We start from the raw sequence: 72,089 nt of genomic DNA, 5'->3' as shown, positions 1-72,089 counted from the left end.
CCCACTAGATTCGTTCCACATTATCCACGTGTTCTGAAATTGCATCTAGAGATATTATCATTAACTGGGCTTAACCTATTATTGCACAAACACTATAGTTTTAACCTAAAGTTATACCTGGTCAAACAATTTGGCGCCGTTTGTGGGGATTTCCTAGTTAAATTTATTAGTTTCCTTTAGATCTATAACTAACACAGGTCACTAGCGTAAAAAAGAAAAAGGCGAGAACAAGATCTCCTTTCTTTGCATGTACTAGTCCAATATGGCAGGACGAGAATAATGAGTGACCTCCCAACTAATCTCATGAACATCATCAACGAGAGTTGTGAAACAGTAGACGGAGACGCAACGCCCAACACCTCCCCTGGACGAGATAGATCACCCCCCTCAGTGTAGCATCACAAATTCTCTTGGTAAGGGAGCCTCTAAATCTGTGGTGGAGGAGGCGCCCCCAGCTGTAAAAAAGCTCCTTGAGGCTTGGCTAACCAACGCGCTAGCCAATGTCCTCCGTAAGCCTGCTCGGGACCCGGCTATAGAAAATACAAGTGCTTGCGTTGCACTACCAGTGGACGAACAACATGACCAACCTCCTCTAACAACAGGTATTACTCATAATGTAATTAATAGTGCAGGTGACGACTCTCTCGCAGTCGTTCTGAAAAGGTTGGAGGAAATAGAGAATGAGAACAAACCACTTTAAGAACAAATGAGAGAATATCAAGAAAGGGTCGATAAGATACCGGGCACCCCCAAGCTCTTGCCGAAGAGGGATGCCGGGCGGTTCGTCGAGCAGCCGTATAGTGATGGCGCCGCCCCGCATGCCATACCAAAAACTTTAAAATGCCGCCCCATCTGAAAATATATGATGGCACGACCAACCCCGAAGACCATGTGACTCACTACGTCACCATCATGAAATGAAATGATCTCGTCAAGGAATAGGTATCCTCCATTTTGTTGAAAATATTCGGCGAGACACTCACAGAAGGAGCATTGACATGGTACTCACACTTGCCCGCATGTTCCATCGAAACTTTCGAAGAAATGGACGACAAGTTCGTAACGGCCCATGCTGGGGCCAAGAAGGCCGAGGCGAGAGTAAGTGATATATTTGCTATTAAACAATCTCCGGGAGAGGGATTGAGGGACTTCTTTGCTTGGTTCAACAGAGTAAGGATGACCTTGCCAAACGTATCGGAAGAGATGTCGATTACAGCCTTTTAGAACGGGCTGAGTAGATAGGGTTCAAGGGCAACAAGAAAGTTGTTAAGCTAGCTCATGAAGTACCCTCCAACCACTTGGGATGAAATACATAACGCATATTATGCCGAGGTTCGAGGGGACGAGGACGACCTCAATGGACTGACTCATCGATTGACCTTGGTACAGGCTGAATCCAAAAAAAATTGAAGGAATGATATCAGAACGGACCTTGCAACTCCACGATCCAACAAGGAACGACATCTACCATATGTCAGAGCTGCCACTACATCCTCCTCCCGCCATGAAGAGGGCCCACACAGATCAAGGACAGGGACTAACCTGAACGAAAGAGGTATGCCTCATTTACTATTAGCTCACAATTTTTGTTTGTCACCTATAGAAATTGTCTATGCCATGGAGAAGCTCGGACCAAAGGTGAAGTGGCCGCAAAAGATAAGGTCAGACCCGCGTACAAGAAAATCGAACGCCTTTTGCGAGTTCCACCAAGAGCGAGGGCACAAAACCGAGGATTGCATCGCCCTAAGAGAGGAGTTAGTAAACATGCTACGTCAGGGATATCTCAAAGAGTTTGCTGAGCGACCGGGGAAGAACTAACTTTGCTAGAGGTCGTGAACAACATTAAGGACTGCCAAAACTGCCCTCGTCGACCCGCACCGTCCACATGATCATTGGCGGCGGCGATGATGCTTCCATCAACAATGTGAAGTTCACCACAACCCACAAACTCAAGCGGTCAATCACCCATGAATGGTATGATGAACTCGAAGAAAGTATCATCTTCGATAAGTCAGATACCCATGGTTTGGTTTTCCCTCACTATGATGCCCTTGTTATCACTTTAGGAATTTTAGATACTGCTGTGAGACACATTATGGTAGACGATGAGAGCGGCGCGCGCAATATCCACCCTCGAGTACTTGCATAAATGAGCGAACATCCGGTAAAATCACACTCCCAGTCCTGGCCGGTGGCATTACTTTGGAAACCACGTTCCATATCATGGACCAAGACACACCATACAATGCCATAATAGGGTGACCATGGATACACAACATGAGATCCATCCCTTCTAGCTTGTACCAAGTCATCAAGTTCCCAACTCCGTGGGGAATATTCAGTATACGAGGGGAACATCGCACATCCTGGGAATGCTACCGTATCGCCCTAGAATGTTCGGTCACTCAACAAATAAAGGACAAAGAAAAAAAGGCATAGCAATTAACAGGATCGAGGTCGATATGTGATGATAGCGACGACGTCATCAAAGATGCTGATACGATTAAAGCCGCGGAATCGACCATAGAAGACCTCAACCCCGTCTGATTAGATAGCAACGATCACAGTAAGAAAGCTTATATCGGCTGCAAACTTCAGGAACCAGGTAAATTTCGTCAATTCTTAACTGCTAATGCAGACCTTTTTGCTTTTAGCCATGCAGATATGCCAGGAATCCCAAAAGAAATCGCCACGCACAAGCTAAACGTCGATCCACTCCACCCCCGGGTGAGACAGGTTAGGCGTAAGTCCAACTCCGCAATTAATGATGCGGTACGCAAAGAGGTGGAATATCTATTTTAAAATGACTCCATCAGGGAGTCAAAATACCCCCAATGGGTCGCCAACGTGGTCATGGTGAAAGAGATGAATGGGAAATGGCGGATGTGCGTAGATTTCACAGATTTGAACAAAGCATGCCCCAAGGATGCATTTCCATTACCCCATATCGACTAACTCATCCACACAATGGCCGGACATGAACTTCTGAGCTTCTTGGATGCCTACTCGGGCTATAATCAAATCCTCATGGTAGAAGAGGATCAGGAGAAAACCACTTTAATTACCCATCGGGGGACGTATTGCTACAAGGTCATGCCTTTCAGGCTAAAAAACGCAGGGACGGCTTACCAAAGGTTAGTGATGAGGATAATCCAAGATCAATTCGGTAAAACAATGGAAGTCTACATGGACGACATGCTGCTCAAGTCCGAAAGGAAAGAAGATCACATCGACTACTTGAGAGAAACCTCCGACATACTCAGGCGGTACAGAATGAAATGGAACCCCGAGAAATGTGCGTTCGGCATGGCCTCAAGATAACTTTTAGGTTTCCTGGTATCGCAGTGAGGTATCGAGGTCAACCCTGATCAAATCAAAGCCATTGAAGAGATACCAGAGCACCTGACCACCAAAAACCCGGTTCAGAGGTTGATCGGTCGTATCGCCGCCCTTTCAAGGTTCATTTCATGATCGTCGGATAGGTATCACAAATTCTTTGGCGTACTCAAGAATGATAACAGCCTCCAATGGACTTCTGAGTGTGTCCAAGCCTTGAAGGAGTTAAAAGCATATTTGTCATCGCCCCCATTGATCTCAAAACCAGAATTAGAGGAACGCCTCCTCATCTACCTCGCTTTTTCCGAAGTAGCTGTGAGTGTCGTCCTGGTCCGAGAAAATAAAGGTACGTAGTCTACCAACTATTACATTAGCAAAACACTAATCGACACCGAGACGAGATATCCTCACCTTGAAAAACTAGCCCTGGCCTTAGTCGTAGCTTGACGAAAGCTTAGACCATATTTCCAGTGCCATCCCATCTTGGTCGTCATGACTTTTCCCCTAAGAAGTATTTTACACAAACCTTAGCTATCGGGTAGGTTGGCTAAATAGGCCATCGAACTAAGCGAGCATGATATCACATATCAACCGCGAACAGCGATAAAATCACAAGTTCTTGCTGACTTCGTCGCTGACTTCAGCACAAAAATAATGAATGAAGTTGAAAGAGAGGTTGCCCACGCTTCTCCCTAAATACAGGACCTCTATGTCCTGTACACTGACGGCGCATCCAACGCGTCAGGGTCTGGACTGAGGCTCGAACTTGAGGTTCCGACCGGCAAAGTGATTCGCCAGTCCATAAGGTGCCCGGACATGACTAAAAACGAGGCCGAGTATGAGGCCATAATTGCAGGGTTAAGACTAGCACTTAAATACGGGGCGAAATGGCTTAGCCTATGCCACAATTCCCAACTCGTTGTCAACCAACTAACAAGGACTTTCCAAATCAAGGAACAAATGCTACAAAAATACCAGACCGAAATATGCAAGTTGCTGCCCGAATTCGACGAATGTCAACTCGACCAGATCCCTCCAGCACAAAACTCCGAGGCAGATGGCCTCACCAAATTAGCCCCAGCCACCAAAAGAATTACAATCAGAGACAGAAGTGTGGTCCACCTTCTCAATTCATCGATAGACCAAATCGAGGTAAAAACCATAAACCTAACTTGGGATTGGCGCAACCGTATTATTACATACTTGAAGGATGGCGTAGTCCCAAATGATAAAAAGGAGGTGAAAAAACTATGAATGCAAGCAGTCAGGTTCAGTATCAGTCACAACGACTTGTACAATAGAACGTACGGCGGCGTTATAGCGAAATGCTTGGGCCCAAATCAAATGTGGCATGTCCTAGAAGAGGTCCATGAAGGCCATTGTGGAGCTCATTCCGACAATCGGGCTTTGGTCATATGCCTTATACGAGCAGAGTATTACTGGCCCACCATGAAAAACGAGGCCGCGGACTTCGTGAAAAAATACGAACAATGCCAAAAGTACGCTCTAATGATTCACCAAATAGGCGAGCACTTCCACTCAGTCACTTCTCCTTGGCCATTCATCAAATGGGGAAAGAACATGGTAGGCCCCCTCCCGGCAGGGAGAGGTAACATACGATTTCTTTTAGTTTTAACTGACTATTTCTCTAAATTGGAAGAAGCACGAGCATTCGCCAAAATACGTGAACAAGAAGTGATCACCTTCATATGGAAAAATATTTTGTGCCGGTTTGGCCTCCCCAAAGAGATCAGCTGCGACAACCAACCCCAATTTACAGGAAAGAAGGTCACTGAATTTTTTTAAAAGTGGCATATCAAAATAATATTCTTATTGCCATACCACCCCTCGGGCAAAGGACAAGCAGAATCCTCCAACAAGTCGATACTGAACATTATGAAGAAAATACTTGAAGACTTCAAAGGGCTATGGCGGGAAATGTTACCAGAAGTACTCTAGGCCTACCGAACAATGCCGAAGACAAGCACAGGAGAGACACCTTACTCTCTAGTCTATGGGACTGATGCAGTAATACCGGTCGAAGTCGGGGAGTTCAGCCTAATATACTCCCACGAGAATGAACCAAGGAACGACGAAAACAGAAGGCAAGAGCTCGACGAATTCTAAGAATGATGAGACATGGCCTACATAAGGATGGTCGCCCAAATACAACAAGCAGAATGCTATTATAACAAGAAGGCAAAGGTCAGGCCGCTCAAAGTCGGGGACTACATGCTTAAAGCCAAAACACAAGCCAGCAAAGACCCACGGGAAGGCAAAGTAGGAACAAATTAGGACAGCCCGTACAAAATCACGGCAACAGCAAACAAAGGATCATTCCAACTAGAAACAATGGAAGAAAAGCTACTACCAACAACGGGAATATTACCCATTTCAAGTACTTCAACTTCTAAGAGATAAAGCGTCCCCCAAAATCGTACTCTTTTTTCCCTCACTTGAGTTTTGTCCCAATTGGGTTTTATCAAGGAGGTTTTTAATGAGGCGACGAAGGAGACACTTCACGTAGAAGTACGAAAAAATGGAGGCCCAGGATGGCTAATTCATTGCCCGACCTCTCAAGCCTTCTCTAGGACGACCAATGAAGGAACTAGATAGACTGGGACTGGAACGCCAACAAACACATGAAAATTTGTAAATTTCTCCAAGTGTATGAACAAAGCAACAATGCATGAAATTTATTCCTATCTCTCTAAATGCACAACCAAGGCAACAATGCCTAAAGCTTATGATGTTGACAAACTCAGCACCTAGAAGTATATCTTTCCAAACATAGGTTATGTTCGACCTTGTTCGAACTAATACCTAATGGACCTCGGCCTTAATCAAACATAGGTTATGTTCAACCTTGTTCGAACTAATACCTAATGGCCCTCGGCCATAGTCAAACATAGGTTACGTTCGACCTTGATCGAACTAACACCTAATGGCCCTCGGCCATAATCAAACATAGGTTATGCTCGACCTTGTTCGAACTAGCGCCAAATGGCCCTCGACCATCGTCAAACATAGGTTATGTTTGACCTTGTTCGAACTAACACCTAATGGCCCTCGACCATAATAAAATATAGGTTAAGTTCGACCTTGTTCGAACTAATGCCTAATGGCCCTCGGCCATAGTCAAACATATGTTATGTTCGACCTTGTTCGAATGAACACCTAATGTCCCTCGACCATATTCAAACATAGGTCATGTGCTACTTTATTCGAACTAACAACTAATGGCCATCGGACATAGTCAAACATAGGTTATGTTCGACCTTGATCGAACTAACACCTACTCGCCCTCGGCCATAATTAAACATATGATATATTCGACCTCGTCCGAACCAACTCCTACAGGCCCTCGGCCATAGTTAAACATAGGAGATGTTCGACCTTATTCGAACTAAGTGATTACTACTAAGAAAATCAAGGCAATCAAGCGACAAAAGCAAAAAACATACAAGTACGAACCACAAGAAGAGAATAAGGTAAAAATAACGAAGTTGACATTTCATACTTAGAATATTTTTACAAAGGCTCATAAAGACTCCTACAAAATACGCACAAGTTCGCAGCAAAAACAAGAAGGAAAAACTACTGGTCGCCTCTAGGCCCATTAGTGCCCTCGGCTCGACCATCTGGTCCATATCCATCCACACCACCGCCCTCAGGATACGACTCCTCGTACCAGGCATCCTCTTCGATCTGGTCCACACCCACGTCCCTCTCATCATCATCAGCCTCCAGCAAGTGATTCGAGCTTCTCGGGCCTTGATGCGAGCATCTTCAAGGGCGGCCCTATAAATAGACCCTGCCGCATGCAAATCTCAGAACACATCCAGCTGAGCCTCAGCGTGAATCCATTCCTCATACAGGCCCCGAGGAAAGTTTGGAAAATCTGAGGTATGAGAAGATGACGGTTGCACAAGCATTTGAGCCTTCTCAGCTTCTAAGGGGACCACCTGGTCCTGAAGGAAGGAGTTATCTTTCTCCAACTCCCCAATCCTCTAATCGAGTTGCTCCTCCTTGAGTCTCGACGTCTCCAAATCAATCTCTCGCTCAGAACGGAGAGTCCGGATAACCACCTCGAGGGCCTCAGCTTTCCTCGAAGCCGTCGTACGAGTAGACCCCATCATCTCTAGCTCGTTTTTCTTCGCAGTAATCTCGTTGTGAAGTACCTCCATCTATAAACGACACTCCTCCAACTGCCTGCGCAACTCGATCACCTGCGCGAGATAGACACATTGAGCCTCCATGGCCCTGCTAACCTCGAGATCTTCCTCTTTATTTCTTAGCGTCCCCTCAAGGATGTTGCACTTTTTGATGACCCTCACCAGCTCGTCATCATTCTCCTTCAGCTCATCTAGAAGGGCCTGCAAATTGCCGCTCTCACCAAACCGCCTGCAAATCTACTAGTTTCTACCACGATACTCACGGTATTTTCGATGCAATTTCATAAAAATAGCTTTACGCCTCTCCTCTCTTCGAGCACTTTCAATCTCCAAGATCACGGTCTGTAAAAGAAAGAAAGAGAAAACAGATAGAGTAAAATCGAGGCCTAAACGTTGAACATAGCAAACATAAACATGAAATGTCGATAGACTTACCCTGAGAGCGAGGCCGGCTATGCTCCTCGATAAGGTAGCATCATTTAGCTCTCGGAGAGTTCGACTCTCCACGTCGGAGAAAAGGGGACCTAGGGCAGGAACCACGTTCTCTGTATCTTTTAATAAATCCCGATCCATGGGGATCACAATAGTTCGCGTAGACCCTTCCAGTCTCACCTTCAGTTGGGTAAACCCCTCCTCCATTATCCGCATCTCGTCAGCGTCGAGATCAAAAACCCATCTCATAGCCATCCTCGGCAACTCTTTTGCCTCTCCCATCATTAGCCGGCCGCAAAGTCGACGGTTCCTCCTGCCGCAAAGTATCAGAAGCCACAGTGGCCGGCCCCTCGACTCCTAGCTCCGCGAAAGGAAGAGATATACCTTCAACGGCCTCCGCCGACATCGGAAAATTAGATGTCGGCTCGGCGTCATCCTCAAGTATTATGGCCGTTGTCTAGCGGATGACAAAATCATCTATTACTGAATCTGCAGCTCGGGCGACCCCATCACAAACGTCCACCAATCTTCTCTTATAGGGATCCAAATTCCCACCGCTAAGCGACGACTCCTCCTCGTCCACAAGATGGTACAAGGGGGAAGAAGGAAGCTCCGCTATCGGAATATTCGCAGGTGAAGAAGAAACCGATATCGAGGCATCAGTAGAGGGGGTCGACGACTGAGTAGACCTGGCCGCGATTGAGGAAGGGACAGAAGCGGACGATCGAGTAGGCCTGGTCGCGGTCACAATGGGAATAGACGCCGAAAAGGAGTAAACCTTCCTCTTACGAAATACAGGAGGAGGAGCCCTCGGTTTCCTTAAAGGTCCTCGGGCTGGAAAAAAAAATCAAAGAAAGTTTATCACCACCACCAAGAGCAAACTATAATAAGTAGGCAACCATGAGGCCAAAGCAGCAAAGATATACATAGATGAACTCATCGGCCAAGGATGGAGCAGGCCCAAACTTCTTTAAAAAGCCCGGCCACTCGCGAATTCCCACAATATGAGGCAGAACCAGGCCAACCCAGTCTGAAATACCCCCAACCAAAGAAGGGGGTGTAGTCTTGGCTACACAAAGAGGGGACAAAAGTTCAGAGCCTTCGACTAAAAAAGACAGCTCAAATGTTTTAACGAAAGAAGAATAAATGCTTACGAGTGTAATTCCAAGTCTCAGGGAAGCCGTCCTCATTGGCCACCACGTCTTCGATTCTGACAAAGAAACAATTGTACAAGAACTGACGATTTGCTTTGTCATCTAACTTCACCACCAGGCATTTGTTCCCTCGATGGCGAAGGTTCAACATCGTTCCCCTATAAAAACTAGGGGCGAAGAGATGCATCAGATGCCGGAGAGTGATCTCGACCCCGGCCAACTCAGCAAATTTAGTAAGAATCCTAATGAGCTTGTAGATATATGGGGCGAGTTGAGCTGGGCACACGCCATAGTAGCGACAAAATTCCTCTGCCAATGGGAGAAGAGGAAGAGCATAACCGACCTGAAAGGGATACGCATAGAATGCGCAATACTCGGGGCGTTGGAGTTGTACCGCATCATGCCCTGCTAAGACCAAATCGATACAGGCAGGTATGTTGAATTTTTCCCTAAGCTCTGCTAGATCGGCCTCTTTCAATGCTGACTCCGAAACCTCGGGCTAGTCTTTAGGGGGCTTTCGAGAAGTCAGACCTAACTTTCTCGCCACGAGGAATTATTTTCTCCACCGTAGGAAAGTTCTCATCTTCGATGACGACAGAGACGCCCTCAGCATGAGGAGGCACAAGCACCGCCAAAAGGACAGAGTCAGTTCCCACACCGAAACCAGAGGATACATTAGCCATAACTTTAATGAGAATGGATATTCAGGCAAAGAAGGATTAGAAGCAACAGGAATCGCTAATAAAGAAGACACACAGTAATGGAGGAAGGATAAGAAAACACAAGGTTTTGATGAGAAAGATACGCAAAGAACAAATGAATGTCATCACATCTCTATTTATAAGAATCTGGGCATCAAAACTAAGAGATTATGCCATCATTAAGCAGCACTGGAATCAAAACGGCAGTCCCAACTGACAGTCGCACGGAAAATGATGCAAAGCATTGGGAAAATACGCCATAATGACGCATGGTGTCATGACATCATTTTAGAGTAAAAACGACCTAACCTCGAAAATTGCGGCTCATGAAAGGCCATATTGCCAGCTCGTCCCAAACTTAACTGTCCGAACCACTCGCCTACTCTCCTCGACCATAACCAACAAAATCCACTCATCGAGGTCTTATGAAGATGGCCTCGATAAGCGGAGGGACTAATTGCATCTACCACTGAGCATTTAGGGTGGGATAGCATCGAGGGAAGAGTCAATCGAGGTCGATCAAGAAACGACAAAGCTCATGGTCGGGATGTCAACAACAACCGAGGTCGAGCACCGTGAAAAGGGCTATAACGGCTAAGTTTTAGAATAGTATAATACGGGGAATATTCTAAAGAATATTCTGGGCACATGTACTATTAAGGTTTTTTAGGGATATGTCCTATATAAAGAGGGAAAAGATAGGGAAAAAGGGGAATGTGATTTTTACTCGATAAGAATAGATCTATGAGAAAGATTCTCTCTTTTGTAAAAGATACGAAGATTACCTTCTTATCAAGATTCTTGTTCATATCATTCCATACTTTTCCATCAGATCCGAGAATAGTCCGAACATTTTAAGATTTATCTATCACTCATTATTGTGAGGAGGAACAATCATCTAGTTCATTTATCATTGGGTGAATCACTTCTTCTATTTACTTAAATGTCATTTATTGTCATTTATTGCTAGATATACCTCCATTATTACTCATAACTTTTGGAATATTTAATGTATGTTATTATCAATCTCCCACTAGATCTGTTCCACATTATCCACGTGTTCTGAAATTGCATCTAGAGATATTATCATTAACTAGGTTTAACCCATTATTACACAAACACTATAGTTTTAACCGAAAGTTATACTTTTTGGTCAAACAGGTTTGGTTTGACTTTTCGGTTTGGTGTAATTTTTCGGTTCGATTTGAACACCCCTAGTGCCAACTAAATAATTCTTAATTCCTTTATAGTCAAAAACTAATTAGAACTTTAACAGTATTAATCTTCATTAGTTTCTTCTTTCCTTTTGTTAACCATAATGTAAGTTCAGTTTAGATCTTTCAACTACAGTCCACTTTTATTTTCAGGCAGTCCCACCAATACTTAACAGCTAAAAATTGTGGATTGTAATTGGAACTAACACTAAAAGTCTTTGATATATTCTTCTCATTAAAAGTATAAGGGATGCAGTAGGATGAGTATAATCCTTAACTAAAGGTCTTACGTTTAGAATTTTAGAATAAAAATTTTCTAAAGCGCTTTAACCTGAAATTGGACCCTACGACCTACCCGAGACGAATCTTAATAGGACGTCACTTCAGAAAGTTCCGGACATAAAATAATTAACCAATAAAAATCCAGAGGCCAACTAGTAAGGACGTTCGTACTTTTGAAAAACCACATGATTCACGTTTCCTATGGTCCTATTTTAGATCACTAGTTAGCTGCTCTGCTGCTATCCAATTTCGGCGCTATTCTCTTTGAAAAACAACGACAAACGTAGAAAATCCCACTCGTCGTTTAAGGATATATGTTCTGTCATGACAGCACTTGTTATATGTCATCTACTGAAATACATTATAAAAGAAAAAATGGACAGAAAGTTGAGTCGACATAGTTTGGATTAAAGTTTTTCGTTTGGGGGCAGTCCACCGTCCAATTTCAAGAGGAAAAAACCTGTTCAAATTACAACTTGTCACACCTCTGGCTTTGCTATCTGCCAGTTGTTATCATATTAATTGGTGGTATGGCTGTCCAACGGGATGGGACGTCCCGTCCCGTCCCGCGTCCCGTCCCGCGTCCCGTCCCGTCCCACTTAATTTTATACGGGATGGCCCCATGTTAAACGGGACACGGGATGGGACGGGATGGCCATTTCGTCCCGTTTATCCCGTCCCATTTCGTCCCGTTTCGTCCCGTCCCGTCTGTCCCATCCCGTCCCGTCCCGTCCCGTGTCCCTTTTTTTTTAAAATTATAGCCGTTGCCCAACGGCCAAAACGGCCATATTTGGCCCCCACTCCCACCAAAACACCCCCTACCCCCAAACTTTTAATATAATCCTTAAGTTTATTAAATTACACTTTAGCCCTATTTTCTACTATAAATACCCCAATCCTTCTTCATTTCTTCCCACAAAAATAAATTATTCTCTCTCAAATCCTTTTCATTCTATCTATATTATTCTCTCAATTTTTTCGCAATCAAGTGATAAGTTTTAAGTATTTGGACAAATATTTGGAGCAACTTTCAAGCTTCAAATTAATTTATCAAGTATTTGGAGCAATAGTTTGGGCAATTTCTTCAAGTTTCAATATTTAATCACGGTGCACTCGTTCCATCTCCTAATTTTAATATATATTTTTTGCGCATTATTTTAGTGCTTAATTTTTGTGTTTACTTTACGTGTTCTATTTTCGTATTTTATTTGTGTTTTTAATTTTTGTATTAACTTTTTAAATTTAATTTCGTATTTAAATTATGGCACCTAAAAATATATTTGGCGTATTTAAAAAAACTAGTAAAAAAAGTAGTAAAGGTGAAAGTAGTAGTAATCCTAATCCTAGTCCTAATCCTAGCCCTTCTCCTATAATTAGAAAACATATAGATGAAATGACTCATGTTGATGAAAGTTTATTTTTCCAACCCCCCGCATGTTATAATATTAATTTCGAAGAACAACTAGATCATGAAACTTTACAAAGACAATTTGGCAAGGATATTTTTATTGAGGACGAAGAAAATGAGGATGAAGAAAATGAGGAAGAAGAATTAGATGAAACACCCACTAGTCCCGTAACACAAGCTCCAACTCAGAGTCAATCTCGATCTGGAGCTTTACCCCCTGTACCTCCTGTAAGGGGTAAGCCTAAGGGTGAACGTCCCAAAACATCACTTGTATGGAAATTTTTTAAACATGATAAAGTCAATCAACGTGCTACATGTAAAATATGTAAGCAACGATTTGTGCACACCAAAAGTGGTGGGACGGGGGGCTTATCTAGGCACTTAGGTAGGGACCACAAAGATTTATGGATACAAGCTAAAATAGAAGCCGGACAAATACCGGATCCTAGCACTGGTACTAGCACTCCTAGTATATCTGGCGGGGGTTCTAATTTTTTACAACAACAGCTTGACCCTGCTTCTGGTACGATTTTACGCTCATATAACAAAGATAGAGATCGTGAGAACTTAGCAAAAATGGTAGCTGTATGTGGCTTACCTTTTACCTTTCCTAAGACTATAGTTAGAAATGATGTTTTTAAATTTCAAACCGAATATCTTCAGTATATTCGTTGTGTATTTTTTTACTTAGATTGTAAAGTGTCCATCACATCTGATATAGGTCGTAGTCCTAATGGTTGTGATTATTTAACTGTTACATGTCATTGGGTTGATCATCACTTGAACATGCAAAAACGTATTATTGGTTATAAATTTGTTGATTCAAAACACACTGGAGCATATATTGCAACTACTGTTCTACAAATACTTGATTTATATGGACTCATTGATAAAGTTTTAACTATCACCTTAGATAGTGCTTCTGCTAACACAACTGCAGCAACTAGTTTAAGAACTAGATTTTGTCCAATTAATCCGATAATTTTTCATGTTAGATGTGCATGTCATATTTTTACTTGGTTGTAAAAGATGGTATTAATTTATTTTCTGATGCTTGTAGTAAAGTACAACATGCTTGCGGCTATATTTTTCGGGCTAATAAAGCGAGTAGAATTCATGAATTTGCTCAACAATGTGCTAGTGCTAACCTTCCATATAGAAAAGTTCCAAAAGATGTTTGTACCAGGTGGAATTCTACTTATGAAATGCTTAAAGTTGCTTATGGTTAGCGGGTGCCTATACAAAAGGTATTTAATATGCATAATGGTATTCCCGCTGATCAAATTGTTGATTCTGATTGGGATCAGATCAAAGAGCTTACTAAATTTTTAGAAAAATTTTATTATGCTACAAAATAATTTTTTGGTATATATTATCCTACTATTACACAAATATTATGGTATATTTGTGAAATTTCTGTTGTATTTGGTAAGTATAAAACTAATCCAACTTATGCACCGGCCATTAATGAAATGATTACAAAATTTAAAAAGTATTTTCCATATTCCCCAAGTTTATTTAATTTTTACTATACTTAACCCATCTTTAAAATTAAGAGGTGCAAAGGGACTTGTTCATAAAATTTATGAGAATTTAGCAATTCAAGAAAATGAACAACCATCTCTCGAAGAATGCCAAGCAAACATATATTCTTATGTTAGATCAATGTTTGATAAATATAAATCTATGGAAACAACAGGTGGTGAAACTGCTCCTTCTACTTCTAAGTCTAGAGTAGAAGTTCTATGGGAAGATATGGATGATATAACAGGTTTTGATTCCTCTATTGATGATGAACTTGATTCTTATCTTAATCAAGGATTGGAAAGTATTAAAGACGAAGAAGGCAACGAACAACTTTTGGCATGGTGGAGGGAGCGTGGCAAGGCTTTTCCAACACTTTCCATAATGACCCGAGATATCCTTGCTATTCAAGCATCATCAGTAGCATGGGAGAATGCTTTTAGCGCGGCAAGATTTCAAATTGGAGATCATAGACATTCATTAGCGGAGGACAGCCTAGAAATTTCCGTATTATTCAGAGATTGGATTAATTCAGAAAGAAGAAATCTTGGTTTTGAAAAATTAACCACTAGGGAAGAAGAAGAATACAATGATATACTTAGAACTGGGAGCGATGACGGAATGGAACTCATGGAACATCAATCAACATTGCCAATTCCAGAACAATGTCCGAGAGAAATTATAGATAAGTTACAACGAAGTTATATAGGAGCTTACAAATATTAGTATGATAATTTTTTATTGGCTACTAAGTGGCCTAGTTCAAAGTTCAAAGTTCAAACAGAACCCTTCCTAGAAGTTGGCTGCATAGATTAGGTGCTCTTCAAAAGAATTATATTTGTATGTGAGATTTGAAAGTTCTATTAATAAAATAAAAGGCTCTAAGCGTTGAATTTGTTTTATGAATTCTCTTACACTCGAAATTATATTAAATAAATTATAACTCTATTATATATTTATAATTGCTAGAATATTTTATTACAAGTCTTTTGTTTTAATATTTTATAATTCTTTACTTAGTTTCCTAATTTTTGTTTAATTTTTAAATTTATTGAATAAGTCAAAAAACTAGATGTTGCAAACTTTAAAAACTTAGTCATTGCCAAAAGAATATCCGTTGTCAAACTCAATGCTTAAATAATTTTTTTAAAATGGCACTTAAGGCCCGCGAACCCGTCCCGTCCCGTCCCATCTCGTTTGTTAGCGGGATGGGATGGGCCTACCGTCCGTCCCGTCCCGTTTATTAGCGGGACGGGATGGGCCTACCGTTTCATCCCGTTTGTCCCGTCCCATTTCGTTCCGTCCCGCCACCGTCCCGGCTAAATGTCATCCCGTCCCGTCCCGTTAATTTTGTCCCGTCCCGTCCTGTCCCGTCCCGTTGGACAGCCATAATTGGTGGTAATTGAAGTTGTTGTATTGTTGTGTAAAGTTTGTGATGAGCTTTTACTACGAGCTCATTGTTTTGAAAAAGACACAATAAATTATATGCACGCAATAGTAAAATTTATTTACACAGACAGATTACTAAAAAAATAGTTGCATGTAACTGTAAGTATAAACTTTAATTCATATCACGATCTTGAACATAACAATCTTACATATAATTATTATAGAAAATATACCTAAATCATAAGTCATTATCACGAAGCAGAAACGTTGATTGGAATTGGTTTCTCGTCCCTTAACCTACCTTTCGTTACCGCCGACTTTAGTGATGGAAGAGAAAAAATAAAATACGATAACCCTAAGGGAGATGACCAATTTATAGAGGTTCTCACTTAATCCGGTACGTCCATCAAGTAACCGATCGGACGGATGAGATTTAATTATTAATTATGGACCTTAAATTTATTGGGCCACACACGTAGGAAAACGTACATTCTCCCACTTGGCCCAATAATCAAATAGTATTAATATTTAATAATATAAATATTAGTTGCGCATAAACAAATCTCTTATATAATGTCCATCATAAATACCATAATACGATAAACTACTAAATGTGAGTTATGGCGGTTATATATAATTTGTCTACATACTCCCTTCCATATACTACAACATTAGCAACTCATCGTACTAGGTCCATAAGCTATAAAATATTATGGTACACAATAGTGTCTCATTGAAACTTATCCTCTAATATCTCAAAACAATAATGTGTACACTATTATGAGAAACAGGAAATCATTAATATATATCAGAAATATATAAATGAGCTCAAAGTGTCAAAACATCATAAATACATCAATCATATATACAGCCAAGACCCATTCTATGTACATATTTTTTAAATATCTTTGGTTGTAAACCTTTCGTTAACAGATCTGCAATCATGAGATCAATTCTAATATTCTCAAGTGACACTCTTTGTTTCTGAACTTCCTCCTCGACGGTAAAGTACTTTAATTCCATATGTTTGGCACATTTGGAGTACTTATCATTCTCGGAGAAGAATACTGCTGCGGAATTATCACAGTAAATTTTCAGTGGCTTGGTAATGGTGTCGACAACCCCAAGTCCTGAAATGAAGTTTCGCAGCCATAATGCATGAATTGTGGCTTCAAAACATGCCACAAATTCTGCCTCCATCGTGGATGTAGCAATGACAGACTGTTTGGCACTCTTCCATGATATTTCTCCTTCAGCTAATTGGAACATATAACCAAATGTGGACTTTCTAATGTCAATACATCCAGCGAAATCTGAATCCGAGTATCCAACAACTTCCAAATGCTTGGATCTCCTATACATGAGCATGTAATCCTTCGTTCCTTTCAGGTACCTCAAAACTTTCTTTGCAGCTTTCCAGTGATTAATTCCTGGGTTACTCTGATATCTTCCTAGCATTCCAACACAAAACTAATATCCGGTCTTGTTCAAGTCTGAGCATACATCAGACTACCAACAATAAAAGAGTAAGAAATTGTTTCCATTTTTTTTCGTTCTACATCATTCTTAGGGCATTGCATGAGACTAAATTTGTTCCTTTTTTGAATTGGAACAATTCATGCTGAACAGTTGTTCATATTAAATCTCTCTAGCACTCTTTCGATATATCCTTTCTGAGACAATCCCAATAATCCTCGTGAGATTTTACGGAATATTTCTATTCCTATCACATAGGATACCTCACGCATATCTTTCATTTCAAAATTCTTAAAGAGAAAATCTTTAGTCTCGTGCAATATGCTTAAATCATTAGCAGCAAGTAGAATATCGTCAATATATAGGACTAAAAATATAAACTTGTTCCCACTGATCTTTTGGTATATACACCGATCAACGGTATTTTTCACAAATCCAAAAGATGTTATGGTATCATTAAACTTTATATACCATTGTCGTGAGGCTTGTTGAAGTCCATATATTGATTTGTTCAGTTTACACACCATTTGACCTTTTCTTTTAGTTTGGAAACCCTCTAGTTGGTTCATATAAACTTCCTCCTCGAGATCTCCATTAAGAAAGGCAGTTTTCACATCCATTTGGTGTAACTCTAAATCATAATGAGCCACCAAAGCCATAATAATTCTAAACGAGACTTTCTTTGAGACCGGTGAAAAGGTCTCTTTATAATCAATGCCTTCTTTTTGAGTATAACCCTTGGCAACAAGTCTGACTTTATATCGTTCAATATTGCCATTTGAATCGCGTTTGGTCTTAAAGACCCATCTACACCCGATTCTTTTATAACTTTCCAACAATTCAACGAGATCCCAGACTTTATTGTAGTCCATGAATTTTAACTCTTCCTTCATGGCATCAATCCATTTTCAGACTCATTACTTTCTATAGCATGTGAAAATGAAACCGGATCTTTATTAAAACCAATGTCAAAATAGGAATTCAGAACATTTTTCGATTTTTCGTGCGCTAATGTTACGAGCGCAAAACACAACACGAAATTGATGCTCGCTAGCCAAAGATAGGTATAGTTCAATTATCGTCTCCACAAGGATTGGATTTAAACAATGCTCTAGTAATTTCTGGTTTAACTGCTATTCACGATGATCAAAACTTGATTTGGATTGATTAAGAACTACGATTAACTACAAAAGTTAAGCAATTGACAATTGACTACAAGGAATTAGATATTAGCAGAGTTGGTTTCTTATCAATGTGAGGAATAAGGGTCGTGACAGGATAGGTGCAAGACAACTATTAGGGATTTAACTCTAGTTCAATGCACTCTAATGTTCTAATGATTCTCACGAATTCACTCGATCATTAGTTCAAACGTGTAGTCAAGACTCCTTTCTCGATTAAATCTTAACTCTACGAGGTGAACTAATATAAGCACTGTGAAAGTATGCAAGCATGCGTTAATGGATTAGTCTTTAGGAAAACGTCTCTTGAATATTCTCCTAACTTGATTTAATAAAAAATTCAACGAGATCTTTCAATTACTTAGGAGAATCAATGTATTAAACCAAACAAAATAATGCAAAAATAATCACCAAAATATTTCTCTTTCGATTAAATAAACCGGTGAATAAAGTTGCAACAATTCAAAACTCCATAAACGAATTCAAGTAAGAACTAGAGTTAAAATCCGCAAATATTTATCAAAATACCATATTCGTCAAACCCTAAAGCGAACTACTCCATAATCATGGAGGAAGTCATCATAAATATAAATAAAGAATAAGGAAGCATCAATCTAATGTTACAATCCAAACTCCAGTATTGAATTGATGGAAATATGACTAAATCCTGATTCTTGTAGCCTCCAATGCTCTCCCAAAGCTTCCAAGGACAAAAGTCCCTTCAAAAATGCGTTTCCAGTGTATTTATACCAAGAAGGAACGAACACGGACAAAACTACCCTCTTTGTGCCGAAGTGGAAAAACCTACAAATATTTTACACTTCATGCGTCGCACAGTGCTACGCAGGGTATGTCGCATTAGTGCAATTTGCTCGGTTGTAAACTCTCTGAACTTAGCTTGTCTGGCAAAATTTTGTACTAATGCCTCGCACTATGCCACGCGCTATGCGTAGCATTAGTGTATTTTTTTGTCAAACCCAAAAACTTCAAATCTCTGAACTTCTCAAACTTTTGACGAAATTCTGTACTAATGCGACGCTTAATGCCACACCTAATGCGACACACTAGTACATTTTTCTCTAGCCCTTGCTCTTTCTTCGAACTTTCGTATGCAACGATGGTCCACGATCCCGATTTAATTCCTTGGGCTTTTACTCAGACTTCAAAGCTCCAAATTATTCGATTTAGCTCCATAACATCTTCTTAACTCAGAATCATCTCCTACAAAGCATAAACCACGTAATAAGTGCAAATCACCATCATATAAGCTCAAACACGCTCAAAGTGCAGTAATTAGAGTGCAAAATGTGGCTAAAACACGTGATTCTAGCCTACCATCAACACCCCGCACTTAAACCAGTGCTCATCCTCGAGCAATCAAACTACACTTCACATAGAAATGACCTTCTCATAAAACAACTTCCCTAATGCATCATACCAAGAATATTTAAAACAAACTAAGTACCATATCATAATACCCTAGCCTCAACACTCGACTCAAAGCACCACACATTTTTCACAACCTGCTCATTTAATCTAACACAGAGGTCAAAGACTTTACCTTATATTCGCAAATCATGTGCCTTCACACAAACAATAGAGAGTAGTTCTACACAATAAAATTCACGAACAAATAGGAACTCTGGATAGACAGAATTAACTCACTCTCAGAAATAAAATTTATGCGCCACAGAGAATGTATCAAAGTCTTTACCGTAGTGTAATACTCTACTAATTGAGCTAATTCAGTCAAAGATCAAGTAGGACTTTATTTTGGTTGTAATGTAGACTGCGGGACGGGTAGGATACATTTGGATATAGTGACTACACCTCCCTAAGCACTTTAATATTTATAATTTCACAATTTAAAACCACACTTGTGTTGAACCACATCCTAACCTTCACATCATATTAACACCAAGATCTTAATTTCTTTAAGCACAAACAAAGAAAGATTTACCACTAGCAAGGAATAATTTTCTTTATAACATATACAAACACAAACATTTTTTTTCTTTTTCTAGATTCTGATTTTCTCTTCTTCTTTTTTCAATTCCCTACAAGTGGCACAATTTTTTCACATAGTGCACCTTTCTCCTTCTTAATAGTTCCACTCAAAAACCTGATCATACCTTTACTTAGCTTTTACAAGCTTATAACAAATTCAAGTGCTCAAGAGAGGTAAAAGATTCAAACAGATAGTCAATTCAAATAATAGGGGCCAGACTTGTAGTGTGGTTGCCAAAGAAATAGGATTACAGGCTCAAAGGGGCTAACTATGATACACATTAGTTAGGTGGGTAAAAGCATATATCTGGCTCACAAAGAAACGCCTCTATCAATTCCTAGACAGAACAAAACTATTATTTTGCTTTGCAAACACACGGGGCAAGTTCGAGACATCAACTGACATGCACATGCACACAAATCACTTAGAACCGGATTTATCCCGACTCTTTAGTCAAAGAAATTAAGCTGAGTCACAATCAAACAATTTAAGATGCCTATCCATGAGTCAAGAACTGATCCTAGGCATCACAACTAAAGAACTCACTACTCTCAAGGCATAACAAAGTCAAGAAAAGTCATCTCCACTTAATACCATATCATAGGACTTCACTATTCTTAATAAAAGAAAAATTAACTACACCCGGTTCAAGCAAAACCCTTGAAAAAGAACTGCAACACAAAGAAAAACTAAGGGGAAATTGTTACACTACCTAAGAAAAACAAAATATGTTTTTCTTCTTCGACTTTTATCCCTCAAGAAGAAAGTCGAGGAACTCCATCGTCGGGAAAAGTCAAACTTTTTTTTTCAAAAGAAACGAAAACAAACACAAATGTACATATTTACATCACCCACCCTACATTTTAAATTGTGAAATGTCCACATGACACAAAAATAACAAGCACGGGGTAAAAGAAACTTCCCTTATTCATCTAGTTGGGGTCTAAATCTAAGTCAGGATCTCCTTTGCATGCCCGACCCAATGCACACATCCATGCTGAGAGCTTCTTTTCGGCCTTCTCTAGGTACATTCTACACTTATTAGTTTTACTCTCTCCAAGTTGCTCCTTTCGGGACCCCCTTTCTCCTTCCATCTTGAAGATCGGCCTTTCCTCTCTCACTCTAAGCATGAGCTGCCTTTCCTGAATATCCAGAATTGCTCTACCCGTAGCCAAGAAGGGTCTTCCTAAAATCTGAGGGATATCCCAATTCTCCTCCATGTTCACCACAATGAAGTCCACAGGGAACACAAATTTGTCCACCCCAACTAGCACATCTTCCATTAATCCTTCAGGTATGATTGTGGTATGATCCGTTAGCTGCAAGGACACAAGTATCGACCTGATTTCTCCATTATCTCCCTCTAATTTCCTGAAAATAGACAAAGGCATAAGATTAATAGAAGCAATTGAATCACACAAATAATTTTTAAATTTAGTGCTTCCTAACGAGCAAGGTATAGTAAAATTCCTTGGATTTTCACATTTTTTAGGGAGCTTATTTTGCAGAATGGCACTACAATGCTCTGTGAGCTTGACAACCGATGTCTCTTCCACTTTTTGCTTTTTGGATAATACCTCCTTCAAGAATTTAGCATAAGATGGCATCTGTGAAAGCACCTCCATGAAAGGTATATTCACATGCACCTGCTTGAGCACTAATAGAAAGCGCCCGAATTGTTTGTCCAACTCCTCTCTTCTATGCTTCTGCGGGAAAGGTAGAGCAGACATATATTTACCCTCTCTTCTTCTTCTTCTTCTTCTTCTTCTTCTTCTTGCTCTACCCTCACTTCATTCTTAAATTAATTTCTTGTAAACTCACTCTTCTCTTCTACCAACGGATCTTGCAATACTTTGTCATTCCTCAACAACACTGCATTTATTATTTCCTTTGGATTTCTTTCGGTATCCATAGGGAGGGTTCCTGGAGACCTCTCAGACGACAGACTAGCAATCTGTCCCACTTGCCTCTCTAAGTTTCGAATAGATGCACCATGAGTTTCCAATCTCTCATCCGTTTTAATAATGAAAGCTTTCATTAGATCTTCCATGCTATATTGATTAGACTGTAGAGGCTGGTATTGCTGCCTCTGCTGATTCTGAAATCCTGGAGCTCCTTGTCCCTGGGGTCTCAGATATTCTGCTGGCATGAGTTCATGCTACCACTTGGTAAACTCCAAGAAAAGCCTGGGTGCCTCTGTCCCATAGAGTTAAAATTATTACCACTATGATAGTTGCCTCTGTCAAAGTTTCCCAAAACATTTACCACTTAATCTGAAAAATCCCATACCACCGGAACAAAATCAATGGCAGGAGTCTCTGCACTAACATCTCTCACAAAAGTCAAATAGGATAGACAACCCTTCTCAACCACCCACTGAGCCTTCAAGTATGAAATCACTCTACCGGGAACATAGTCTATAGAACCGCTCCACTCAACCCTCGGCAGCCCCGGCATCGCCAACGTCACAGTCTTAGCATGATAATCTAGAACAACATGACATGGAGATAACTAATCCATACCCAATATCATATCAAAATTGACCATACTAAGCAGCAAAAGATCCACTCGGCTCTCCAGACCCCCAATGGTCACCACGCATGACCGATATATGCGGTCCACAATAATAGTATCAACCAAAAGAGTAGATACATGAACAGATGAAACTAAAGACTCATGGGGCATATCCAAAAAATGAGCAAAATACGAGAAAACGCATGAATACGTGGAACCAGGGTCAAATAATATAGAGGCTTCTCTGTGAAAAACTGAGACAATACCTGTAATTACAACATATGAAGCAATAGCATTTGTTTTGGCAGGGAGGGCATAGAAACGTGCCTGGCCACCCCCTGATCTGCCTCCCCTTCTCAGGCGACCCCTAGCTGACTAAGCTCCACCCCTAGCTGGCTGAGCTCCACCCTTGGCTGGCTGGGCGGGTGATGGAGAAATTGGTGCTGGTGCCATCGGCAGAGTACTCCGCTATGGAGTCCCACCCAATAACCTAGGGCAATCTCTCATAATGTGACCAAAATCGACGCACTCAAAACAACCCCTCCTCTAACGAAACTGCTGCTCCTGATGCCCAAAAGAACTGCCCGAGGATGTTTGAGTGAATGGGGCATGATGAGAAATCTATGCTGGTAGTGCACTAAATGATGACTGGCCCTGCTAATGACTATGAGAACCATGGCCAGATGATGCACCACGGTGAAGTGGCCGAGCTAACTGAGCATGTCTGAAATGACGACCTCTACCGTGCTGGAACTGAACCCCAGAAGGAGCACCGCTGAATCCACCCTGACCACAAGGCCTCTTGGCCTCCCTCTCAACCCTCTCCTAACCGCGAACCATCTCAATCTGCCAAGCAATGTTGACAACCTCATCAAAGGTAGCACCAAACACCCTCTCTCTCTGATCATAAGCAATCGTAGCTGAAAAATGAGACCATCGAAAAACCTCATGATCCTCTCCTTATCTGTGGGAACCAACCAGATAGCATGACGGGCCAACTTCGAGAATCACATCTCATATTGCGTCACAGACATATCACCTTGGCGAAGCTGCTCAAACTGTCTACGCAGCTCCTTTCTGCGGAACTGAGGCACGAACGTTTCCAAAAGACCACGGAGAACTGCTTCCAAGTAAGGGGTGCTGCGCCAACAGGACTACACCTCTCGTAAGTCTCCCACCATCTAAGTGCAGCCCCAGAAAACTGAAAGGTAGTGAATGAGACCCCACAAGTCTCCAGAATACCAGCTGTACAGAGTATCCTCTGACACATGTCCAAGAAGTCCTGGGCATCCTCTCTCTCTGTGCCACTAAAAGGTGGAGGCTGGAGTCTCCCAAACCTCTCCAACCTACGATGATCAACCTCAGGCATAGCAGGAACCACATAATCTTGAGCAGCTGCAACCGGCTGGGCTGGTGGTGCTCCCGGTGTCTGGAATCCCTATACCACCTGCTCTGGTGTGCGGGCAGCGGGAGTTTGAGCACCTCCCCCAGCCTGAGAAGTAGCTGCTGCGGTTGGAATAGAGACCGCCTGAGCAAGACTGGTACACTCGGTCAGAATCTGAGCTAAGGACTCCTGAAGGCCTGGAATCACAATAGGCACATATGGTGCCTGAGCTGGTGCATCAATAACTGGAATCTGGTCTTAATCTGGGACAACTAGTGGATCTGCAGGTACTATCCCAGCTGTTGTGCGGGCTACACCTCTGCCTCTACCATGGCCTCTACCGCGGCCTCAGCCTCTCGCGGCCATGGCTGATGGAACTGGTGCCTGGCCCTCCTGACCGGTAGCACGAGTCCTCACCATCGGTTAGAGAATGAAACAACAAGTGTTTAGTTACCAGAATAGACAGATTCGCACGACAAGAATCCAAGAATGTGAAATTTTCCTAAGGGTTCTGCAGCCTCTCGAAGATAAGTACAGACATCTCCGTACCGATCCGCAAGACTCTACTAACCCGCTCATGACTCTTGAGACCTATGTAACCTAGGCTCTGATACTAACTTGTCACGACCCGAAACCTAACGTGTCATGATGGCGCCTATCGGTGGTACTAGGCAAGACGACCTTCCAAAAAATACTTCCAAACGAAATATAAAAGAAAGTAAATCTTTCCATATCAGGAATGTTTTCATAAAATCAAAGTTAAACTCAAATTGGAAACGAAGTGCAGAAAACGAGCCCCAAACATCGGGGTGTCACCAAGTCATGAGCGTCTAAGTATATAAAACTATTACAACCAATGTCTAAATATCATTACAAATGGAAAGAAATATGGAAAGAGTAATAAGGTCTTATAGACGCTGGCAGCTACCTTGCAGTATATGAAACTCAAACAGGCCTGGAATCAACAGTCTCCATGCGCAGACACTCCTGGATCTGCACATGTAGCGTAGGGTGTAGTATGAGTACAACCAACTCATTATGTAACAACAATAAATAAGGAATTGAGAAGTAGTGACGAGCTATACAGAACAATTCAGTTGATAATTTTCACAGTTAAGAATAAACATGAGTATAAGATCAGTTGCATAATTACCAATTCCTGCGAGACAATTATCAGCTAAATGCAGCAACAAAGTGAAATAGATGAAACCTCACAGACACTGGCACTCGAACCCTCAATAACTCGACACTCAACTCTCATCCCTCAATGCACACGCTCAATAGGTACTTTCATACACTAGGGGTGTTCAGACTCATGAGGGGCTCCTACAGCCCAAGCGCTATAATTCGCGCGGATAACTCACGTGCTGCACGAACAACTCACGTGCTATAATATCATATCAAGGCCCGTACGGACAACTGACGTGCCATCATATCACATCAGAATACGCAAAGATAACTCACGTGATAAGGTACAATACCTCACAAACATGCCCTCAGCCTCACTCAGTCATGAACCTCTCTACTCTCATAACTCTCAATAAAGAAAGGGAAAATAGGTAGTGCAATTTTTGATATCGGGGTCGTTTTCCGATTCCGAAAGTTAGAGTAGGTCCGTAATATTTATTATGACTTGTGTGTAAAATTTGAGGTCAATCGGATATGATTTAATAGGTTTCGGCATCGGTTGTAGAATTTTGAAGTTTCAAGTTCTTTAAGTTTGAATTGGAGTGTGATTCGTGATTTTAGCATTGTTTGATGTGATTTGAGAGCTCGACTAAGTACGTATGGTGTTTTAAGATTGGTTGGTATGTTTGGTCGAGGTCCCGAGAGCCTCAGGTGTCTTTTGGATGCTCAACGAGTCATCTTTGGACTTAAAGAAGTGGCAGATTTCTAGTGTTTTATTGCAGAAAAATCCTTCATCGCGTTTGCGAGAGGTGTCTCGCGATCGCGTAGAGCATCTGGGAAAGGCAGTAAAGTTGTTCTTCGCGTTCGCGATGTTGTTCCCACTTTCTCGAAGGTGTGGGACCTTAAGCCTACGCGTTCGCGATATGGTCCTCGCGTTCGCGTAGAGGAATGGGGCAGAGGAAGCTTCAGGCATTAAGCCTACACGTTCGCAAAGAGGTTCCCGCGTTCGCGAAGGGTCCGTCAGTGGAAGGTACACGTTCGCGAGATTCCCCTCGCGTTCGCGAAGGAGGAATTTTAGGCCAGTGGAAGATTGTTCATCGCGTTCGCGATCGTGATGTCGCGTTCGCGAAGAAGAACGCACCTGGGCAGAATTTAAGGTTCAAAAATGAGGGTTGAGTTCATAACATAAAAAATTTAATTGAGAGCTCAGTAGAAGGCAAAATTTGGAGAGATTTTCGGAGGAAGTTTTTGGGTAATAATTCCTAACTCCTTTATGGTTATATTCCACTAATTTATGATTGATTTCATCATTTAATTTTGAATTTGGGGTGAAAAATTGAGAAAGATTCTTAGGCCGAATTTTGGGGTTTTGATCGAGATTTTGGTATCGGATTTGATCAATTTTGGTATGAGTAAACTCGTGAGTGAATGGGTGTTCGTATTTTGCGACTTTTACCCAATTTTGAGATGTGGGCCCGGGGTGACTTTTTGGGCATTTTCCCTAATTTCATGCTTTAGCTTCGAATTAATTAGCTAAATTAGTTATTTGTAGTTATATTTATATTATGAAATTTATCTGAATAGATTCGGGCCATTTGGAGTCGGATACTCGTGGCAAGAACGTGTTATCGAGGTGATTTGAGCGGTTCGAGGTAAGTGGCTTGCCTAACCTTGTGTGGGAGACTTTCCCCTTAGGATGTCTTGATATTATTTGGTGTGCGGGCGCCGTGTACGTGAGGTGATGAGTACGTACACGGGCTGTTATTGTAAAAATCTTGTTTATCCTTTTTAAATCATAAATTGCTTCTCTTATTAAATTGCACTAATATGCTTAATTATTTAGTTTATACTAGAAGAGCATGCTTACGTGTTTTAACTGCCTATTTGATATTATGTGCGCCATGCTTAGTTAAATCCCTATTCCCTTATCTGTGTTCAGTATAAACTGTATAACTCGATGTCATACCTGTCATTTTATCTTGCGTTGGGAGTTTAGTTGGTGGATTTGGATAGATGAAAGGGCTGTTGAGAATAGATCAATTTCATGTTTAAATCTTTTTCTAGTATGGACTTTTTATAAAGGAGAAACTATGCATTGAACAAAAATCTTTGTAAAGGAGGATTGTGTTCTTTGATGTATGAATGTATAATGAACAAAAATCTTTACCTTGATTTTCTTCAGCACATTCAACAGCAAGATCTATTGCTGATTTTTTATAGCCCACTACCACAACTTTCTTCCCTTTTATATCCCACCACCACACATTCTATTGCTGGGTGTTTTTGTCAACACTGCTGCATATACTCCTCGTTGCTGCTGTTTTTTCTTTCTTTCAATGTTCTTCCATTTCTCTTATATTGTGTTTAATATATAATTCTCAAGTCCTACTTGTAAGTTGTTGTTTGATGTTTCTTTCTGTTTGCAGAAAATGTCTAAAACTAACATTGAGAATCAGAAAATGTTGAAGAATTCTTACAATGCTGGAAAAAGAAATTTTACTTTAGTTCGCTCTAAGTTGGCGTGTAACTAGCAAATCATGGCAAAAAAAATTTCAGTTTTAGATTTTGTTTAGTTCATGGCAGATCACTAGGAATACTAACTCACTTTCATGTAACTAGGAAAACGACAAGGAAACTTCCGATCCTTTATCAGCAAAGGAAGTCTTTGTAGCTACAAGAAAAAGAAAAGTTGGGCGATCATACAAGTCCTCAGATGAAGATACAACTAGTAAAATTGTGCGAATTATATTTAACTAATGTTATATCGAGATCAATTATTTGTTTCTATTTGTTTACTTTTTATTTACTTGAATTATATTTTTTTGAATTTGCTTTGTAGGTTGAAATGGAGGAAATTGAAGCACAACAAAACGAAAATGGCAATGAGTTCGTAGAGGCATTTGCATCTGTCATGGGACCTGAACATCCGGGACGTCTGAGATTATATGGACATGGGGTCACAAGAACTTCTTTGAGAGAGAAAGTAGGATGTTTTGAACCCTCTTCAAATTCTATACAAAAATTGGAGGAGAAGATACAAAGAATGGAGGAAAAATATGAGGAACAAAAGGCAACTATCCGTCAAGAAGTTGTTGCAGATGTCCTTGCACGACTTTAGCGTTCAAGAATTGATATTGATGCTAACATTATTCTAGCGGCATTGGGTGATAATTCATTGGGAGAAGCTTCATCTGCTCAAGGTGGGAGTGGCACCTGAGTGTAGGGGTGTTTGAGACCAATGAAATGCCATACTTTGTGAATCTTTCCATATCACAAGTATGGTATCCTTTCTTTCTTATGTTGGAAGACCTTCAATAAATCCATGTTAATTGATTTTCGAGTTTTTTGAGCTATTAGTAAAGGTTGGAATAGTCCAGGATAAGGAATACTTTTAGTCCTGACTCTTTGGCATGTGTCACATTCAGAATCAAATTCATTTACTATCAGATGCATATTGCCCCAGTAGAAAGTGGGATTGTATTCTTATGAGGGTTCCCATCTGTCCAGAATGGCCTCCCAAAGGGGACTAATTAATATCTTTGCTTTCTGCCTTATCACTCCTTGGGATGGCGAGTAGTCTGGTTGGCCAACAGTGCCACTAGTAGAGTTGTTTGATCTTGCTCATATCTCCCACTCACTTCTTATACCCATATCGAAACCACATCCCTTATAGCTTTGTATTCAGAACTTTGATAGTCTAACTTGACTTAGTGTAGCAGTTCTGGACAAATCCAAAGTAACCATGGTTGATTAGTGACTGATTGTTAGCAGTGGATAATTTCCTTAACTTTATGAGAGTTATAGAGTAGTTTCACTATAAAGTTGCTCCCTTGTCTTCTTGTTTTGAATCAACTCATTGAATAATTTAGTTGTGATGTTGTTTTGTGATGTAATAGTGTTCGAAGATGTTAAGGCAGATTGTTGCTTAAAAAATAACAGACTGGAGAGTTGTTTGATATGGTTTGTCTGTTGTTGATTCTGGTTTGTTGTATGTTGTTAAAGAAATTAAATATCATTGTAACAGACGGGAGAGTTGAAAATTATTCTTGTGTATAACATAATGTTATTTTGAGCAGGTTAAAATTTTTGGGATAGTCGTATTTACAAAGGATACTCTGCCAAATATTTTAAAAATTTAGAGAGTTAGAAATTTTTTAAGTTACAAATTGGTCATTCAACACTTTGTTATTCAATTATCTTAAAATTTTCTTCGTTTAATTATTTCTGATTGAATTTTGTAGGTGCATCGATTGCGGATGAAAGTAGTGATGAAGACCTTACTTGAGTTTTGTTGATCGTTGTTAGACTTTCTATCATCATGTTCAAGCATATTTTAGTTTAGAACTTTTTGTATGCAAATTAAAACTCATTTATTTTGACTTTTGAATTGTTGATCAAACAATGTATTCATATTTTGTTTTTGTATATGGATAATGCGAGTTAGATATTTTAATCTTATTTCATGGTTTCTAAAAGTTATGGTGTATAAAATTTCATTGCATAGGAAAATATTCCTCATTTTGCTTCCATAAATATTAAAAATTACAATAGTGAATTGCTGCAATAGACAATATAATTGTTCCAATAGAACTAGCAAACAACAATAGCAGCCCTCTAATAACCGTTGCAATATGTTGCAATATCCGTTGCAATAGGATACATGTAATTGTTCCAATATATAACAAAATCGTTACAATATACCATGAAAACCGTCACAATAGACTTAAAAAATTGTTATTATAATTATAACACAATGGTTTATAACTGTTCCAATACAACAGAAAATCGTTCCCATAGACTGGTCGATGGTTGCAGTTATAACCGTTACAATAGCCATATACGGAGACGGTTTTGAAACCGTTACAATTAACAGTTCCAGATGACCTATTGTAACGCTGAATCTTGGAATGCATCACAAACCGTCACAAATGGTTACAGTATCTATAGGTACGGTTTTGAAAGGGTTGCCATAGGCTTAATTTCTAGTAGTATGAGATTTTTCTTTCAGCAAATAGATGTATCCATAACATGAAGAATCATCGATAAAAGTGATAAAATATTTTTCTCCACTAAAAGATGGAACATCAAAGGGTCCACAAATATTGGTGTGTATAATTTTAAAAAGCTGGGTACTTCTTGTGGCACCTTTTTTACTATGCTTGGTTTGCTTTTCCTTAATGCGATCCAAACATATATTAAGATCAGTAAAATTTAGATTCATAAGAATCTCATTCTTTACTAATCGTTCTAACCTTTCTTTAGATATATGACTGTCACGACCCAAAATCTCAACCGTCGTGATAGCGCCTATCTCGATACTAGGCAAGCCGACAACATCAATAACCCATAATTTCTTTTAAATACTGAAAACATAATAATTAAGTTTAAGAGTAAATCCTACAAATATTAGAAATAAACACACTCCCAAAATCTGGTGTCAGTGAGTACATGAGTATCTATACATTACAAATTTGGGAAACCCGATCTATAATAATCTGAGACCAAATATAATAAACAAAAGGATAGGGGAGGAAAGACAAGGTCTGCAAAACATAGCAGCTACCTCTGAATCTTCGGAAAATCAATTGTGTGAAAGAATCAATACCCACTGTGTTCGGGATCACCTGGATCTGCACACGAAGTACATGGTATAGTATGAGTACAACCAACTCAGTAAGTAATAATAATAAATAAGAACTGAAGGTAGTGACTAGCTTCACAGCTAAGTCCAAATACAGTACTTTTCCACATAAAAGGGTAGGCATGCTCTCAAGTTCAACATTTAGAAATTCATAGTAATTTCATAACAAATTTGACTGAAACAGACAATAATATGTCACGACCCAAACCGATGGGCCGCGACGGGCATCCGGTACCTTACATAACCGAGTACTAACGTAATATATCTTTCTTATTACATCATCATATACATGTGACATACGGGCCTAATAGGCCAACATGATCATTTATAAACTCAAAACATAGGTCGACACGGCCGTACAATCTTTCACGTACACGATATTTGTTTACAAGCCTCTAAGAGTACATAAATATCATAAAGTCGGGACAGGGCCCCGCCATACTAATCAGTACATGTCCTAATCATACTGACCACATAAGCAACTCCGGAGCAAATAGAGCGCACCAACACCTTCCGCTGAGCTGATAGCCTATTTGGAGGACTCTCGACCTGTCTATCATGACCTGCGGGCATGATACGCAGTGTCCCCAGGCAAAAGGGACGCTAGTACGAATAATGTACCAAGTATGTAAGGCACATAAATAAGTACATGACAGACATGGAAGAAATATAGAGTAAATGACTCAACCTGTAATTCTGGATAACTCTGTAAATCATGAAATAATTATAGTGTCATGCATATGCGTATGAATGTCATGTCGTGCATAGTTACATATTTCATAACATCATCAGGCCTCTAAGGGCATCCCATCATATCATCTCGATCACTGCGGGCAAAATCATCAACGTATACCAGCTGATCAGGTGGTGGTGCATATATAACGCCGTAACCTTTTTTAATATCCCCCTCCCCTCAATATTAACAACACACACACACACACACACACATATATATATATATATATATATATATATATATATATATATATATATATATATACATATATACGCGTATATAATGCCATCTGATCATGGGTCAATGTAAATGAATGCAATGCATGAGAAGTACGTCAATAAAATCTTCCGGGGTGTCATAAGACCATTGTCTTTGATTAATATCATGAAATAAACTTTATCAACTTACGTATTTTCTGAGATCCATGAACAGATGATAAAATAATAGGACACATGGAGAATCAAGAACATAGGCATCTCTAGCATTTTTACGAATAGAGTCATTTATGGAAGTTGTACATTTTCTCATTTCGTTTGTATCGTATAGATCATGCTAAAAGAAATAAGGGATAGCCTTAACATACCTTTAACGCCAACTTTCTACTTGTATCCATGAACAATCCCCTCCATCTTGTATGCCAAAACTAGTCTTCTTCCACCTTACTTTATTACGATAAAATCTCCAAATTTCTATCATCCGGAGGAAACCGTTGTGGGTATAACATCTATGGTCATTTGCGTGGTCTAATTACATGGCGGCTTTAACATAATAATATCCAATCATCTCTAGAAGTTGATAATCATTACAGGCTTAACAAATATTAGGCTTCAAGTGCCACAGGATTCCAGCACTGATACAGATCAGACACTACTCAAGAGGCACGCATATAGAGCTCTTATACTCTTAATTAGACCACACCTACCATTGTCAAATAAGAACAAGCAGTGTTGTATTTTACCAAAAGAAGTAGTGTTGTATTTTGAGTTTAATGAGTATTTTCCCCTTTTGGTATATTATATATGTGTTTGCATGTGTTAAAGTGATTATAGGTATGCAAATCACGTTATGAAGGCTAAAGAGAGGGTGAATCACTGGTTGAATCACTTTAATGGAGGGGTTGAATCACTTTAATGGACACCTTCCTGCCACTTAATGTATATGAGTCACGTAATGTGTATATGAATCACTTAATGCATTTGTATGTGGCTACCACGTTGGTTAATTTAATTCTTATCCAAAGACCTTAGTCTTTATACAAAAGACAACCACTAATTATTAATTAACTAGGTAATATCCCATTATCCAATAATTAATCAATTACCCACATAATTAAGAATTATCCTAAATTAATTAAAATACTACTCACTTTTAATACAAATTATACATCTTACTATCATGGTCATGTAGTACCTTTTATGGCACTAGTCCATAAATATCGGATATTATAGCTCGGTCCGTATTTTATCCCAAATTGCCAAGCTTCGTCGAAACTCATTTTCTTCGATTTGCTTACCATCTCACCTTCACGAATTTACTTATCCCTTGTTTGCAATAGAATAATGCTTATAACCTCAAAATAATCTCATTCCCGAGCTTACATTGATTAACTTATGACAAAACTTCAACGTACGAAAATGCGGGACGTAACATCTCATTTCCGATCTTATATCAATTTATTTATGGCGTACTTGTACTTTCACGTATGAAAACATAGGGTGTAACATAATGTTTTTTCGAAATTTCCAAAAATAGTGATATATGACAGCTGAAATACAGCAAATAATGAAATCAATACATCCTCTTAGAGTAACAGTCACTCAGTCCTCCCAATCACTCCAACCTCACAGTCACTCTTTCCTCACAGTCACTCTTTCCTCACAGCCACTCATTTCTCACAGTCACTCATCACTCGACACTCGGTACTCGCACTCGGCACTCGCACTCAGTAGATACTTGCGCTCACTGGGGGTGTGTACAGACTCCGGAGGGGCTCCTTCAGCCCAAACGCTATATCAAGCCAATCATTGCATAAATCAATGAAACATGCTGCGGTGTGCCGCCCGATCCCATAAATATCCTCACAATTAGGCCCTCGGCCTCACTCAGTCATCAACCTCTCCAGTCTCTCAGGCTCTCAGAAATCATGATAATCAGCCCAAAAAATGATAATATAATGTATTAATAAATAGCAACAGAGACTGAGATATGATATGAAGCGAATAAACAAGACTGAGTGTGAAATTACACTTTGAACATATAATTCAATCACAAAAATGACCCTAGTGGGTACCAATAATAACATCATATGTTTAAGCATGATTTTTAATATGAGTCTCAGCTCAATTTTCTCTAACACGTAGAGGATGTACTGGTATCAACAGATTATTCTACTACATAGTTCCATGAAATTTGACCAAGTCACAATTTCTATGGTGCACGCCCACACGCCCGTCACCTAGCATGTGCGTCACCTCAAAATCAATCACATAATACATAATCCAGAGTTTCATACCCTCAGGACCAAATTTAGAACTGTTACTTACCTCAAACCGTGTAATTCTTTATTCCGCCATGCCTTTGCCACGAGAATTGGCCTCTGAAAGCCTTGTATCTAGCCACAATTAATTTAATTTAGTCAATACCAATTATTGTAATTAATTTCATAAGGAAATACTAATTTTTCAATAAAATCTGAAATTAACTCAAAAATGGCTCGTGGGGCCCACATCTCGGAACACTACAAAAGTTACAAAATCTGAACGTCCATCCAACCACGAGTCCAACCGCATAAATTTCACCAAATTCCGACATCAACTCGACCCTCAAATCTTTGATTAAAATCTATGAAGATTTCTACCATTTTCAACCCAATATTTACCGATTTGAACTTAACAATTTTTTCGCAACCTTATTGGTAAGTATACTTAATACTCTTACACCCAAGAATCATACTATTAATCACCCATCTTTACTCCAAACCCGAAATTAAAAAATTGGGGAAAGAAATTCTTACCTCTTTGAAGCCCTAGCAAGATCCTTATGAAATCTTCAAACCTTGAACAAGAATTGATGGATAAATGATAAAGTCTTCACTTTCTCTCTCTAAAATACTCTCACCTCTCTCTAAAATATCAGATGAAACCCTTCCAAATTACCTCCAATAGTGTTTAATAAGAATGGGGTCGGGTTTATAAAACCAAAAAAATTAAGCCCCGAAACACACTCTGCAGTTGCATATGCGACCGCATAACGCTTATGCGGCTCGCGAAATGGCCGTGAAATGTGGCCTCTGGAACACTTAGCAAAAATTCTCCGGGGTCACTACACGTACGTCAATATCTGGTCAATCTTTTCAACTTAATTTCGAAACCTTGGAACTAGGTGTTCCAAATCATTCAAAACCTCACCGGACCCGAACCAATTACCCCCGACATGTCACATAACAAATATAAATCATAAATTGAGCATTAAATGGGGGAACGGGGTTGTAATACTCAAAACGACCGGTCGGGTCGTTACATTCTCCCCCTCTTAAACAAACGTTCGTCCTCGAATGGGTTTAGAATTATACTTGGAGTCTCAAACATGTATGGATATTTGCTCTGTATCTCCCGCTTAGTCTCCCAAGTTGCTTCTCCGATTGGCTGGTCTCTTCATTACACTTTAACTGAAGCTATGTTCTTTGATCTCAACTTTCGAACCTGCCGGTCTAAAATAGCCACCGGTTCCACATCATAAGTCAAATTACCATCCAACTGCACTGTACTGAAATTCAAAATATGAGACGGATCCCCGACATACTTTCAGAGCATGGATACATGGAACACTGGATGAACACCTGATAGACTAGGTGGCAAAGAAGGTTCATAAGCCACTTCTCCAATTTTCTTAAGTATCTCAAAAGGCCCAATATACTGAGGACTCAACTTGCCCTTCTTCCCGAACCTCAGCACACCCTTAATTGGTGAAATCTTGAGCAGAACCTTCTCCCCAACCATGTAAGCAACATCACGGACCTTCCGGTCGGCATAACTCTTCTGTCTAGACTGCGTCGTGCGAAGCCGCTCCTGAATCAATTTAACCTTCTCCAAAGCAACCTGAACCAAATCAGTACCCAATAGCCTAGCCTCACCCGGCTCAAACCAACCAACCAGAGACCGACACCGTCTCCCATATAATGCCTCATATGGAGCCATCTGAATACTCGACTGGTAGCTGTTATTGTAAGCAAACTCCACGAGAGGCAGAAATGTATCCCAAGAACCTCCGAAATCAATGACACAAGCGCGTAACATATCCTCCAATATCTGAACAACACGCTCGGACTGTCCGTCTGTCTGAGGGTGAAATGATGTACTCAGCTGAACCTGTGTGCCTAATTCTCGCTGTACTACTCTCCAAAATTGTGATGTAAACTGCGTGCCCAGATCTGAAATGATAGACACTGGCACACTGTGTAGGCGAACAATCTCACGGATATAAATCTCAGCCAACCGCTTCAAAGAATAATTAGTACCAACTCGAATAAAATGCGCGGATTTGGTCAACCGATCCACAATCACACACACCGCATCAAACTTCCTCAATGTCCGTGGAAGCCCAACTACAAAGTCCATGGTAATGCGCTCCCATTTCCACTCCGGAATTTCAAGTCTCTGAAGTAATCCTCCCAGTCCCTGATGTTGGTACTTTACCTATTGAAAATTTAAACACTGAGCTACAAACCCAACTATATCTTTCTTCATTCGCCTTCACCAATAATGTTGCCTCAAATCCTGATACATTTTTGCGGCACCTGGATGAATGGAGTACCGCGAACTGTGAGTTCCTGGAGAATCAACTCACGCAAACCATCTACATTAGGCACACATAGCCTACCCTGCATCTGTAATACATCGTCATCTCTAATAGTGACTTCCTTGGCATTACCGTGCTGAACCGTGTCGTTAAGGACAAGCAGATAGGGATCATCATACTGGCGCTCTCTAATGCGATCATAAAAAGAAGACCGAGAAACCACACAAGCCAAAACTCAATTCGGCTCGGAAACATCCAATCTAACAAACTGGTTGGCCAAGGCCTGAACATCCAAGGCTAAAGGCTTCTCTGTTACCGGTAAGTATGCTAAGCTGCCCAAACTCTCCGCCTTATGACTCAAGGCATCGACCACCACATTGCCCTTTCCGGGATGATAAAGAATTGTGATATCATAGTCCTTAAGTAACTCCAACCACCCTCACTGCCGCAAATTAAGATCCTTCTGTTTAAACAGATGTTGTAGACTCCGGTGATCGGTATAAACCTCACAATGGACACCGTACAAGTAATGCCGCCAAATTTTTAAGGCATGAACAATAACTGCTAACTCAAGGTCGTGGATTGGATAATTCTTCTCATGTACCTTTAACTGTCTGGACGTATAGGCAATCACCCTATCGTCTTGCATCACTACTGCACCAAGACCAATATGCAACGCGACATAATACATAGTATAAGACCCTGAACCTGTAGGCAACACCAATACTGGAGCTGTAGCCAAAGTTGTCTTGAGCTTCTGAAAGCTCTCTTCACATTCATTCGACTACCTGAATGGAGCACTTTTCTGGGTCAATTTAGTCATAGGCGATGCAATAGACGAGAAATCCTCCACGAAGCGATGATAACAACCGGCCAAGCCGAGAAAACTACGAATCTCAGTAACTGAAGATGGCCTGGGCCAACTCTGAACTGCCTCTATTTTCTTCGGATCCACCTTAATCCTTTCACTGGACACTATGTGTCCCAAGAATGCTACCGAACTAAGCCAGAACTCACACTTAGAGAATTTGGCATAAATTTTCTCCTCTCTCAACCTTTGTAGTATAATACTCAAGTGTCGTGCATGCTCCTCCTGGCTACGTGAGTACACCAGGCTATCATCAATAAATACTACGATAAATGAGTCAAGATATGATTGGAATACACTATTCATCAAGTGCATGAATGTTGTTGGGGCATTTGTTAGCCCAAACGACATCACAAGAAATTCATAGTGACCATAACGAGTCTTGAATGCCGTCTTTAGAATATCCGAATCCCGAATTTTTAACTGGTGGTACCCAGATCTCAAATCAATTTTGGAGAATACCCCCGCTCCCTGAATTTGGTCAAATAAATCATCAATATGTGGCAAAGGATACTTATTCTTGATTGTAACTTTGTTCAACTGCCTGTAATCGATACACATTCGCATGGTACCATCTGTCTTTTTCACAAACAGAACCGGTGCACCCCAAGGCGACACACTAGGCCTAATAAACCCCTTATCAAAAAGTTCCTGAAGTTGCTCTTTTAATTATTTTAACTCAGTTGGTGCCATATGATACGGAGGAATAGAAATGGGTTGAGTGCCCTGCACCAAGTCAATACCGAAATTAATATCCCTGTCGGGCGGCATACCCGGTAGTTCTGCAGGAAATACATCAGGAAAGTCTCTCACTACCGATACTAAATCAATAGTAGGAGTATCTGCATTAACATCTCTCACAAAAGCCAAGTATGACAAATACCCCTTCCCAACCATACATTGGGCTTTCAAATAAGAAATTACCCTGCTAGGAACATAATATAGAGAACCTCTCCACTCAACCTTTGGCAACCCCGGCATAGTCAACGTTACAGTTTTTGCGTGACAGTCCAGAATAGTATGACATGGAGACAACCAATCCATGCCTAGAATTACATCAAAATCAACCATATTGAGCAATAAAAGATTAACTCTCGTCTCCAGTCCCCCAATAGTTACCACACATGACCGATACACACGGTCCACAATAATAGTATCGCCCATATGCGTAGATACATGAACAGGTGAAACTAAGGAATTACGGGGCATATCCAGATAATGAGTAAAGTACAATGACACATACGAATAAGTAAAACCAGGGTCAAATAATATAGAAGCCTCACTATGGCACACTGAGACAATACATGTGATCACTGCATCTGAGGCAACAATATCTGGCCTGGCAGGAAAAGTATAGAATCGAGCCTGACCGCCACCTAATTGGCCTCCCCCTCTTGGGCGACCCCTAGCTGACTGACCTCTACCCCGCGTTGGCTGGGCAGGTGGAGAAGTAACTGGTGCTGAAGTCGTAGCCTGACTCCTTTGCTGCACTGGACCTCCCGAGCGATGAGGACAGTGTCTCCACATATGCCCAAATTCCCCGCACTCAAAGTAGCTACCTGGTACTGGTGGTGCGGAATGAATCGGGCCCCGAGAACCAGAATAACTGCTAGAAGCACCCGGTGCAAATGAACCCTAAACTGAAGAGGCACAGGACGAACTCTGGGCTAGAAGGGCACTAAGAGATTACTGGCCCTGATGAGAACTATATGAACCCTAGCCGGATGATGCACCACGGTGAACTGGACGACCCGTCTGAGCGTGTCTGTAAGGACGACCCCTACCGCGGTAAAACTGACCCCCTTAAGGAACACCGCTGAAATCACCTGGTCCACGAGGCCTCTTGGCCTCCCTCTCTCCACGTTCATGACTACGGACCACCTCTATTTGCCGAGCAATGTTAACTACCTCATCAAAAGTAGCACCTGATACTCTTGCCCGAGTTATAAGTAACCGCAACTAATATGTGAGGCCATCAATGAACCTCCTAATCCTCTCCCTATCAGTGGGAACCAACTAAACTACGTGACGAGCCAACTCAGAAAATTTCATCTCGTACTATGTCACAGACATTCCATCCTGACGTAACTACTCAAACTGTCTGCGCAGCTTCTCTCTACGAGACTGCGACACGAACTTTTCCAAAAATAGAACGGAGAATTCCTGCCATGTAAGTGGTACTGCACCGACCGGCCTGCGCTTCTCATAAGCCTCCCACCATCTGAAGGCAGCTCCAGAAAACTGAAAAATAGTGAACGAGACCCCACTGGTCTCCAGAATACCCGTTGTCCGCATCATCCGCTGACACTTATCAAGAAATCCCTGAGCATCCTCTGACTCAGCACCGCTAAATGATGGAGGTCGAAGCCTCCCAAATCTCTCAAGTCTCCTCTACTCATCTTCTGCCATAACGGGGACTACCGGGGCCTGAGCAGCTTCATCTGGCTGGGCTGGTAGTGCCCCCGGTATATGAAGTCCCTGCACTACCTGCTCTGGAGCACGAGAAATAGGGGTATGAGTACCTCCCCCGGCCTGAGAAGTGGCTAGTGTGGCCTGAGCCGAAACTACCTGAGCAAGGCTAGTGCAAACTGTCAATATCTGAGTCAAAGCCTCCTGTAGGCCTGGAATCTCAATGGGCACAGCTGGTGCCTAAGTGGGTCTCGCCGGCTCAACTACATCCGGAATCTGCTCCTGAGCTGGAGCAACTGGTGGTGCTACAAGTGCTGCTCCAACTGTTGTACTAGCGACACCTCGACCTCTACCACGGCCCCAGCCTCTCGCTGCCCCAACTGGTGGCACTGATGGATGCCCGTCCGATCCGGTAGTACATGTTCTCACTATCTGTGAGAGAATAGAATAACAGAATTTTAGTTTTCCGGAATCAACCAGTTTGCACGATAGAATACAATAAAGTGAAATTTTCCTAAGGGTTCGGAAGCCTCTCAAAGATAAGTACAAACGTCTATGTATCGATCCGCAAGACTCTACTAAACCTGCTCATGACTCGTGAGACCTATGTAACCTAGGCTTTGACACCAACTTGTCACGACCCAAAATCTCAACCGTCGGGATGGCGCCTATCTCGATACTAGGCAAGCCGACAACATCAATAACCCACAATTTTTTTTAAATACTGAAAACATAATAATTAAGTTTAAGAGTAAATCCCACAAACATTAGAAATAAACGCACTCCCAAAACCCGGTGTCACTGAGTACATGAGCATTTATACATTACAAGTCTGGGAAACCCGGTCTATAATAATCCGAGACAAAATACAATAAACAAAAGGATAGGGGAGGAGAGACAAGATCTGCGAAACATAGTAACTACCTCCGAATCTCCAGAAAATCAACTGTGTGAAAGAATGAATATCCATTGTGTCCGGGATCACCTGAATTTGCACACGAAGTGCAGGGTGTAGTATGAGTACAACCAACTCAGTAAGTAACAATAATAAGAAGAACTGAATGTAGTGACGAGCTTCACAGCTAAGTCCAAATAGAGTACTTTTCCACATAAAAGGGTAGACATGCTCTCAAGTTCAACATTTAGAAATTCATAGTAATTTCATAACAAATTTGATTGAAACAGACAATAATATTTTTCCGAAATTTCCAAAAATAGTGATATATGACAGTTGAAATGCAGCAAATAATGAAATCAATACATCTTCTCAGAGTAACAGTCACTCAGTCCTCCCATTCACTCCAACCTCACAGTCACTCTTTCCTCACAGTCACTCATCACTCGGCACTCACACTTAGTAGGTACCTGCGCTCACTGGGGGTGTGTACAGACTCCAGAGGGGCTCCTTCAGCCCAAGCGCTATATCAAGCCAATCATGGCATAAATCAATGAAACATACTGCGGCGTGCAGCCCGATCCCTTAAATATCCTCATAATTAGGCTGTCGGCCTCACTCAGTCATCAACCTCTCCAGTCTCTCGGGCTCTTAGAAATCATGATAATCAGCCCAAAAAAATAATAATATGATGTATTAATAAATAGCAACAGAGATTGAGATATGATATGAAGTGAATAAACAAGACTGAGTGTGAAATTATACTTTGAACATATAATTCAACCACAGAAATGACCCCAGTGGGTACCAATAATAACATCATATGTCTAAGCATAATTTTTAATACGAGTCTCAGCTCAATTTTCTCTAACACGTAGAGGATGTACCGGTATCAACAGATTATTCAACTACATAGTTCCATGGAATTTAACCAAGTCACAATTTCTACGGTGCACGCCCACACGCCCGTCACCTAGCATGTGTGTCACCTCAAAACAAATCACACAACACATAATCCGGAGTTTCATACCCTCAGGACCAAATTTAGAACTGTTACTTACCTCAAACTATGTAATTCTTTATTCCGCTATCCCCTTGCCACAAGAATTGGTCTCCGCAAACCTCGTATCTAGCCCCAATTAATTCGATTTAGTCAATACCAATTATTATAATTAATTTCATAAGGAAATACTAATTTTCCAATAAAATTCGAAATTAACTCAAAAATTGCATGTGGGGCCCATGTCTCGGAACTCGACAAAAATTACTAAATATGAGCGTCCATCCAACCACGAGTCCAACCGTATAAATTTCACCAATTCCGACATCAACTCGACCCTCAAATCTTTAATTAAAATCTATGAAGATTTCTACTATTTTCAACCCAATATTTACCCATTTCAACTTAACAATCTTTCCACAATCTTATTGGTATGTATACTTAATACTCTTACACCCAAGAATCATACTATTAATCGCTCATCTTTACTCCGAACCCGAAATTGAAGAATTGAGGAAAGAAATTCTTACCTCTTTGAAGCCCTTGTGAAATCTTCAAACCTTGAACAAGAATTGATGGATAAATGACTAAGTCTTCACTTTCTATCTCTAAAATGCTCACATCTCTCTCTAAAATATCAGATGAAACCCTTCAAAATGACCCCCAATAATGTTTTATAAGAATAGGGTCGGATTTATAAAATCAGAAAAATTAAGCCCCGAAACACACTCTGCGGTCGCATAGGCGACCACATAATGGTTATGCAGCTCGCGAAATGGCCACGAAATGTGGCCTTCGGAACTGGGCAAGGCTGCCTCAGTATGCGGTCGTTATGCGGTCCGCAGACCTGTTCTGCGGTCGCATAATGCACCGTATAACTGATCTGCAGCCGCATAATGCGCCGCAAATTTTCCTCCACACTTGCCCCTCTCCTGATCCACTCTGCGACCATTATGCATTTCGCAGAGTAATTTTGCGACCGCATAGTGGTCGCAGAAATGACCCTTTTTCAGGCAAAAAGTTTTCTTTATACATCGGTGCATTATTCAACCTAAAAAGTCTGAGCCGCGGCGAGCTTGCCTTTGTACTAATTGATCTACCCTGGCACCACAAAACCTTAATTTCCTTAGCAAAAATTCTCTGGGGTCACTACACATACGTCAACATATGGTCAACTTTTTCAACGTAATTTCGAAACCTTAGAACTAGGTGTTTCAAATTATTCAAAAATCTCATCGGACCCGAACCGATTACCCCCGGAAAGTCACATAATAAATGTAAAGCATAAATTGAGCATTAAATGGGGGAACAAGGTTGTAATACTCAAAACGACCGGTCGGGTCTTTACATTCTCCCCCTACCGTTTATACCACAAGTAAGCAGAACTTTTATCTAGTGAACTACGTTTAATTCCAACATTATGTTGAACAGTAAGAAGGGATTCAGAAAAACCAATATCGAGTTTCAATTTATATAAACCATCACTAAGAAAACCAGAACCATAAAAAATAATATTCTTATATAAATTGAAACATCCATTTTCAAACTTTAAATCAAATCCAGAAACATCAAGTCTTGAAAGAGAAATCAAATTCCTAGAAACTGAAGGTACATAAAGAGTATATAATAGATCAAGGTGATGTCCAGTCTCCATGATCAAACGATAAGTCCCTATGCCTTCAATTGGAGCCTTCATACGATTTTCCATGAACAAGAAATCTTTATTTGGATTTATAGTTTGGATCGTAAGGAATCCCTTCAATGTAGTAGATACATGAGCAGTTACACCAAAATCAAGCCACCAAGTATTATTAGGAACTTCTACTAAATTTGATTCGAAACATACAAAAGCACTAACTGTACCTTTCTTTTCGAACCAAGCTTTATGTTTCAGGCAATCTTTCTGATAGTGTCCTTCCTTATTACAGAAACGACACGTATCTGCCTTATGTTCCTTCTTAGCATCCTGTGGAGCTTTAGCAGGTGCTTCCTTCTTCTTGAACTTGTTGGCCTTCACTTTAAGTTATTTACCAGCTCCTTGACCCATGAGGTTAATTGAATGACTCCCCAGTTTCTTAAGTCTTGACTCCTCCTGAGTAAGCATACTGGACAATTCACTAACATTTCACTTATCCTTAATAGTGTTATAGTTAATTTGAAAAGGTCCATACTCAGAAGGCAACGAGTTCAAAATAAACTGAACCAAGAAGGAGTCATCAACTTTCATCCCCAAGGTCTGAAGTTTTGCTGCAATATTTAGTCATCTCAATGATATGATTTTGCATACTAGGCGACCCATCAAACTTCATGGTCGTGAGTTCAGCCATTACTGTACCAGCGAGAGACTTAACTGTAGAACGAAAATGTTCTTCCACAAACTTCAGGTATTCCCTGGCACTTTCTGTTTGTGGAATAGTACTCTTAATGTTGTTGGCAATACTCATTCGCATAAACATAAGGCTCATACTGTTAGAGTGTTCCCATGCTTTATGGAAAGACTTCTCATCTGAACTGCTTGCATCAGTAACGGCAGTGAGCTTATCATTCAGCAGAGCCAAGTCAAGATCCATTACACTTAAGTGGAACTGGACTTGTTCATGCCATTCAGAGAAGTTCAATCCATTGAACACAGTAACAGACGAAGCATGCGAATGAAGAGGAATAGCTGCAAAATAGATAATACATGCTCACAAATCAATATGGATTCAGCAAAACAGTTAAAGCATATCGTAATTCTCCTTTGGGTAAATACTACGATACACTATCATAATTTAAATGTCATTTAATCATTAATAGGCAATTAAATATTTTTAACCAAACATATATGACATCTTTGGATAGACAATATATATTTGACTAAGAATATTAATTTACCTCATTATATTCACTATTCATAGAATGATTGATCTACCTTTGGGTAAATTCTTAAGTTCTAGCAATAGTAAAAATTAATTTATCCACTAATTTTCAATTATAAGAATTTTATTAATTTCATGGATAAATTATAATTTTATGTATGCATACTTTTAATAAACATACTAGTTTGGCCACTTTGGTGACTAACAAACTATATAAACATAAATGCACACATAAAATAAGCATCGGAAAATTTTATGCATGTAAATATTTTAAACAATTTAGTTTGATCACTTTGGTGACTAACAAACTATCTTTAATATAATCACATACATAAAATAAATAATAACTGACTTTATCAACTAATAGCCCAATCGAATTGCTCTATAGCCAAGGCAAAACAGTAATGAATTCTAAATCAACTTATGGAAAATTACTTTTAAAAACAAAAACATTCATTATGGGCTTAGAAAGTTGAGGCCGAATATCTACTTCAAAGGTCACGTTACTTTATTGGTGAGATTGTGGAGTAATTTAATCTCACAGGTTTAGATTACCAGTACAAACATTAGTTACTCTCCTTCTTTATTAGCCAATTATCATTAATTGTGTAGTACTACTTCATGGGTAAGTATTAACTTTAGGTGTCAGAGTAAACTCTAAGAAAAAGTAATCAACCAGCCGTCAAGATCATTAAACTTTCACTGTTCAACCTTCAAACTGATTAAATATTTACGGCCAACAGCGGGAAAGCAAAGGCAAAAACGTAAGATAAAAGAATTACAAATTATTAGATTCTTTTTTCGATAATTTATTATCCATTGATACATTCGATTTCCACAAACAGAGAAATCTACAAAAATCGGTAGCGAATAAAGGTATGGCATAATTTCGTAATTACCGTAGGTATACATAATTTCAAAACAGCAACTCATTCGCAAAAGTTTATTATTTTTAATGAAGATTATCAATTCAAGTAATTCAGGCTCTGATTCCACGTGTAAGCATAAACTTTAATTCATACCAGGATCTTGAACATAACAATCTTACATATAATCAATATAGAAAACATACCTAAATCATAAGCCATTATCACGAAGCGGAAGCGTTGATTGGAATTGGTTTCTCGCCCCTTACCCTAACTTTCATTACCGCCGACTTTAGTGATGGAAGAGAGAAAAATAAAATATGGTAACCTTAATGGGTGGGGAGATGACCAATTTATAGAGGTTCTCACTTAATCTGGTACGTCCATCAAGTAACCGATCGGACAAATGAGATTTGATCATTAATTAAATATTAATTATGGGTCTTAAACCTATTGGGCACATACGTAGGAAAACTTACAGTAACTCTATTGATTGATAACTTAGAGAAAATAATAATATGTAAAATTGATTAAATTGCACTGATAATATAAAAATTAATTACAATATTTATGGGGTAAATTTCACAAATGGTCATATAACTATGACTTTTTCACTAAAGTCATAACACAAAAATTATATAACTATGACTTTTTTTCACCAAAGTCATATAACTATGTTTTCTCACACAAAAATCATAAAACTTTTACTAACTTACACAAAAATCATAGTAATTGAAAAATATAATTTTTCGGTAGTATTTTTTTTGTTTTGTGGTTATTTATTTTCTTATTTTCAGTCTAATAAATAATAATCCAATTAAAATTGGGATGATCCAACCCGACCTGGCCCACCCGACCCACTACTCATACTCCCTCCGTTTCAATTTATGTGAACTTATTTCCTTTTTAGTCCGTGTCAAAAAGAATGACCATTTTCTCTATTTGGAAATAATTTACCTTTATGCAATGATTTATAGCCACACAAAATATATGTGTCTCATTGTACATCACAAGTTTGAAAGTCTTCTCTCTTTTCTTAAACTCCGTGCCCAGTCAAATGTGATCACATAAATTGAAACGGAGGGAGTATATAAAAATTAAAGTGATACTAAAAGTGAATAGTACATCCTTCAAAACATGATACTTCTATCTTTTATTTTTCTTTTCAAGATTTTTATTCAAATCGATAACATTTTTATTTCAAGTTCTTTCTAATTATACCTTTTATTTTCCTAATTTTTTGTCAGAATCTCATGCATTCCGAACTAAGTTTCTTATGGGGGGAGAATTCACTTTTAGTGTTATTTTAACTTACGTATATGGGTATTGGGTCAGGCTAGGTTGGGTCATTCCTATTTTAAGAGAAAAATATAAAATTAATCGACCGGCCGAAACTAATTGCATTTGCTAGCCAAAATATATATAGAATGTGTATATTATTTGTATATAATACACATATATATATATAAAAAAAATATTTTATCGGCTATTATTTTTGCAAATAACTAAAAATATACTCATATTTCTCCTATTTTAATTGGATAATTATTTATTAGATTGAAAATAAAAAATAAAAAATATATAAAATAAGAAAATACTACCGAAAAGATTATTTTTCGACCACTATGATTTTTGTGTGAGTTAGTGAAAGTTTTATGATTTTTGTGTGAGAAAACAAAATTATATGACTTTGATGGAAAAAGTCATAGTTATATGATTTTTGTGTGAGAAAATAAAGTTATATGACTTTAGAAAAAAAAAGTCATAGTTATATGATCATTTGTGAAATTTACCCAATATTCGTGTGTACTAACTACTAACTTATAGTTTTAAATAGTTGTTCAACTATAAGGTGCACCAAAATGCACTTAGTCTGCGTCCACCAATGGTGGGATCGTAAAAAGCTTCATTATGCTGGCTTCGGAATAATTCTTCAACTGAATGGCCCTTTTGATTATTCTTATATTAATAATTAAATGGTTCTCAATTATATCACAAAAATAGTATGCTGTGAAATGCATTTCGCCAATCAAATGCAGGGTTTATGATTTGAAAGTCAAAAACAAATCGATATGCCAGAGGACTTCATTGATGTTGATGGACTCATAATTTAAAGTCTTAAATTGTGAGCATCCAGAATGGGTTAAAATGTTTTAATAAAATAATTAAGTTAAAGTCTTAATGGTATAATTGGATAAGCAAGGAGTACAAGCTTGACTATTAACCAAGTCAAACATCTCATTATAATGTAGTGAGTCCTAGTATATTCCCCACAATAATGCATTTCTCAGTTTTGGTTAAATTTTTTGAGAAATAGACAAAAAAGAGAAAATAATGGGACTGGAAAATGGAACCAAGTGGTGAAGGACTAAAATTGAAGTAGCTTTTGAACACGTTTTTTCCTTTTTCAGGAAAGGAAAAGCGACTGCTAGTCGACTTCAAACAATATTCTAGGTGGCCCTCTTTGCTACCGACGAGTACCATTGTGGACCGTAGGACTTGTAGCAATTTGTTATATTCTTAATAGTAATTACTCCCTCCATTTTAATTTTTTATCTTTTTGAAGTACGAGAGTCAAATTGATTAATTTTTTATGTGAATTCGGGCATAGATTCTTCAAATTTTTTGAAATAAAATTTACATATCTAGAAACTACATAAAAAGTATTATAATTCGCAATAGTTAACAACTCAAAATATTTAAAAATTATTTGCAAAAAAACATGTTAAGAAAAAATCTTGTTTGACTCTCCAAATAATAATAGGTTCATTTTTTTCTGAAACAGTTGGAGTACAATTTATTACTGGTGGAAAGGTGCTAAAATAGCAGCTGGTAGAACTAATTGTCGTTAATGTTGGTACCAAGTTTTAGAATTTCTAGTTGGATATATTTGGTTGAACAGCATGTTTTATATATCATTTCAAGTCGTGTCGACAACCATACATACATTAGACCTAACATCACCGTAATCCATAATTTTTCACCACTTAAAATCAAGTATATGTGTCGATCAATTTAGGCAGTAGCTGCATACAATTCAAATCATAGTTATTCAATATTCTAATTTCGTGCTTAAATATTTCGTAGCAAGAGCTGAAGTGCTGAACCCGCAACTTCTACTTAACACTATACTTAAATAGTTCTCGTGTCCGTATTCAACAATTGGATCTTCCTAAGATGCATCGCTAGATGGATTTCAGTAGTTTTAAATGCCAAATCCTCTTGTAAGAGTACTCATCGTGTAATTTATCGTTCTTGCCTATTGTCATAAAAAAATTCAAGACTTTTGATCTCTTAAAAAGCTTTGGGAGCAAATTTGACTTGTGAAAGTCAAAACAGCGACTTCATACGGTGGGTAGAGACTGATTTTTAGTAGAATACAGGTAGTATGAGAGCTAAAAAATTTGCATCTTCAAATTTCAATTCTAACGGAGGTTTATAACACCTAGCCAATTGCCGACATGAAATACGTGAACAAAGTGATACTCTCCTTGAGCAGTTTGCGCTATCTGGATTCAACAATATGACATATAATTATATCCAACTATTTAGTGTGTTTTTTAGATAATGATATGTCCGAGTCAGTTTCCAATAAGTACTTGGTACTCACTAGCCCATGTATCAAGTTAGCTCACCTAGACTAGTGATTTTTAGAAGAGACCACTAGAAGCGCACCTAATATAAATACCTTCCACCTCGTGCGCTTCTTTTTGAAGATACAAATATAATTTGGTCACTTTTTCCAGATTTTTAGTTACTTCTATGAAGAACAATGGAGTAATTCATTATTATTTGTGTATACGGGTAAAATCGAGCACGATATTCGATCGAGCTTCCAAAATTCCCTGATTAGGCCAGGGTCGAATTTCTGTGATCGGGTAAAGTGGAGCTAGGAGATCGATCTAACATCCAACACAACCAGGCAAAATCGAAACATGGTGATTGAGATCGAACCCAAAGCATTGTCAATATTAGCCATCGAAACCATTAGATTTGCCCTTGAGTTTACCAAAGACGTAAACCGGCCCTGTTTCTAACGGTCTCGAAAAAAGCCTTGTCAACTCATCTGACAGGGGTCCGTAATTCTCGCCATTAATCAATCATTATGGCAGAAATCACGGAACGACTCAAAAAAGGGAACCAACGGTCAGCAAATCAAGGACTTTTGCCTTTTATAGAACAATAAAATAATACCCTAAAAGGTAAATCTCCCCTAATATATAAAGGGGACTTGATAATTAATTAGGGACATGGTAACATACTTGATAAGCAATGCATTCTCTAAGTTCTTACTCTTTGATATTTTTGTGTCAGTAAAAGTGCATCCAACTCAAGGGTGGCTTCCTTCTCTACTCTGAAGTCATCTAATTCATGTGGTTTGCAGTTAATTCATCGTTATTTATTTCAATTGCAATCTAATTTATCGCTTTGTATCAAGTTAATCCGCATATCATTTAAACCACCAACAAATTCAATTGTTATCCGATTTTGAGGGTAAACAGTTTGGCGCCCACTGTGGAGGTGAGGATAATAGTGGCGATTTGATACGGATCATCATAACACACCCCATTTTACACTTGTTCTTTGAAGTGTTTCTGATTTTAGGTCAGGATCGAATTGTCAAACCTACAGTCTGTCCCTCTAAACATAGACACGAAATCCGGCCACCATGGCAGGAACAATAATACTGCGCTCGGTAACGAGGCAACACCAGTCGATCTTGGTAGAATCCCGGTGGTGGTTCCCATCGACGCCTGTTCGCATATGGCCATCGAAACAAACCAACCAACCGACCCCGAAAACAGCATGCGCAAGGAAGTGCATTCGATTGACCAAAACACTCACGACGGCAAAAATGATGGGATGAACCTGCGTATTATCTTCGAAATTCTACAAGCTCAACAGGTGGCGATAGCTCAATTGCAGAACCAAGGTCGAACACTGAGCAGGAATGAACCCGAGCTTCCCCGGGAAGCCGTCCGCAGAAACGAACCAATCTTGAAAAAAACAAGCGAGAGTGAATCGGGGACTAACCCTAAAATCCTGAAATTGCTCGAAAAATTGACGAAACGGATAGAAACAGGGGAAAAGAAAATTGAAGCCAATGATAAAAATGTGAAAACCTATAATTCCAGGGTCGATCAAATTCTAGGAGCACCCCCGATATTGAAGGGACTGGATTCCAAGAAATTTATTCAAAGGCCTTTTCCCCCGAGCGCAGCTCCAAAGACGATCCCCAAAATATTTCGCATGCCCAAAATCCCTAAGTATAATAGAATGACCGACCCAAACGAGCATGTAACCTCTTATACATGCGCCATCAAAGGGAACAACTTGGAAGATGATGAGATCGAGTATGTCTTGTTGAAAATATTCGGAGAGACCCTGTCAAAGGGATCTATGGTATGATACCACAACCTTCCTCCTAATTATGTTGACTCATTTTCTATGCTTGCAGATTCCTTCGTAAAAGCATACGCCGGTGCTACAATGGTCGAGACCATGAAGTCAGACATTTTCAAAGTAAAGCAGAGGGATAACGAGATGCTCAGAGAGTTTGTGTCCCGTTTTCAAATGCAACGAATAGATCTGCCACCGATGGCTGACGATTAGGATGTTCAAGCTTTCACTCAGGGACTCAATATTCTAAGCTCGGTGGCTTCACAGCAACTGAAGCAGAACCTGATAGAATACCCAGTCGTTACATGGGCTGACGTGCATAACCGGTATCAATCAAAAATCAGATTTGAAAATGATCAACTTGGGGCCTCTTCGGGGTCTGCCTATCACGTCAGAACCCTTGACAGAGTCAAGAGAGACATCGATCGTGAACCGAGGCCAAACAGGGATCGGTACAGCCTTATAATGGAGACCGAAGAAGTAGTGGGTCCGGACAAAACTCCATAAAAATGAAAGGAGAAATGACCGAGGTCAAGGCAACTGGGGTCTCATGACCAAGAATGGATTCGATAGGTCCGTCGGTCCTAAAGAAGCACCGAGCCTATCGGAATATAACTTAAACATCAATGTTGTCGCCATTGTATCAGCTATCGGCCGCATCAAAGACACCAAGTGGCCTCAGCCTTTACAGTCCGATCCAACCCAAAGGGACCTAACCAGATGTGCAAATATCAAGGCACTCACGGTCATAGAATGGAAGATTGTCGGCAGCTGAGAGTGGAAGTAGCCCGTCTATTCAAAAATGGGTACCTTCGAGAATTCTTGAGCGACCGAGCTAAGAACCACTTTAGGAACAGAGATTCTAACAAACAAACAGAACAAGAAGAGCCTCAACGCATCATTTATATGATCATCGGTGGAGTCGATATCCCACAGGAGTCGATGTTGAAATGCACCAAAGTATCTATCACCAGGGAGAAACGAACTCGGGACTACATACCAGAAGGAACTTTATCTTTTAACGACGAGGATGCGTAAGGTATCGTACAGCCTCACAATGATGCACTGGTAATATATGTACTCCTAAATAAAATTCGAGTTAAACGTGTGTTAATTGATCCATGTAGCTCGGCCAACATCGTTCGGTCGAGGGTCGTGGAACAGCTCGGTCTGCAAGATCAGATTGTACCAGTGGTCCGAGTCCTGAACGGATTCAACATGGCATGTGAGACCACAAAAGGGGAAATAACTTTGCCAGTAAACGTCGTTGGGACAATTCAGGAAGACAAGTTCTATATGATCGAAGGGGATATGAGATACAATGCTTTGCTCGGAAGACCATGGATTCACAACATGAGAGCAATACCCTCGACATTACACCAGGTGTTGAAATTTCCGACGTCAGGGGAATCAAAACAGTTTATGGGGAACAACTAGCCGCCAAAGAAATGTTCGCAATCGACGAGGTGATTCTGGCATCCACACTCTCGATGCTGAAGGATCTGAGTATGATGGTAAAAAATAAGGCCAAATAGCAGTCACCGATACTAGCCTCGACGGAATCAGAGCTTCGAGGAGCAAACGAGGGCGACGATTACGTGGTCCCCATATCCTTCATATCCCCTGACGATTCTGATGCTACAAAATCAACGGTCGAGGAACTGGAGCAAGTCGTATTAAGTGAACACTTGCCCGATCGAAAGGTATACTTGGGCACGGGGTTAAACTCCGAGCTTAGGAAAAAGCTCATTCAATTTCTCATAACTAATGAAGATTGTTTTGCTTGGTCCCATATCGATATGACGGGTATCCCGCCGGAGGTAACCACTCACAAGCTAAGCTTGGACCCGAAGTTTCACCTAGTCAAACAAAAGAGGAGACCCCAGTCCGAAGTAAAACACGTTTTTATCAAGGACGAGGTATCGAAACTCCTTAAAATAGGGTCCATTCGGGAAGTAAAATACCTAAATTGGTTATCCAACATTATGATAGTCCCTAAAAAAGGGAATAATTTAAGAATGTGTGTTGGTTACAAAGATTTGAATAAGGCATGCCCCAAAGATTCTTTACCTCTGCCAAATATCGATCACATGATCGATGCCACAGTCGTCCACGAGGATCTTAGTTTTCTTGATGCCGACTCCGGGTACAACCAAATACGGATGAACCCGGATGATTAGGAAAAAACTTCATTTATTACTAAATATGGCACTATTGCTATAATGTAATGCCATTTGGATTAAAAAACACTGGTGCCACTTACCAACGCCTAGTAAATCGAATGTTCGAAGAACAAATAGGCAAATCAATGGAGGTTTACATTGACGATATGTTGGTTAAGTCTTTGCGAGCAGAGGACCATTTAAAACATTTGCAGGAAACCTTCAACGTATTGAAGAAGTACAATATGAAGCTGAACCCGGAAAAATGTGCGTTCGAAGTCGGATCAGGTAAATTCCTCGGGTTCATGGTATCCAACTGAGTAAACGAGATCAACCCCAACAATATCAAAGCCATCGAAGATATCACAGTCGTGGACAACATAAAGGCCGAGCAAAGGCTAACCGGGCCCATAGCTACCCTGGGGCGATTTATTTCGAGGTCGTCCGATAAAAGCCACCGATTCTTCGCACTATTGAAAAAGAAGAATAACTTTTCATGGACTCCGGAATGCTAACGAGCTTTGGAGGAGCTAAAGAGGTACTTATAGATCCCACCATTGCTTCACACACCAAAGACAGACGAACAACTATACTTGTACTTGGTGGTCTCGGAGATAGCGGTAAGTGGAGTCCAAGTTCGGGAAGAACGAGGTACGCAATTTCTGATTTATTATATTAGTAGGACCTTAGGTGAGGTCGAAACTAGGTACCCTCACCTAGAAAAACTTGGCATTCTCCTTGCTAAGCGCCTCTAGGAAACTAAAACCATACTTCCAATGTCACCCCATATGTGTCGTAACAACTTACCCATTAAGGAACGTTATGCATAAGCCCGAACTCTCGAACTGATTGGCCAAATGGGTCGTGGATGTAAGTGGTTATGATATTGAGTACCGACCCCCGGACCACCATTAATTCCCAAATTTTGGCAGACTTCGTGGCCGACTTTACGCCGACCCTAATACCCGAAGTCGAAAGAGAGTTATTGATTAACTCGGGACTTCCTCGGGAATCTGGGCCCTCCTTACGGATGGCGCCTCAAACGCAAAAGGGTCCGGACTTGGCGTCGTATTAAAGCCACCAACAGGTAATATAATTAGGCAATCTATTAAGACTGTGAAATTGACTAAGAACGAGGCCGAATAGGAGGCCATGATTACAGGCCTTGAATTAGCCAAAAGCTTGGGGGAAAGGTGATCGAAGCCAAGTGCGACTCACTCTTTGTGATAAACCAAGTTAATGGGATATTCGAGGTCAGGGAAGAACAAATGCAGAGATACTTGGACAAGTTACAAGTGGCATTACATTGGTTTAAATAATGGACTTTGCAACATGTACCTCGGGATCAAAAAAGCGAGGCTGATGCCCTCGCTAACTTGGGATCGTCGGTCGAAGACAACGAGATCAACTCGGGAGAAGTCGTACAATTTATGAGATTGGTGGTGGAAGAAGGCCACACCGAGATCAACTCAACGAGTCTAACTTGGGACTGGAGGAATAAGTATGTGGAATATCTCACGGCCGGAAAACTCCCCTCAGACCCGAAAGAATTAAGGGTCTTGCGTACAAAGGCATCCCGATTTAGCTTGTCTGAAGACAGAACCCTGTTTAGAAGGACATTCGATGGCCCACTTGCAATATGTCTAGGGCCAGGGATACTGAGTACGTTTTGAGGAAAATCCACGAAGGTACCTGTGGAAATCATTCGGGCGCCAAATCACTGGTTCGAAAAATAATCAGAGCCAGTTACTACTGGATCGACATGGAAAAAGATGCAAAGGAGTTCGTTCGAAAATATGATGAATTCCAAAGACACGCTCCAATGATTTATCAACCTGGGGAGCACTGCATTCGGTTTTGTCACCATAGTCGTTCATGAAGCGGGAAATGGACATCGTCATCCCCCTTCCATGGACACCTGGTAAGGCTCAATTTATTTTATTTATGATTGACTATTTTTCTAAATGGGGGGAAGAACATGCATTTGATAAGGTCAGAGAAAAAGAAGTCATCGATTCTATCTGGGACCACATAATATGTCAGTTCGGAATACCGGCCGAAATCGTGTGTGATAATGGGAAACAGTTTATTGGCAGCAAAGTAAGCAAGTTTTTCGAAGACCATAAGATCAAAAAGATCTTATCCACTCCCTATCACCCTAGTGGGAACGGACAAGCAAAATCCACCAATAAAATCATAATCCAAAATCTCAAAAAGAGGTTGATCGACGCCAAAGGGAAATGGAAGGAAATCCTGCCTGAAGTCCTTTGGGCATATCGTACAACTTCAAAGTCTAGTATCGGGGCAACCCCTTTCTCGTTGGTTTACGGTTCCACAGCTCTGATACCGGTCGAAGTCGAAGAACCGAGTCTCATGCTTTGATATGCTACCGAAGAAGCAAATAACGAGATCCTTAACACAACTCTGAAACTACTAGATGAAAGACGTGATATTTCCCTCGTTCGAGTGACAGCCCAGAAATAACGAATCGAGAGATATTATAATCGAAGAGCTAACCTTTGACACTTCAACATTGGGGACTTAGTACTAAGAAAGGTCACATTAAGCACCCAAAAACCGAATGAAGGGAAATTAGGGCAGAACTGTGAAGGACCATACCAAATTATCAAGATCACTGGAAAAGGATCCTACAAGCTCGAAACGATGAGCTGCGAGCAATTACCGAATGACTGGAATATAACTCACTTAAAGAGATATTAGTGATAAGGTACGGCCTCATTCCTTCTTTTATTTACATTTTAAACTGACACTTACAGGTAACCAACAAGGGACGATACGAGATCCTAGGTCTGAAAGCACGCGTTTTACTCTTTTACCCTTAAGCCGGCTTTGTCACAAATGGGTTTTCCGGTAAGGTTTTTAACGAGGCACCAAGTAAATCGTGCTAAGTTATAGTTGAAGGCCGGCTACAAACTAGTAACAATGCTCAGAACAGCGTTCGAGGCCTTTCTTCGATCAGACCCGAACACTGAGGGCAATATCCTCGGATATCGAGAGTTTCGTTAGCAAGGAAAGAAACTTCGTGATTAAAGGGTCTCGATCAATAGGATTTGTTGTAAAGGCAGTCTCGATCAATAGGATTTATTGTAAAGGCAAAACGGTCAAATGAACTATCCCGACATAGACCGCTCGAGCCCTGGCACAAAATATGTATACATGTGTAACTATTATGCACAAGACCGCTCGAGCCCTGCCACAAAACATGTATACATATGCAACTATTATGCACAAGAATAACAAAGAAGACTCTTCTTTGCACATAAACCTCTTGTCATTTAAAACGTTTCTTGCATTTCTCAAAGAATTTCCTACACCTGATCCCCTAAAGGTATCGAGCCCAAGGGCCACCTTAATCTGAGTTCGAACATTCACTCTCACTCGGGGACTTCCATCTAAAAATAATCTCGGGCGGTCCGGGTTAACAAAATACGAGGGCACGAAACTTATTTGGCATTCCCCGAATTAACAGGCTACGAGCATTTCAGGTTAACAAAACCCGAGAGCACAAAGCTTATTTGGCATTGCCCGAATTAAAAGGCTACGGCCATTCCGGGTTAACAAAACCCGAGGGCACGAAGCTTATTTGGCATTGCCCATATTAAAAGGCTATGACCATTACGGGTTAACAAAACCCGAGGGCACGAAGCTTATTTGGCATTACCCGAATTAAAAGGCTATGACTATTTCGGGTTAACATAATCCAAGGACACGAAGCTTATTTGGCATTGTCCGAATTAAAAGGCTACGGCCATTCCAGGTTAACAAAATCCGAGGGCACGAAGCTTATTTGGAATTGCCCAAATTTAAAGGCTATGGCCATTCCGAGTTGACAAAACCTGAGGTTACAAGATGAGACGAAAACCTGAGCAAAACACAAGTCGTATCCCAAAAGGTATAAGTATGTTGGAGAAACGTTCACGTACATAGCGGATCCCACGATGCCTTAAGAGATAATGAAATCGGAGGCAAAGCCTATTCAGAATTCCGAACATGACTATTTAATGCTAAGGCATACCAATCTTTGCAAAACATAAAAGGGAAAAGCAAAGGAAGAACTCGAGAATTATCAAAAAGAAATAGAAAGTTTGTATTTATGAAGTATGACTTTACAAAGGCCGAGCGGCCTTTACACAAAGTACTAAGTAGAAAAAAAAGACAAAATCAAACAGAAGCGGTCTAATCCTGGCCGGATCCTGCCACTTCACCGGGATCCCCGAGTTTTTATTCATCCTCGGACCAGCTTGAGTCCTCGGAATCCTCCTCTTCAGGATAGGCCAGCTTTCTGGCCTCGGTTTCGAGCACCTTGGCATCCCTAATCTCGGCTGATAAGTCAAAACCCCGAGCATGAACTTCCTCGAGGGCCTGTCTTCGAGATTGCCACTTCATATGCTCGGCTATATTATTTGATTGGTCTTGAGCAGCTTTGGCATCAGCCTTGTACTGGGCCACCATTTCAGCAGCCCCAGACTTGGCCACGACGACCTCTGACTTGGCCGTTTTGAGCTCTTTGACCAAATTGTCTCGATCTAAGACGGCCGAATCGAGCCGAGATTGGAGTTCCTCAACCTTTTTTGTCTGAAGTTAGTTGTGCCCGAAGAGCCTCATTTTTCGAGGCCATGAGATCTATTTTACATCTTCATTCATCGGTCTCAGCTTTGATTATATCCATTTCAGCTCGGAGCTGAGCAATCCGATCGAGTTTTTGTTGGACCTGCGAATTTTGACCATCAGTCATCGAATCAAATTCATCATCACTTACTTCGAAAACTTTTACCTGCTCGACCAAGTCATCATGATCCTCCCGGGCCACTTCTAGCTCGGCACGGAGGTTCTTAGTCTCCTCTTCGAGCTGCTCACTAAGAAGTTTAAAGGCATCTCTTTTCTCAGTAAGATATCGAACTCCGACTTTGAGTTGTTTCAGTTCATCTCGATACCTCAAAAACACCTCGTGATAAAGCACTGAAGTCTGTGAGCACCAAGGGAAATGCTAAAACATCAACGAAATAATCTAAGTATAAATCAAAATTTCACTTAGGAAAGCAAGAAGTTACCCGGTTCAGCGCTTGTTGCGCTTCGTTGAAAAGGCAGGGTGTATCCACCTCGTTCATCTTAGCTTGATAATCCTCAGTCACCAGGCACCGAAGATAGCTGGCCGCCCCTACGGGGGTAGAGAGAACCCGGGCATCCTCCGTAAGGGAAAAAATAATGGTGCGCTTCCGATCAGGATATGCACTCGGGGCAGGGAGTCGATCGACCAATTTCGGGCTTGAGGAAGGCCCGCTTGCTTATGAGGGATAGCTCTTCCTTGGTATCTCTAAATTGCCAAATCCAATGGCGTCCTCTGGGTCCGTCGAATCCACACCGTCGAAAAAATCACGGAAGGGGTCGTTCGATCTATGGGCCCCCTTGAGGGGGCGTTCTTTTGCAACCTGGGCCTCGTTAAACATCGACCCTGTGAACTAGGGCGACTCAGCAACCTCTATCGAGCCGAGTGCTTCATACGGGGATTTGCCCGCATCTCGGGGAGCCTCAACTCCTACCTCCACCTCGGCCTCCCCGATATGATGAAATTCGGCCCCGCCTCCCCGTGGTTCGGAGGCCCCTTTCACTTCGAGCTGCGACGGCATACTATCCACGAGATCAAAGGATTCTCTTTCCCCCTCAGACTCGTCCCTCAGTCGATAGAGTGAGTCTGGGGACAGTGCTCGACCATTAGTGCTTCCCTTGGTTTTACGAGCTAATCTTTTCTTTGGACTCTTCTTCTCAGGGCCGGGAGATCTTGGAGCCTTTTTCCTTTTCTTCTCTTTATCCTCCCCCGAGGCAGGGGGCTCGGTGAAGATATCTTCATCACCGGACAGAGGCCTCATCTCAATATTTTTTGGTAAACATGCAAAAAAGGAGTAAAAACAAGTTAGAAATCGATAGCGTGAAATGGAAATCAAAGTCACTTGAGAAAACTCTTACCATGGGAACGGGCCTCCCATCGTCCCTTTGAGATCTCGCGCCATGAATGCTCAGAATAAATTCTTTGCTTCACGATGCCCTAGACCCATTCCTTTGAGTCGAGGAACCGCATTCGGCATCCGAGCAACACCTGCACCATCACAAAATATAGATGAGAAGGGAGGAAAAAGAAAAGCAATAAAAGAAATCTTAAAGGCAAAGTTATACTTACATTTCATGTTCCTTTTTCTTAGGAAATGGCATATCCTCGGCCGGGATTAAATCTAAGTTCTTCACTCGAACATATCAGCCCAACCAGCCTCAGTCTCGATACTCGAGAATAGGGCCTTACTAGACCGATGTGCAAGCTTGATTAATCCCCCTCGATAGAGTCGAGGGTTATACAGGCGCATAAGGTGGTCGATGGTAAAGGGACACCCCTCTAGTTTTCTCACAAAGAATCGATGAAGAATTATAATCCTCCAAAACAAAGGATGAATCTGCCTATGAGTCACCTCATACTAAGGCTATGATAACTAGATCTAAAGGACCCAGCGCGAAAGAGTAAGTGTAAACACTTACAAAACCCTCCACGTGGGTGGTGATTGATTCCTCGGGGGTAGGTACCACTACAAGCTTATCGGCCCAGTTGCAGTCCTCCTTGACCTTATCGAGGACACTATCGGTGACCGAACATATATACCTCGGGACCGGCTCGCACCTACCCGATACCGAGGAGGTTTTCTCAACCTTGAAATCGGCTTCGATTGGACACTCCGAAGGGACGAACATCTTTATAGGAGGTTCTGGTGTCTGTTCTTCAATGACAGCAGGCGAAACGTTCTCAGATGATCTCGAGGAAGAGGGGTTTTCTTTTTGAGGAACAGATTTTGAAGTCTTTGCCATTGCTTCTAAATAGAGGAGAAAAGAAGGTGATGATAAAAGAGGAGGTGTAATTAGCAGATAACTTATGAAAGCTTTCAGGACAACCAGAAGGGAAGCAGTTTTAAACTTAAGCGTTCAAAAAACTAGAAGATGAGAGTGATGAAGTTTTCTTAAAATACAAGGGCAAATATTTGAATGTAAAAGTCCTAATGAATGGATGAAAGGGGGTATTTATAGTTTTCTCAAAAAGGCGGTTCACATCCTGTAGCGGCCGATCATTAACTGACACACATTTAATGCCTTGAAGACTGGACCGACGGGATGTTTCAACTATTCTTATCACTTACGTCATGAATTCGTCATCATGATTTATCGAAAAGAGAATCGGAAGCTCATATCATTTCTCATCATTTACTCTCCGAAAAACAATAGGATGTTACGTCATGATTTTGTCATTTACGTCATGATATATCGAATGAGAATCGGAGTCTCATATCATTTCTCATCATCTATTCTCCGAAATACGAGGGGGCTATATACGGGTAAAATCGAGCTCGATATTTGATCGAGCTTCTGAAATTCCCTGATTAGGCCAAGGTCGAAATATCTGTGATCGGGTAAAGTCGAGCTCGGAGATTGATCTAACATCCAACACAATCAGGTAAAATCGAAACATGGTGATTGAAATCGAACCCAAAGCGTTGTCAAAATTAGCCATCGCAACCATCAGATTTGTCCTCGAGTTTATCAAAGACATAAACTGGCCATGTTTCTAATGGTTTCGAAGAAAGCTTTGCCAACTCATCTGATAGGGGTCCATAATTCTCGCCATTAACCAATTATTATGGCAGAAATTACGGAACGACTCAAAAAAGGGAACCAACGGTCAGCAAATCAAGGGCTTTTGCCTTTTATAGAATAATAATAATATTCTAAAAGGTAGATCTCCCCTAATATATAAAGGGGACTTGACAATTTATTAGGGACATGGTAACAAACACTAATAAGCAATACATTCTCTAAGTTCTTACTCTATGATATTTTTGTGTCAATAAAAGTGCATCCAACTCAAGGGTGGCTTTCTTCCCTACTCTGAAGTCACTCAATTTATGTGGTTTGCAGTTAATTCATCATTATTTATTTCAATAGTAATCTAATTTATCGCTTTGTATCAAGTTAATCCGCATATCCTTTAAATCGCTAACAAATTCAATGGTTATCCAATTTTGAGGGTAAACAATTTGACCAACTCATCAAAGAGGTAATTCATTCAGGTGACACAAGTCTAACTGATTTTAGGTACAGTTCATGCTTGAGACATCAGGATTTAAAATGCATCACCAAAACAAAGATGACATAAGTAGTAGAGCAAAGAGGCTCAGTTGAATGCAACAGAAATATCAGTAGTTGAAGATAATGCAGAGGTAGAACGAGAGATTACAAAATTGTTAATGGATGCTTCAAATCGGGATTTTGGGTCGTGATACCAATCCTTCAAATTGCAAACATTCAGAAAATTTCATTCTGTGGTTACGTGACTTGCCGGTCATTTTGAGAGTATTAGCTCTGAACCCCTATTTATTGCTCCCTCTATTTCATTCTGTGGCTACGTGACTTGCCGGGAGGTTTGGTTTTTGATTTCGGAGTGAAACGGGACACATAGTCCCTAAAATTGAAGTTTAGTCGTAGGAATTGACCGCAGTTTGATTTGTGTGAAGACGACTCAGGAATGGAGTTTCGACAGTCCAATAGCTTTGTAGGGTGAGTTTGGTCTTAGGAGCATGTCTAGATGTTGATTTGGAGGGTTGTAGGTCATTTCGGCGCCAATTGGCGAAAGTTGGAAAGTTGGATGATTTTTGGAGAGTTTGATCGGGAGTGTACTTTTTTATATCAAGGTCAGAGTTCAATTTCGAAAGTTGGAGTAGGTCTATAATGTTATTTATGATTAGTGTGCAAAATTTGAGGTCAATCGGACGTGATTTGATAGGTTTTGGCATCGAATGTAGAAGTTAGAAGTTCTAAAGTTCATTAGGCTTGAATCGATGTGCAATTCTTGGTCTTAGCATTGTTTGATGTGAATTGGAGGGTCGACTAAGTTCGTATAATGTTTTAGGAATTGTTGGTATATTTGGACGGGGTCCCGGGGGCTCGGGTGTGATTCGGATTGAAACCGGAACAATTTGAGACTTGTGAAATCTGCTAAAGCTGGGTTGTTCTGGTGTTTTCGCATTGCGGGGGATTAGCCACAGGTGCGGGCTCGCAAAAGGTAGCTCTTGGTCGTAGAAGCGAGTTTGGTCATGCCCAGCAGTGGTTGCAGAAGCGGGAAATATTCCACAGAAGCGCCTTTGCTCCTGCGATGGAAAGGGTCGCAGAAGCGCTAGTGGTTACAGGTGCGATCCTAGTCCCGCAGAAGCGGTTCCGCAAATGCGGGCCCATAGCGGAAACTCTGGACTTGAGTGTTTTCCGCACTTGTGATTGTTTTTCCGTAGGTGCGGCATCGCAGAACCGATTCTTGGGCCACAGATGCGGTTTGACTTGGCAGAAATAAGGAAAAGTTGAGGGTTTGGTTTAATTTTCACTTTGGGACTTTGAGAGCTCGGATTGAGGCGATACTTTGAGAGATTTTCAAAGAAAATATTTGGGTAAGGATTCTTGACTTATTTTTAATTAATTCCCACTAATTTATCTTCGATTTCCTCATCTAATTAAAGTTTTGGGTTGAAATTTGGGAGAAAAGGTGTAAAGTTCTTAAACCAAATTCTTAGGTTTTGAGGGGCCAAATGAGGTCGGATTCGTATAATTCTTTTATGGTTGGACTCGATATCGAATGGGTGTTCGAATTTTTTAAATTTTGGTCGGGTTCCGAGACATGGGCCCGAGTCGATTTTTTGGAGCGATTTTTCAATTCCTTGTTAAAGTCGTAATTTCATTATTTAGATTAGTTTCTTATAGTTATATTTATAGTATGTAATTGCTTTTGGCTAGCCTTGGGTCATCCGGAGCTAGAAAATCGGGGGAAATGCATTCTTATTGATTGATTGAGCGAGATTCGAGATAACTGACTTGTCTAACCTTGTGTGGGGGAAATCCCCCTTAGAATTTGGTATTGTTATGTTATTTACAATACGTGAAGGCCGTGTACATGAGGTGACGAGTGCGTACTCGGGCTAAATATTGAAAATCTGGTTTTTGCTAATTAGTTCATTTTTATTCCCTTAATTGAGTAACTCTAGTGCGTGTAGTCATTATGTTTAGCCTAATATCACATGTCTACGTGTCTTATCTCTTACTTGCAATTTGTGTAACATGCTTAGTTGAATTACCTGCTTTTGTGATTTCGTATTCATTCTTTAACTGTGACATTCCTTACTGTAATTTCATTGTTCCAATTGTTATGTGTTGATTTCGTGATTTTTGATTGAGATGACTGTTTGGTTGTGGCACGGGTTTTCTGTCGTGCTGAGTGTTATTGCGGCATGGGGTTTCTGGCGTGCGAAATGTAATTGTGGCACGAGGTTCCTACCGTGCTGAGTGTTATTGTGGCACGAGGTTTCTGCCGTGCAGAGTGCTATTGTGGTACGAGGTTTCTATGTGCGGTTATCATTGTTTGCACGAGTTTTCTACCGTGATTTATGAGATATTTATTTTTGGGACTAGGAGGTGGTACCTCGGGAGTACCCCTATTGTTTACCTCTATTTGCTGCATTGTTGTTGTTGTTGTAGTTGTTCCTTAACTTATAAGATTGTGCTCCCTTACGTGTTGTAATTGTTCTCTTTGATTACGGGTTGTTATCTTCTATGAATTTCTATTGTTACACATCTCTATAATTTCATTACATCATTATATCTCTACCTTGTTTTCCTATAATTTCCAGTAGGGCCTTGACCTGACCTCGCCACTACCCTACCGAGGTTAGGCTTGGCACTTACTGAGTACCGTTGTGGTGTACTCATACTATACTTTTGCACATCTTTTTGTGCAGATACAGGTTCTTCCTACTAGACCAAATATCAGTGAGTTAGCCCGTGCGTGGAGACTTCAAGGTATTTCTGCCAGCGTCTGCAGACCTCGGAGTCCCCCCTCTATCCTTATTATGTTGTCTTCCTTATTCTCTTTAGACTCTGATGTATAGAGATATTTAGCATTTCTCTTTAGAGTTTGTGACTTATTTATACTGGGTTTTGGGAGTTGTAACTGTTTCGAATCGCAGTTTTTATTTATTTTAGATGATGAGGTTTGAGGTTCAAATTTATATTCAGTTATTCCGCATAATTGTGAGGCTTACCTAGTCTTAGAGACTATGTGCCATTACGACAACCTACGGAGGGAAATTGGGATCGTGACAAGTTAGTATCAGAGCTTTAGGTTCATAGGTATTATGAGTCACAAAAAGGTTTAGTAGAGTCTCGCGGATCGGTACGGAAACGTCTGTACTTATCTTCGGGAGGCTATGGAACTATATGAAAAGCTTCACTTCTTTGATTCCTTATCGTGAGAGATTTTGGATTTCGGACTCTAAATTGTTGTCTTTCTATTCTCTCATGGATGGTGAGGACACATACAGCTGAATCGGATGACTAGACACTTGTACCCCCTGCTAGAGCCGCGAGAGACCGGGGCCTGGGTAGAGGCCGAGGACGTCCACGTGGTGCAGCCAAAGCACCCGCACAAGCTGCTACAGAGGATCCACCAGTAGCTCCAGTTGGAGGGCAGGCACCTGAGACGCCTATTACTGCACCAGCCTTCCAGGAGACTCTCGCCCAGTTTCTGAGCATGTTCAGCACCTTGGCTCAGGCAAGATTGATACCACTTGCTCCTGCCACATCTCAGGCCGGGGAGGAGCATAGACTTTCGTCGCCCGCACCCCAGAGCAGTGGGTCCAGGTCGATGAGGTTCCGGAGGTCATACCAATGCAACCGGTAGCCCCAATTCAGCTCGAGGTTAGGGCAGCAGTTTCTGAGGAGGAGCAGCTCAGGCTCGAGAGGTAATAGAAGTACCACCCTCCTACTTTCAGTAGCTTGGCGTCAGGGGATGCCCAGGGTCTTCTTGAGGAGTGCCACCGTATCCTCTGTATTATGGATGTTTCAGAGACTAGTGGGGTTTCTTTCACTACATTCCAGCTTAGAGGAGCGGCCTATCAGTGGTGGAGAGCATACAAGTTGGGTAGTCCGGCCGAGGTAGCTTCACTCACTTGGACTCAGTTCTCAAATATGTTCTTAAGGGAGTATGTCCCCCAGAGTATCAGAGATGCATGGCGTGCAGAGTTTGAGCAGTTGTGCCAGGGTTCCATGACTGTGTCGGAGTATACGGTCTGGTTCAGTGATTTATCAAGGTATGCACCAGCCTTGGTTGCTACTGTTCGAGAGCGGGTTCGTCAATTTATTGAGAGGCTCAACCCTAGTATCAGATTTAGCATGGCCCGGGAGTTGGAGATTCACATCACATACCAGCAGATGGTGGGGATCACTAGGATATTGGAGGGTATGTTGACTCGGGAGAGAGAGGATAGGGAGGCCAAGAGGTCTCGAGAGTCTGGCACATATAATGGTACTCGTTCCCCAGCTGCAGCTCGTCCGGGTAGGGGCTATGTGGGTCGCCCTATTCATTCAGTACTTCCAGCCGCCGGCGGTACTCCGGCCACTCCTAGGCCCCAGGCTCCCTATTATGCACCGTCATTATCTAGTGTACCTCCTACGTGGGGTCCTTTCAGCGATCATTCCAGGCGATCAGGCTCGAGCCAGTCACAACAGCCATGTCCTCCGAGAGGTTGTTTTGAGTGTGGTGATATTTATCATACGCTGACGGATTTCCCCAGACTCAATAGGGGTGCACCTCCACTGACCCTCCCAGGCACTGCATGCTCCACCAAGTCCTCGGACTATGGTTCCAGCACCAGCCACCATTCCACCTGCACATCCAACTCAAGGTGGAGGTTGGACATGTAGAGGTCGCCTTAAAGGGAGAGGCTAGGCCAGATATTATTCCCTTCCTGCTAGGACAGAGGCAGTTGCATCAGATTCTGTCATCATAGGTATTGTTCTGGTCTGTCATAGAGACGCATCAGTCTTATTTGATCCAGGCTCCACTTATTCCTATGTGTCATCTTATTTTGCTCTATATTTGGGTGTATCCCGTGATTCTTTGAGTTCTCTTATCTATGTGTCTATACCCGTGGGAGATTCTATTATTGTTGACTGTGTGTATGGGTTGTGTTTGGTTATTCTTAGTAGTTTTGAAACCAGAGTCGTTTTATTGTTGCTCAATATGATGGATTTTGATATTATTTTGGGCATGGACTGAGTGTCTCCCTATCACGCTATCCTTGATTCTCACGCCAAGACGGTGACGTTGGCTATGCCAGGTCTACCATAGCTAGAGTGGAGAGGTACCTTAGATTATGTTCCTAGCAGGGTTGTCTCATTTCTAAAGGCTCAGCGGATGGTTAAGAAGTGGTGTGATGCGTATCTAGCATATGTGAGGGATGTTAGTATTGATACTCCTACTGTCGGGTCAGTTTCGGTAGTGAGGGATTATCCAGATGTATTTTTGGCAGATCTTCCAGGCATGCCGCCCAATAGGGATATCGACTTTGGTATCGATTTGTTACTTAGCACTCAGCCCATTTCTATTCCACCTTATCGTATGGCCCCATAAGAGTTGAAAGAGTTAGAGGAAAGGTTTTAAGAGTTGCTCGATAAGGGCTTCATTCGGCCTAGTGTATCGCCTTGGGGTGCTCCTGTCTTGTTTGTAAGGAAGAAGGATGGTTCTATGTGAATGTGTATTGATTATCGCCAGTTGAACAAGGTTACAGTAAAGAACATGTATCCATTGCCACGTATTGATCACCTATTTGATCCGGGTGCCAGAGTGTTCTCTAAGATTGACTTGCATTTAGGCTATCATCAGTTGAAGATTCGGGAGCCAGATATCCCGAAGACTACTTTCAGGACTCAGTATGGTCATTACGATTCCTTGTGATGTCTTTTGGGCTAACCAACGCCCCAGCAACATTTATGCACTTGATGAATAGTGTATTTCAGCCATATCTTGACTCGTTCGTCATTGTGTTTGTTGACGACATTCTAGTGTACTCCCAGAACCGGGAGGATCATGAGCAGCACCTGAGGACTGTTCTTCAAACCTTGAGAGAAAAGATGTTATATGCGAAATTTTTGAAGTGTGAATTCTGGCTGGATTCAGTGGCATTTTTTGGTCATGTAGTATCGAGTGAGGGGATCGGGGTAGATCCGAAGAAGATTGAATCAGTGCACAGTTGGCCCAGATCGTCCTCAGCTATGGAGATCCGGAGTTTTCTTGGCTTGGAGGGGTATTACCGCTGATTTATAGAGGGTTTCTCATCTATTGCAACACCTATGACCAGATTGAACCAGAAGGGTGCTCCGTTCAGGTGGACCGAGAAGTGTGAGGAGAGCTTTCAAAAGCTCAAGACTTCCTTGACGACAGTCCCAGTAGTGGTATTGCCTACTGGTTAGGGGTCCTATACAGTGTACTGTGATGCGTCGCTCATTGGTCTTGGCGTGGTTTTGATGCAGGAGGTAGGGTGATTGCCTACATGTCTAGACAGCTGAAGATGCATGAGAAGAACAATCATGTCCATGACCTTGAGTTAGTAGCTATTGTTCATGCCTTAAAGATCTGGCGGCACTATTTTTATGGTGTCCCTTGCGAGGTCTACACCGATCACCGGAGTCTACAGTATTTATTTAAATACAAGGATCTTAAATTGCGGCAGCGGGGGTGGTTGGAGTTGCTTAAGGACTATGATATCACCATTCTATGTCATTCCGGGAAGGCCAATGTGATTGTTGTTGCCTTGAGACGAAAGGCGGGGAGTTTAGGCAGCTTAGCATATCTACCGATAGCAAAGAGGCATTTAGCCTTGGATGTTCAGGCCTTGGCCAACCAGTTTGTTAGATTGGATGTTTCCGAGTTGAGTTGAGTTTTGGATTATATGGTTTCTCAGTCTTCTCTTTATGACCGTATCAGAGAGCGTCAATTTGATGACCCTCATCTGCTTGTCCTTAAGGACATGGTTCAGCACGGTGATGCCAAGGAGGTCACTATTGGAGATGACGATGTATTACGGATGCAGGAAGACTATGTGTGTCCAATGTAGATGGTTTGCATGAGTTGATTATCCAAGAGGCTCACAGTTCGCGGTACTACATTCACCCAGGTGCCGCGAAGATGTATCAGGATCTCAGGCAGCATTATTGGTGGAGGAGAATGAAGAAGGACATAGTGGAGTATGTATCTTGGTGCCTAAATTTTCAGCATGTGAAGGATGAGCATCAGTGGCCAGGTGGATTGCTTCAGAAGCTAGAGATTCCGGAGTGGAAATGGGAGCGGATCACTATAGATTTTGATGTTGGGCTCCCACGGACTCAAAGGAAGTTTTATGTAGTTTGGGTGATTGTGGATAAATTGACCAAGTCAGCTCATTTCATTCATGTGGTTATTACTTACTCTTCGGAGTCGCTGGCTCAGGTTTACATTTGCGAGATTGTCAGGCTTCATGGCGTGCCGGTATCTATCATCTCGGGTATGCAGATTACATCGCGATTCTGGAGAGCCGTACAGCATGAGTTGGGTACTCGGGTGGATTTGAGTACAGCATTTCACCCTCAGACGGACAGACAGTCCGAATGCACTATTCAGATATTAGAGGATATGCTTTGAGCTTGTGTGATGGATTTTTGGGGTTCTGGGGATCAATTCTTGCCACTTGCGGAGTTTTCCTACAACAACAGTTATTAGTCGAGCATTCAGATGGCCCCGTATGAGGCTTTGTATGGTAGGCGGTGCCGATCTCCAGTGGGTTGGTTCGAGCTGGGCGAGGCTAGGCTATTGGGTACAGATTTGGTTCATGATGCTTTGGAAAAGGTTAAATTGACTCAGGATCGACTTCGTACAGCCCAATCAAGGCAGAAGAGTTATGCGGATCGGAAGGTTTGCGATGTTGCATTCATGGTTGGGGAGCGGGTCTTGCTCCGGGTTTCGCCCATGAGGGTGTTATGAGGTTCGGGAAGAAGGGCAAGTTAAGCCTTAGGTATATCGGGCCTTTAGAGATTCTTGAGAGGGTTGGAGAGGTGGCTTACAGACTTGCACTACCACCTAGTCTCTCTGCAGTTCATCCGGTATTCCATGTTTTCATGCTCCGAAAGTATCACGGTGATCCATCTCATGTGTTAGACTTCAGCTAAATCCAGTTGGACAAGGATCTATCTTATGTTGAGAAGACGGTGGCCATTTTGGACAGTCAGGTTCGGAAGTTGAGGTCGAAGAACATCGCTTCAGTGAAGGTTCAGTAGAGGGGTCATCATGTCGAGGAGGCGACTTGGGAGACCGAGCATGATATGTGCAGCCGTTATCCTCATTTTTTTTTACCACTTCAGGTATGTCCCTATACTCGTTCGAGGACAAATGTTTGTTTTAAGAGGGGGAGGATGTAACAATCCGGCCGGTTGTTTTGAGAGTATTAGCCCTGAACCCCTATTTATTGCTCCCTCTATTTCATTCTATGGTTACGTGACTTGCCGGGAGGTTTGGTTTTTGGTTTCGGAGTGAAAAGTCCCTAACGTGAAAGTTTAAGTCGTAGGAATTGACCGTAGTTTGATTTGTGTAAATACGACTCCGGAATAGAGTTTCGACGGTCCCAATAGCTCCATAGGGTGATTTTTGTCTTAGAAGCGTGTCCGGATATTAATTTGAAGGGTCGTAGGTCATTTCGGCGCCAATTGGCAAAAGTTGGAAAGTTGGATGATTTTTGGAGAGTTTGACTGGGAGTGGACTTTTTTATATCGGGGTCGGAGTCTGATTTCGGAAGTTGGTGCAGGTACGTAATGTCATTTATGACTTGTGTACAAAATTTGAGGTCAATCGGACGTGATTTGATAGGTTTTGGCATCGAATGTAGAAGTTAGAAGTTCTAAAGTTCATTAGGCTTGAATTGGTGCGTAATTCTTGGTTTTATCGTTGTTTGATATGAATTAAAGGCTAGACTAAGTTCGTATGATGTTTAAGGACTTATTGGTATATTCGGACAGGGTCCCGGGGGCCTCGGGTGTGATTCGGATTGAAACCGGAACAATTTGAGACTTGTGAAATCTGTTGAAGCTGGGTTGTTCTGGTGTTTTCGCACCTGCGGAGTAATGGCCGCAGGTGCGGGCTTGCAAAAGCGAGCTCTTGTGCGCAGAAGCGAGTTTTGGTCATGCCTAACAGTGGTCATAGAAGTGGGAAATATTTCGCAGAAGCACCTTCGCTTCGGATTTTTATAATTTTGGTCGGGTTCTGAGAAGTGGGCCCGAGTTGACTTTTTAGAGCAATTTTTCAATTCCTTGATAAAGTCATAATTTTATTATTTATATTAGTTTCTTATAGTTATATTTATAGTATGTAATTGCTTTTGACTAAATTTGGGTCGTCCAGAGTTGGAAAATCGGGAGAAAGGCATTCTTATTGATTAATTGAGCGAGATTTGAGGTTAGTGACTTGTCTAACCTTGTTGGGGGGGGGATCCCCCTTAGGATTTAGTATTGTTATGGTATTTGTAATACGTGAAGGCCATGTACGCGAGGTGACGAGTACGTACTCGGGCTAAATATTGAAAATCTTGTTTTTGCTAATTAGTTCCTTTTTATTCCCTTAATTGAGTTACTCTAGCGCGTGTAGTCATCATGTTTAGCCTAATGTCACACGTCTATGTCTCTTATCTCTTACCTGCAATTTGTGCAACATGCTTAGTTGAATTACCTGCTTTTGTGATTTCATATTCATTCTTTAACTGTAAGATTCCTTGATGTAATTTCATTGTTCAAATTGTTATGTGTTGATTTCGTGATTTTTGGTTAAGATGACTGTTTGGTTGTGGCACGAGGTTTCTGCCGTGCGGAGTGTTATTGTGGCACGAGGTTTCTTCCGTGTGAAGTATTATTGTGGCACGAGGCTCCTGCTGTGCGGAGTGTTATTGTGGCTCGAGGTTTCTACCGTGCAGAGTGTTATTGTGGTACGAGGTTTCTATCGTGCGAAGTGTTATTATGGCACGAGGTTTCTGCCGTGCGGTTATCATTGTTTGTATGAGGTTTCTGTCGTGCTGCTATGAAATATTTACTTTTGGGACTACGAGGCGGTACCTCGGGAGTGCCCATGTTGTTTACCTCTATTTGATGCATTGTTGTTGTTGTTGTTGTTGTAGTTGTTCCTTAACTTGTAGGATTGTGCTCCCTTACGTGTTGTAATTGTTCTCTTTGATTCCGGGTTGTTATCTTCTTTGAATTTCTATTGTTACACATTTTGTCATTTCATTTCATCATTATATCTCTGCCTTATTTTTCCTGTTATCTCCAGTAGGGCCCTAACCTGGCCTCGCCACTACCCTACCGAGGTTAGGCTTGGCACTTACTGGGTATCGTTGTGGTGGACTCATACTACTCTTCTGCACATCATTTTGTGCAGATCTAGGTTCTTCCTATCATACCAGATATCAGTGAGCTAGCTCGTGCGTGGAGATTTCAAGGTATATTTATCAGCGTCCGCAGACCTCGGAGTCCCCCCTCTATCCTTATTATGTTATCTTCTTTATTCTCTTTAGACTCTAATGTATAGAGATATTTAGAATTTCTCTTTAGAATTTGTGACTTATTTCTATCGGGTTTTGGGAGTTGTAACTGTTTCGAATCGTAATTTTTTATTTATTTCAGATGATGAGGTTTGAGTTCAGCTTTATATTTAGTTATTCCGCATAATTTTTAGGCTTACCTAGTCTTAGAGACTAGGTGTCGTCACGACATACTATGAAGGGAGATTGGGGTCGTGACTTATATGTTTGGTGTACAATCTTTACATTTTCATCCGAAAAAGAATTGGTAGTGTATAATTCTGTCATTTTGATCTATTTATGTATATTGGTTGTTGGATTGCCTAGAAAATGGTGTTAGACTTCATCAGGGCTCCAACAGAATTTTGGGTCGTGATACCAATCCTTCAAATTGCAAACGTTCGGTAAATAGATTCCAAAATATTCTAGGAACCCCCGAATCCAAATACGAATATATGCCCAAGTCCAAAATTACCATACGAACCTATTGGGACTACCAAATCCAGATTTTGGGGTCATTTACTCAAAAGTCAAATTGTGGTCAAGTCTTCCAACTTAAGGTTTTCGAATTGAGAATTATTCTTCCATCAATAGTCTGGTTCCGGCTCACTAGTAGCTACCATGGTCAGCAATATCTGGATCTACACATGAAGTACAGAGTGTAATATGAATAAAAGTTTCTGA

General features: G+C 40.9%; 2 protein-coding genes and 1 long non-coding RNA gene across 4 annotated transcripts; all 3 read right to left on the bottom strand.

Moving 5' to 3' along the window:
* Window positions 1-21,212: 21,212 nt before the first annotated feature.
* Window positions 21,213-22,010, bottom strand: LOC108948834 (uncharacterized). The gene has a single exon (XM_070198960.1). It carries the CDS (start codon window positions 22,008-22,010, stop codon window positions 21,213-21,215), a length of 798 nt encoding a protein of 265 aa, XP_070055061.1.
* An 8,674-nt stretch (window positions 22,011-30,684) lies between these two features.
* On the bottom strand, window positions 30,685-32,654 carry LOC138908801 (uncharacterized). Of its 2 annotated transcripts, none has more exons than XR_011415209.1 (2): window positions 32,267-32,654; window positions 30,685-30,936 (listed from the first exon to the last, which is right to left on the bottom strand). It is a non-coding gene; the product is annotated as an uncharacterized lncRNA (long non-coding RNA). The 2 variants fall into 2 exon arrangements; XR_011415210.1 differs by lacking the exon at window positions 30,685-30,936 and adding an exon at window positions 31,245-31,550.
* Window positions 32,655-43,868: 11,214 nt separating this feature from the next.
* LOC117281900 (uncharacterized) lies at window positions 43,869-45,598 on the bottom strand. Its single transcript, XM_033661761.1, has 2 exons — window positions 45,583-45,598; window positions 43,869-44,317 (listed from the first exon to the last, which is right to left on the bottom strand). The coding sequence occupies exons 1-2, from the start codon at window positions 45,596-45,598 to the stop codon at window positions 43,869-43,871; spliced, it is 465 nt and encodes a 154-aa protein (XP_033517652.1).
* Between the last annotated feature and the right edge of the window lie 26,491 nt (window positions 45,599-72,089).

This window comes from Nicotiana tomentosiformis, chromosome 3 (assembly GCF_000390325.3).
Source record: "Nicotiana tomentosiformis chromosome 3, ASM39032v3, whole genome shotgun sequence".
Taxonomy (NCBI): domain Eukaryota; kingdom Viridiplantae; phylum Streptophyta; class Magnoliopsida; order Solanales; family Solanaceae; genus Nicotiana; species Nicotiana tomentosiformis.
This window is presented reverse-complemented; position numbering and strand designations above follow the sequence as displayed.

What these genes read in the sequence shown, in the direction of transcription:
- LOC108948834 (XM_070198960.1), bottom strand. Translation starts at nt 22,010, where the DNA reads ATGTCTGCTCTACCTTTCCCGCAGAAGCATAGAAGAGAGGAGTTGGAC.